This window comes from Rhodamnia argentea, chromosome 7 (assembly GCF_020921035.1).
Source record: "Rhodamnia argentea isolate NSW1041297 chromosome 7, ASM2092103v1, whole genome shotgun sequence".
Taxonomy (NCBI): Eukaryota; Viridiplantae; Streptophyta; class Magnoliopsida; order Myrtales; family Myrtaceae; genus Rhodamnia; species Rhodamnia argentea.
Window position 1 is genome coordinate 13,401,242 of NC_063156.1, and position 70,791 is coordinate 13,472,032.

The 70,791-nt window shown below is 38.5% G+C and overlaps 5 protein-coding genes and 1 long non-coding RNA gene across 7 annotated transcripts; 2 read left to right on the forward strand and 4 right to left on the reverse strand.

The window, feature by feature from the left end:
- Positions 1 to 7,878: 7,878 nt before the first annotated feature.
- LOC115741887 (nuclear pore complex protein NUP107) lies at positions 7,879 to 29,606 on the forward strand. The gene is made up of 24 exons (XM_030675903.2): positions 7,879 to 8,071; positions 8,435 to 8,814; positions 9,933 to 10,002; positions 10,243 to 10,358; positions 11,405 to 11,436; positions 11,546 to 11,671; positions 14,369 to 14,527; positions 15,731 to 15,823; positions 15,904 to 16,071; positions 16,410 to 16,505; positions 18,749 to 18,984; positions 19,068 to 19,125; positions 19,375 to 19,463; positions 21,603 to 21,734; positions 23,003 to 23,125; positions 23,882 to 23,980; positions 24,055 to 24,243; positions 24,563 to 24,737; positions 24,828 to 24,984; positions 25,075 to 25,277; positions 26,506 to 26,647; positions 28,500 to 28,654; positions 28,781 to 28,903; positions 29,293 to 29,606. Exons 1-24 carry the CDS (start codon positions 7,992 to 7,994, stop codon positions 29,356 to 29,358), a joined length of 3,267 nt encoding a protein of 1,088 aa, XP_030531763.2. The 5' UTR covers positions 7,879 to 7,991; the 3' UTR covers positions 29,359 to 29,606.
- LOC125316055 lies at positions 19,472 to 28,051 on the reverse strand. Its single transcript, XR_007199368.1, has 3 exons — positions 27,914 to 28,051; positions 20,314 to 20,411; positions 19,472 to 19,864 (listed from the first exon to the last, which is right to left on the reverse strand). It is a non-coding gene; the product is annotated as an uncharacterized LOC125316055 (long non-coding RNA).
- Positions 29,607 to 32,132: 2,526 nt separating the features above from the next.
- Positions 32,133 to 34,500, reverse strand: LOC115741852 (glucosamine 6-phosphate N-acetyltransferase-like). Of its 2 annotated transcripts, none has more exons than XM_030675869.2 (2): positions 34,429 to 34,500; positions 32,133 to 32,784 (listed from the first exon to the last, which is right to left on the reverse strand). In XM_030675869.2, the coding sequence occupies exon 2, from the start codon at positions 32,765 to 32,767 to the stop codon at positions 32,294 to 32,296; it is 474 nt and encodes a 157-aa protein (XP_030531729.2). In that variant the 5' UTR covers positions 32,768 to 32,784; positions 34,429 to 34,500; the 3' UTR covers positions 32,133 to 32,293. The 2 variants fall into 2 exon arrangements, with proteins under 2 accessions (XP_030531729.2, XP_030531727.2); XM_030675867.2 differs by having other exon boundaries at positions 32,133 to 32,797; positions 34,429 to 34,486.
- Positions 34,501 to 35,204: 704 nt separating this feature from the next.
- On the forward strand, positions 35,205 to 39,317 carry LOC115741853 (iron-sulfur assembly protein IscA-like 2, mitochondrial). Its single transcript, XM_030675870.2, has 5 exons — positions 35,205 to 35,475; positions 37,567 to 37,758; positions 38,406 to 38,536; positions 38,633 to 38,741; positions 38,988 to 39,317. Exons 2-5 carry the CDS (start codon positions 37,606 to 37,608, stop codon positions 39,051 to 39,053), a joined length of 459 nt encoding a protein of 152 aa, XP_030531730.2. The 5' UTR covers positions 35,205 to 35,475; positions 37,567 to 37,605; the 3' UTR covers positions 39,054 to 39,317.
- Positions 39,318 to 41,431: 2,114 nt separating this feature from the next.
- Positions 41,432 to 44,348, reverse strand: LOC115741854 (cytochrome b-c1 complex subunit 9). The gene is made up of 3 exons (XM_030675871.2): positions 44,106 to 44,348; positions 43,538 to 43,585; positions 41,432 to 41,671 (listed from the first exon to the last, which is right to left on the reverse strand). The coding sequence occupies exons 1-3, from the start codon at positions 44,223 to 44,225 to the stop codon at positions 41,621 to 41,623; spliced, it is 219 nt and encodes a 72-aa protein (XP_030531731.1). The 5' UTR covers positions 44,226 to 44,348; the 3' UTR covers positions 41,432 to 41,620.
- Positions 44,349 to 50,724: 6,376 nt separating this feature from the next.
- Positions 50,725 to 54,083, reverse strand: LOC115741884 (MDIS1-interacting receptor like kinase 2-like). The gene is made up of 5 exons (XM_048282611.1): positions 53,686 to 54,083; positions 52,980 to 53,076; positions 52,780 to 52,852; positions 52,119 to 52,562; positions 50,725 to 51,125 (listed from the first exon to the last, which is right to left on the reverse strand). The coding sequence occupies exons 1-5, from the start codon at positions 54,081 to 54,083 to the stop codon at positions 50,725 to 50,727; spliced, it is 1,413 nt and encodes a 470-aa protein (XP_048138568.1).
- Positions 54,084 to 70,791: the final 16,708 nt, after the last annotated feature.

Below are 70,791 nucleotides of genomic sequence, written 5' to 3' on the forward strand. Positions count from 1 at the left end.
TCCGGATCGATACAAATCGACCCTCGAAGTCTCAAAATTTTCGATCCAGACTTTATAAGTCCCGAATCGATCTAGGAATTTTTAGAAATTTTTTGTGAAAATCTGGGAATTTTTGTGAATTTTCTAAGTATTTTTGCAATTTTTTTGGATTTTTTGGAAATTTCTTTTTATTTTTTTATTATTTTTTATTATTTTTTATTAATGAACCGGACCGGGTCAACCCGGTCAAAGACCGGTCAACCTGGTCCGACCGCCCATGACTCGCCCGCAACACCAAAAACGGCACCGTAACCTATTTTCTAAATTTCTTTCTATATTTTTTGATTTTCTAAACAAATTTCCTATTATTCGAAAATATATAAAAGAAATGGACGGCTGAGATCGATCTGTGAATTAATCTCAGCCGTCCGAACACCAGCAAACAAAACGACGTCGCCTCGGTCACTCTCAAAACGACGCCGCATCAATTGAATTAAACGGACGGCCACGATTAGACCACGAGACTTCATCGCAGCCGTCGATCCGCTCAACTATAAAACGACATCGTATCATCAATGGACACGGACGGTCACGATTTCCCCTAAATCTAATCTGAACCGTCCATCTCATCTAAACCAAAACGACGCCGCACGAGTTAAATGCACGGACGGCCACGATCAATCCTAGACTTAATCCGGGCCGTCAAACCTATCTAAAGACAAAACGACGCCGCATATCCCCGAGTTAAACGACACCGTTTATGAATTTTCGATTTTGTATCTAATATTCTAAATTCTAGAAAATATAAATGGACGATCCAACGGCTGAGAATTAAATCCTCCTAATTATCTCAACCGTTGGATCCGAGCCCGCCCGGCTCGCTCGCGCCAACGGCCGAGCCGACTGGACTCCAGCTGGACCAATCTTCTTTCGCCACCTAAGCACGCCGACCCGTTGACCCGACACGTCACCTCGTCGTCTACCTTTAGACGACACCGAACGAACGGCTACGAAACCTCCGGCGAGATCCAACGGTGAGATCTCGTCGGAATGACACCAAACCACCGCGGATCGACTCGCCTAAACCTCCCGATCAACATATCTAAGAATCAAATAATTTCATCCACAAAATCACCAATAATCGAACTCGCATAGAACTTAACTATGAACAATCAATCAAGCAACAGAGAGCATATCAATCCAATTCCTCTACACAGAAGCATCCTGAAGTGTTGAGAAGACTTACCTCGAGCTCGGATCGAGCTCGCAGTGGCTGGTGAGGTCCGGCCGGTGTTCGGCCGCACCGAGTTGCGATGGAGGTTTGACTCGGGCGATTCAAGGAAGTTCAATGCAAAAACGAGTTGCGATCATGGGTAGAGATGTATAAGGATGAAAAGGCACAAATCAATTGAGAGAATTATGCTCGGGAGGCCGAGATGCCATGATCACACAGTGAGATTGTCGCGAAATGGACTCACCAGTTCTGGAGGTAATACGCCGATTGAGCTATGCCGATAGCTTCTTCTCAACTCGGGTGAACTTCCGGACTCGATCGCCGGCCTTGATTTGCTCTAGATTGGCCGGACAAAGAACCTGGAATTCGAGCTCCGGCGAACCGTGTCGCGATCACCGGAATCTCTCTCTCTAGCTTTCTTTTCTTTCTCTCTCTATTCTGTTGAATCTCGCGAGCACAATGAGCCCCCCCCCTTGTTCGCGAATCTTCTTGCCTATTTATACTCGGATTTGAATTTGCGCGCGTCCGGTGCTTGAGTCGGTGACGCCCACACGTGCTAACCACACATTTTTCGGTCGCCGGATGGTGATAGAATCATTACGATTCCGTCCAAGTCTGTTAGAAGTCCGTCGAGCCTAAAACGAGCACAAATTGCACTTAAGCTTGAAAATATTGACTTTCGGACGCCGGCGCCTTTGACCGGCGATTGCGACGACTTCCGGCGGCCATTGGTCGAGCCGCCGGTGGCAAACGACGCGTTTTGTCTTGAAGAACAAAACGCCTCCCGTAATTGATCCAATTATAGCCAATTGAATGTCCAATTTGATCGCCAAAATTAGCCTTCAAATCTGCAAAACGTCACGGGCTCGAGGAAGAAGATGATATCTTGTTGGACCGGTTCGACCGGTCCGACCGGCGGTCAGACCGGTTTGAACCTGGTTCGACAGGTTGAATTTTCACAATTTTCAAAATTAAACGAAATCGGTTGGGAATTTTTGAAATTAATCTTCAAAATTGCACTTAGGGGCCCGGATATTACTTAGAAAAGTGTTTTTGCCCAAAATTTTCTATCGATTTGCATAAAAACTCCAAATTTTTCAATTTGTCCAAATTAGGGAAATGTTCAATTGGATGTCAATTTGACCAAATTGGACCATGAGACCTATGCCAATTGATTCATAATGTATCAAAACCTTAGGAGTGGTCCAATTTTGCTATGAAGGTCCCTCAATTGAAAGTAATTTCAAAAATTGAAGAATTGAGGGACTAAATTGCAAGATTCTTTGGAAATTTTGTGCAATTCGTGCAATTCGCGCAATTGTAGGTGCAATTGATCAAATTGAAGTTCAAAGGGACTGCAATTGAATGTCAAGACTTAAAATGTGCAAAAATTGCAAATAAAAAGACTCAATTGGTATTTTTTGTGCAAATTCAACCTTAGGTATTGTGAAGGAACACCTAAAATTGAACTCAACTTTTAATTTTTCTTGAGGTCAATATGAAAAGGGAATTAAAAGAAAAATAATGAACATTTTTGTGTATTTTTGTGACCTCCAAAGGTATTTTTCATGAATTTTGAAGTATTTTCCTATTTTCCGAAAATATTAAAAAATGTGAAAAATATGAAAAATTATTTTTTGTTCCAAATTGGTTCCTTATGCTTGGCCAAGGCTTCCAATGTCGATTTTTTTAATTTTTTGATTTTTTGTGAATTTTTAATGAATTTTGGAAAATAAAACTAAAGGAAAACAGACTAAAAATTCGGGTGTCAACGGGGTTCTAGAACATTCTCAATTATTAAGCAAAAATTAAATAAGAAATGTTCTAAATAATTGGCTTGGAGAGCAAGCTAGCACATGAAGACAAAATAGGTTTAGAAATAATTGGCTTGGAGAGTAAGCTAGCACCTGAAGATAAAATAAGCTTAGAAATAATTGGCTTGAAGGGTAAGTTATCATATAAGGACGAAATTGGCTTAGAAAACAAGTCGGAATAAGAGAGCGATGTGTGAAAAGTGCATAAAACGAATTCGACTTGGAGAACAAGTCAAAAATATAAGATAAGTAAAATAAAGATATAAAATAATTTTTGGCTTGAGGAACAAGTCAAGCATATAAGATAAATTTGGATTAGAAAAAGTAATCTAGAATAAATAAAAATGTCTAATTTTTTACTTGAAGAGCAGGGAAAATAGTCTAGGATCTTAGGATATCCTAGACTAGCTATGTGGCAATTCCTAAATGACAACTCTAGAATATTCTATGCCAAATATTAATATATAAAAGACAAAAGAATTAATTAGTATACCTAAATAAAAAAAATAAAAATGAAAATAATGTAAAATGCCCTAGAGTAGGTGTGTAAGAGGGAAAAAGGCATTAAAGGAATTTAATCTTGTTTTAAATAGCATAAGAAAAATGTGAGAATGAGTAAAACTTGAAGAGCAAGTCAAGACTTCTAGAATTAGTAAAGCTTGGGGAGCAAGACAATGTTTAGAAACATGTGACAATTTAATAAAACTTGGGGAGCAAGACAACGTTTAGAAACATGTAACAATTTAATGAAACTTGTGGAGCAAGTCAAGAAAGCCTATAAATAGACTCAAGATCACTTCATTCTCACCATTTTTTCCCTCTCATCGACTCTCTCTCATTCCCTCATTTTTCGGCCACCAAGCACCACCACAAGCCCCCGTCATCGAACCGCCTCCGGAGACGCCACACCACACACGATATAGTCAGCCAATCTTTTTATTTTATGGTTATCTACTAGAGATGAGTGATATCTAACCATTATCTAGGTCATAAAGCTTTAGCTAGTCTAATGCTTACTTGAAAAGCATATGATATGTTGGTCAAGGACTAAGTGCCACACGATGATGTGTGTCATGTGGGGGCCACCTCTTAAACCTTGGACTATTGTGATGCATGCTCTCCTTGGTCTTGCTACCTTTGGTGGTGAGATTATATGATATAATATGTTATATGCCTCATTCGTAAGGATGAGAGGGCCTCGCGCATATATGAAAAGGGTAGATCCACATGACATGATATGATAAGATATGTGTATACACTTCATCCACAAGGGTGAGAGGGCCTTAAAAAGTGCGCAATATGATATGAAAAGTGGAAATGTTATGCGTATATGAAAAGGAATCGAAAACGATTCGTATATGATATGATTGCTTGCATTATGAATTGTACCTCTAGCTTGCTTCCTATATTTGGTTTAGATATTCGCTTACTAAGATAGTTGTATCTCACTCCTTATCTTTTCATATTTGTAGGTAACGGTAAGCCCCCCTCCTCGTTTCGGTATTATTATGTCTATATAAGTTTATTGTATTGAGGTTGTGGTTGTGAAATAAGAAGTAACTCTTAGACGCTACGTGACTACCGTATGGGTGGATAAGGGTTACCACATGTAGATTAAAAAGCAAAGCGAAAATGAGGCTCTTTTGATTGAGAAAAAGTATAGCATGAAAATGGATGGCGTGTACCCTAGGAGACCGATCTACATGGAGGAGTTTTTGGAAGCCGAAGGCAACTTTTTGGGACATTTTACCATCCCAAAGTAGAGAACCTAAATGTAACCATGTTATGATGCATATATGTTGTAGATCAATATAGTTTGACGTAAATGATATATAGATGAAGCATATTATTACTCGTAAGTGTTTCCCCTAGAGTTTTAACTAATCAAAAGCATAAAATGAAATCGCTTCCGCATGCAAATCATTTGATAAGAGTGAAAACAATTAAAGGTCGATTTTGAGGACGGTGTACCTAGGACACCACATGTCCTCCCCCGCAGCGTCGCAACTTTATGATCCTCATATAGTCTCGGTTTATAAACGTCGTAAAGCCATAGTGCTCTTGGAGGGATTCAAGAGACCCAAAGCCCTCAAGGAGCTTAAGTTTCCTATTGCGGGCATGAGGGTCGGGTCGGGGATGTCACACTTTCTTCGATGATTGGGGCTTCGATTGATGAGTTTTGGTTTTTTTTTTTTTTTGTGTGTGTTTGAATTGCCATTGATTATTCAATAGAGCTTGTCATTTTGCTGATGATAAAAAGGGGGAGAAATCTTTATATACAGATGAGTTACGAATATATATGTGCTAACCATGTGTTACTTGTAGAATCAAAAGTGGTATAGTTATTTGCAAGCACAGGTTTAGGTTCATAAACTGAAATACTGAAATGCAATTTTGAGGAACTTAGCAATTTTGAGTTTGTTACAAGATCCATAATCTCTTTCTTACTTATACTTAAGTGTTAAATTGTTAAGCAAGTAACATTTGTTACTTATTACAATTTTATCTAAGAATGGTTTATCTATGTGGATAGTTTTGTCTATTGAGAAAAACTCATAATTGATTTTGAAGTTGACAAAACAATCCATACTCTCTTAATCTGAGTTAATGCAATGAAATACTTGTTTCGCAGATTATCCATAGGTGTGGGATGCACAGGATTGAATCTAGCAGAAAAGACTCGGACGTTGTATCAAGCTCAAACGATGGAATGATGCTCAAGCTCTTAGAGAAGTATTTCACGCGCAACGACAAGATTATAAAGAGATGTATTCAAGATAATTTAATTGATATATTACATCATCATAACGGCTAATAATCAAGCTGGATTCGTACTTGTAGATTCTCAATCATGAAGATCAATCAAGTATGTAGATTAAAGGAGACGAGGATGACTCACCTAATGGAGTAATCTATCTATAGAAACTCAGGATCATAATTGTATGGGCGATTTGATCCAAAGGGGATTCTTTCCTTTATTGACCTCAACAGCTATGAAATCCTTTGTATACAGTTTCGTCCAAATAGGGAAGTTATGGGGAGTGATCCTCTGGAGATTTTCAACGGATAGTTGGAGATAGATGAGTATAAAAGGACACTTCAAGGCTAAAGAACATAGGAGCGAGGGAAAAGAATTCAAAATACCAAAATCATGAGAGCTTTACATCTTTCACGTACCTTTGATTATACACTGTAATACTTAGAGGAGAACATACAAGTGTAAGAGTGTTAGACGAGAAGTCTACTTATCGAATTATAACCTCTAAGCTATTCACTAGTAGAATCTAGTCGATTGGCTACTAGCGTGAACAAGTAGACGTAAGCTTGAATAAAGCCAAATCACTATTGTTGTCATGTTGATAGAAAAACACCTCAAGAATATGCCAATTAATGGGTGGTAGGTATCCTAGTTCTCCAAACAGAAAAACACAATGAACAGATCAGCATCTAAAGCAAAGTATGCGGCTCCTGGAAGTTGCTGGGCATAAATAATGTGGATGAAGTAGGAGCTAAGTGGTTTTGGAGTTGAAAAATCCAACGTTGCTATCAAATATGAAACGCCAGTGATATCAATTTGACTAAAAATTTCATTCTTCACTTAAGAGCTAAGCATATAAAATTTAAGCATTATTTTATTCATGATCATGTGCTTAATAATGGTGTTAATATCTAATTTGTTGATTTGAAATATCAGTTAACTGATATATTCACAAAATAATAATGTTAATAATCGTCGAATCCACTACCCAATTATTGCTTCCACTTAACGGTTATCTTTCCTACCGTGGAATGAGAATTTTCATTGATTCCACTACCTAGCATTGTCGCTTCCATTCTCTTGGCTGTTACCTTCCAACAGTTATATATGAGAGTGTCGGTTCTATTATTTTGATGGTTATTGCTTACTTCCGCTTGCAATACCTCGACGATGTAATCGTGTCTCTAATTGATAGAATAGATTTTATTTATCTATGCTTCACCTCATTACTTAGTCATTTCAACGATTTCATGTTGGCTAAATTTGTACTCTCAACAACCGGCGCTTGAGCGATTTTCACTCGCATCGCTCTTTTGATCGGCTTCTACTAGTACTAGCCGAGTTGTGGACGAAACACTTGTACTCTTCTCATATCAACAGTAAGAAAGCTCCCAGCAACAAAGAAGTCTTGTTATTAACATCATTTGCATATAAATTTAGAGAATATTTTGTTCGCATACTCATATATATATTTACATACTCGTTCATACCAAATGTTTTTTCATTTTCAAATTACATAAAGCTTTTTTCTACAATCTCTCCCTTTTTTTTTATGCAGGTGTGTTAACATGCACAAAGATTTTGAAAATATTTTTGCGCATGCACAGTAAAAGGTGCTATCTTTGTGTCAAAATGTAACTCAAGCGTTTGTCAATCTAGTTCGAAATGGCCAAATCCTGTTTGGTCTGACCAAATTATGGCTACCATTTAGGGCCTCAATGAGAGAGGCTCAAGATTTTGGGGTCGGATGAGTGACAAAATGGTCAAGTCACTCAACTCAAGGTCAACCTAATTCTAGCATTCAACTATATTTATTTTGCGAATAGTAAAATGGTTTAAAAGACATTATTAAAAATGGTCATTTATATTCATTATGAATAAAAAAAATTAATAATTTACGATTATAAATAATAATAAAATTTATTATTGATTAATTATGTCAAACGAAATAAATAAATATTTGTAAAAAATATTTTATAAATTATTTATTTTTCGCGAGAAAGGTAAGAAAAAGGCACGGTAGGCGTAGTAGAATTGGTTGGTGAGAATATATCCGGAGTCGGGTGGACACCCGGACCGGTCCGGTTATCATGTCATCCTTCTTTCTTTCAATTCCCGCGCAAGCAGAGTTTAGGGTTTAAGGGCCAGCTCTGAGCTACTTCTTCAGCGTGACCGATACTGCGGGAGCTTCAAGCCCGGAGCTACTATGGAGGACGAAATGGATGCATCTCCAAGCTATTTTGACCCAGAGGATCTTTCAGTTAGAGAGCAATTTCGACGATATGGGTAAATCAATCCATCCCTTTCATTTTACATTTTCGCGATTATCTTGGGTTCCATGGCTTTCGAGATCAGTTGGAATTGAAGGGATGGTTCGTTCATCCTAAGGTAGAATATGGAATTTGGCAAATCAGCAGCCCTTTTGCCTCCTGTTCCGTTCAAACTATACTCGTCAATTTCGCTCTTTTGATCTTGTCTGACTTCTTTTTCGAATTAAGGGCAACCATTGTGGTAGTGGTATAGTTCTACAGCCGTCCATCTCTACTATGCGTTGCCTGATTTGAGTCGAGTGCTATTATGTGTCAGTAAATGTAGTTCTGTCTAGGCGAAGCATGCCATTAGGATTGAATCGTGTTATTGCATGCTCAGGAGAGGGCAGTCGTCGACTTCTAACGTTTCACCCCAGAAACGTTCGGGATTGATGGTAAGGCAGGGTAGCTTGTTGTACGATGGAACAAGCATCCACAGCCCAACAAATGCCGCACTTCTTCTTGAAGACATTAAGCAAGAAGCCTTGGGCTTTGATGCTGATTACCCAGAGGGATCACCTGCAAGGACCCAATCTTCTTCCAAGAGAAGATACTCCATTGAGGGCCATGGGAAGTCAGAGGCAGAGACGGGTTTTGATTCAGTCCGAAGAGCTGGAAGTCATTCGCTGAAAGCTTGTAAGCAGGAGGATGAGTCATCATCGGACAGTGGAGAGACGACATTCTCTTTATTTGCTTCTCTGCTGGATTCTGCTATTCAAGGTGTTCTAAGTAGATTAACTGTTAGCATGTAGAGATTAACTGAATAGATGCTCGTCTCTTTAATCTCATAGCTGATTTATTTGGTCACTTTCACATGTACATTATTTGCATTCGTATCATGGAGAGTATGGAGAACAATTTCATCAAAATTTGAATCTGAAATGAACTGTGAGCATGTGCTTCGATCTTAACTTCAGTAATTTTGATGCATTCTGTTACTTAGGTCAGTCATGTGCGATGGTTTAATTGCCGTGATAGAGGATTGTAAGCTGCTGCAGCTGTTATATCTGGTTTCTATGGTTGTTAAAGGTTCTCCCTTGGTACCCTTTTAAGGAATTTTTATCAAAAACTATGCAATTGTTGTTTTTTTTATTCATATAAGCTTCTCCAAAATTTATTCTAACTTAAATTATGTGCATCAGATTAGTGGACCTGATGTTTGAGTTGGCTGTTATTAGCGTACAAGAACTCCTTTTTAAAAATGGATGGACTGTGTTGTCAACAAAGAGAATTGTAGTTTTTCTTTTTGGCACAGATTGCCTGCAACTTTTATGGGAGAGAGTCTATTCATGAGTGATAGAAATGAGTCAACGTAGAGTGAAGATAAGTATTTTAGTGAGGAGAGGACGTTGAAGACATGCTCACCACAACTAGTGGTTCTTGCGAGGTTAGATGAAAGTTGAGGGAAGCTTTTATGAGGATCATAGGGTCTCTTTGGAGAGTGTAGATCAACAAAAGAAGCTTAAGCTTCAATTTGGATATACTCAAAATCTGTGAATGGGCTTCTTCTAATTTCTCTTGTGAGCTTAGTGAAGGTATCATGCAATTGATCTCTCTGTGTTGTGTACGACCGTGTGTGGGTGAGTTTGTGTTTGTGTGTGTGTGTGAGCAAGTGCAATTTGTATATGTATTTGTCCTTTCCCCTTTAACCTAGTTCACAAGTGCATAAATAGTATTGTATTGTGGGCATGCACCTGTTCGTGACATATATGCATGTATATATATGTAAGCTTGTGAAATCTGCAGTGTGATGCAATTTGGTAGAATTAAATGTGAAAAAAAAGTGTGAAACTTTCAGTGATATGCTCTGTGGAATCTTACTTTATATCCTTTTGCAGGGCTGATGTCTATACCTGATCTGATACTACGATTTGAGTCATCTTGTAGGAATGTTTCAGAGTCAATCAGGTATATCTTATATAAGATGAGTAATACAGTACTTAATGACTGGTTCTGACTGGTTCTGACTGGTTCTGTGTGAATTTGGCAATGTGTGCATGGACTAGCAAATTCTCTGCACAATTGCTATTGCTTTTGTTGAAGTGTAAAAATTCTGGGTCATTCGGTTACTCTTATTACTCTCCTTACCCTCCTTACCCTTGTATGGTGTAACTCTCTCATGTTACTCTTTTTTTTTTTTTTCAAAAGGTATGGTCCCAATATAAAGCATCGCATTGTGGAGGATAAGCTAATGAGACAAAAGGCTCAATTCTTGCTTGATGAGGCTGCTTCATGGTCTCTCCTGTGGTATCTATATGGAAAAGGAAATAGATCTCTAACCTATTGAAGTTGATTATATGCTAGAACATTTATTTGACAGTTCAATCTATTATTACAATATGGTATTGTGATTTGAGCATGCTATTCATTGTGTGGGGAGTGTTGTGAAGCTCCGTGCAATAATGAGATCATGTGAGATATTGCGGTTTTTCTTTTTTTTTCCTGGTGATATGTTGCATGACTACCTGGACATAAAAATGTGCTGTGATTTTTGCATTTATCCATGTCATGAATTAGATATTGTTTTTGAATCCTTTAGGAGTATAACTGATGAGTAATCTTTTTATGCTCGGTTGATGTATCCGAAATTAATTTTATGGATTGAGATCAGGATCAAGTTTGATAAATATGAATTTTGATAGTAGGTGTGCTTGATTAAGGTCAAGGATGGAGATGATAATTTCTTAAGGATCTATTTGGTTCTTTTTTTCTTTAACATTCTTTGTGGAAACAGAAAACTGCTAGGGGGTGTCTTTTTATCAATTTATAAAATGGTTTCTGAATTTTCCAATTGTATAGGAGGAGAGAATTTGGAATTCATGTTTAAAAATTTCATGCCAATGTTGGAACAGAAAGTATGAGAAAGATGACTTACTGAGAGTATAAACAATGTGCCAAACTTGTGCTCCAAGTTTTTGATGTTCGAATAGAATCAAAGTGAACACTATTATAAGTACATTAGATGATTTAAAGCTCCAAAAACTAAAAGATCAAGCATTTGATCCAAATGGCCATGTCTTGCAAGAGAGGTAAATCAGCTCGTAGGGTTGTGAAAGAAACAGAAGAACAGGAAAACAATCTAGAAACCATTAAACATTTTCCTGAAAATTCCTCACTGTAAATGAAAGTCCAACATTTCTCTAGAATTAGAGGCGCCCTGATCTTTTGAATTTAGTATTTCCCTAGGAACTTGTAAGTATATGCTTAGCCTGCCGTTATGTGCATATTCCATGTATGCTTCTCCCTACCCTCTCTTCCTAAAGCTCTATCTGTGTGCACGTGCTTCTGACAATTTCTTTCTCTTATACAGGGAATGAAGACATCCCAAAAGATATATATGTGGTAATGCGTCTTGTTGTCCAACAGTTATCTTTTGATGTTTGCAAAATGACTTCAGAGTCGAGTATAATACTTTCCTTTTTCTAGTAACACTTCTCTTTGTCTAGTACAGTATCCAACTACATCACATTTGGAGGCTTGTCGGTTTGTTTCAAATGACCATACAGCACAGTTGTGCCTCCGGGTTGTTCGGTGGTTAGAGGGATTAGCTTCCAAAGCACTTGATTTGGAAAGCAAGGCATGACTCTCTTCACTTATTTCTTTTATGAGGGACATTGAATCATGTTGTAAAGTGTGATCTGTTGTTCATGATAATTGACAAATATCACCTACGCTTCAATGGAATCTCTTTTCCACCTGGCATCGTTATTTCTTACAATTTGGTCCCTGTCAGGTCCAATGGGACCGCAGTTTTTGCACTTTTGTCGATAGGATTGTGTTAGAATAATTAAATATTAAGCAACGCTTTCATCTAATGACTTAAGCTTTTAGAATAGTTGGCGGTGGTCCCACAAAATTTCACATGGTATCTGAAAGATTTTGTGGGACTACAACCAACTGCTCTAAAAGCTCAAGCCGATAGAAGAAGGCGTGATTTAATATTTTTTTATTCCAACACTCCCCCTTACGCTTAGTCCGGTCTTTTTGCCTAGTACTAAGTGTGGAAGCGTGGAAATATTCATTGGGGAGGCAAATACGGGCCTAGAAAGGTTCGAACTTAGGACCTCCTGCTCCGATACCATAAAAGATTTTATGGGACCCGAAAGATTTTGTGGGACCATGATTGATTGTTCTAAAAGCTTAAGCTATTAGAAAAAGGCGTGGATTAATATTTATTTATTCCAACCCCCTCATGTTTAGTCTAGTCTTTTGCCTAGTACTAAGCGTGAACATATTCATTGGGGAGGCAAATAGGGCCTTGAAAAGTTTGAATTCGGGTCCTCCTACTCTGATACCATGAAAGATTTTGTGGGATCATGACTAACTGTTTTAAAAGCTTAAGCTGTTAGAAGAATGCGTGGTTTAATATTTATTTATTCCAACATGTTACGTTACTTGTGTTTTTTAGGTTTTATTCCTTTCTACTTACATGGGGGCATTATGGTCATTGTATAAGTTATATATTAAACAACATTAGGTATAGGGAAAAGAACACAGAAAGTGAGTCGTTCTTTTGGCTTTACGTTTCTTTCTTCCTTTTCTCTTCTCGTTTTCTCCTCTTTTCTTTCTTCTCTCTTTCCTATTTACCGTGGGTTCTCTAATTAGCTTTGTAACATGGTATCAGAGTAGATCTAACTACTTGATTCCTTGATCGTGTTGCTGGTTTGAGAGTCCCCTAATATCCCTTTTCCTTCTCTGGTGCACAACCACTGTTCTAAAAGCTTAAGCTTAAGCCGATAGAAGAAGGCATGATTTAATATTTATATATTCCAATACTCCCCTTTATGCTTAGTCCGGTCTTTTGCCTAATACTAAGCGTGAACATATTCATTGGGGAGGCAAATATGGGCCGGGAAAAGTTTGAACTCAAAACCTCCCGCTCCGATACCATGAAAGATCTTGTGGGACAACCACTAATTGTTCTAAAAGCTTAAGTTGATAGAAGAAGGCGTGGTTTTTTTTTTTTTTGGTAAAGGAAGAAGGCGTGGTTTAATATTTATATATTCCAATAATTTAATATTTATATATTCCAACAGTATCAAAAGCGAAGGTCCTATTTTCAAATCTTTCTGGACCCCTATTTGCCTTCCAATGAAATATTTCCATGCTTAGTACTAGGGAAAAAAAACAAGCGTGAGGGGGAGTGTTAGAGTAATTAAATATTAAACCACGCCTTCTTCTAATAGCTTAAACTTTAGAATAGTTGGCAGTGGCCTTACAAAATTTCACAGATTGTAATAGCTACCTAAGACATCATAAATGATCAACTTTTTTTGGTTATGTACTAAATCATGTCTCCCATAAAAGATTACGCCGAAGGTTGCTGGACCCATTAGGTCAACTATAGCTGACTTTTTATATCTTCTAGTTTTGCTGTAGTTTGGTGGATGGTTGATGCTATTTACTCTGTTCTATTGGTAGCTTGCTTTTTATTTTCATTGGGATGAAACAGCCTTGAGAAGAAAGTCAGGTAGGAATAGGATCATAGTCATGACAAGGTGTAATTACCTCACAGCAAAAGAAAATTTCCTGAAAATGGACATCTTGCTGTTCTTTTGCATATTTAGATTGAAAGAAACAAGGACAGATTTAGAAGAAGAAGAATCCTCTCGGTAAAATCCATAGATTTTCAGTGTTATGTTCTTAATCTTTAGTATAGCGAAGTGGAAGGGTGAAGAGGTTGATGGTTAGATACTTATGTACACATGTCTTTCTAGAATGATCATGGCACAATCTGGTGTTTAGTTTTTGTACTTGAAAGGCTTTGCATTATAAGCCTTTTTTTGTGTGGCTGATGCATTCTTGTTACCTCTTTTTAGTGAATCTAATGTAAATATTGGAAAATACACATTTTTTTGTCTTTCTGTAAATATTCTGGTTCTAGATGCTAAAAACTGCTATTGGTTTTGAGAGCTGTCTTCTGTATGGCTTTTGCTTTTCGGGTCTCTTTTTTGTATGCGGATTTGCACCCCCTTGGTGGCCTATAGTTGAACTTTTTATCTATCCTCATATAAAGGCAAAGAAAATACTGAAAATGAGGAAGCAAAATGATTCCATCTCTAATTGGTAGTCCAACTGAACGTGGGAGTCTGCTTTTGGTATGCAATTCAAGAAAATATCGATGACTTGACCCATAATGCTGAATATCATGCTTATATGACTCTAGGTTCTGATATTGTTATACTTTCGTGCTGGCCAAATTTTATAGGTTTCCTTACAGATTGATGGCATGAGTTTTGTACAGGGACTCCTGTTGACTTATCTATCATTTCAGGTGCGAGGATCTCATGTTGGAACCTATCTTCCCAGCTCTGGAATCTGGCATCACACACAGAGGTTTCTGAAGAAGGGTCGTTCTGATACAGACACTGTTCGTCACTTGGATTTTGATGCTCCAACACGTGAACATGCGCATCAGCTGCCTGATGACAAAGTATTTCTCTTGCCTGTACATACTCATAGTTCTAGCAAACAAAGTCCCACTGTTACATTCGAATTATACCATTGGTTATAAACACAATATTGACCAACTCACTGTTTGAAGTCCGTGTTCCCCCTTCAGAATTGGTTATATTTCAAAACATTGGCACTTCTTGGCCCCAGCATTCTTAGAAGCCTTGAGATGGTTCATTCTTAATGAAGCTTGCGCATCTATCTTCACCATACTTGTCTTTGTCTGTAATTTTCATGCCTTACTATAATAATGATAAAATGCATTTGCCAGTACCCCTTAATTGTATTTTTTTGGGGGTCATGTGAAGGAAACTTCAGAAACGGAGATAAGATGATGGAGAAAAGGAAAATATCTTGTGATAAATTTATCCTCTTTGTGTTGGCCATTTGTGGTAGAGAGAGGTTCTTTATCTACATGTATTAAGGTTGAGAAATGTGGCTCAATCCTAATGGATACGATGTGATATAATCCCTCTTTTCCAGGATTCTACACTGTTCACTGCTTTCAACAGCCAAAGGCTGGAATTCAGAGTTTTTTCATCTTCACTATCTGAGTTAAAATACTGATTCTGATTGAGAGCTTATTGCCATTCCTCAAAAACATAAAGGTTGTATTTGATTTGCATAAAGAACGTCATTTGAATTGGTAGTTATCCCTGTTTTACCTTATTTCTACACAGAAAGATAGGGAAGGCCCTGCAAAGCAGATATAATGTTGATTTTCTAATCTTCATCAAGGGGGGAAATTGTCTGTCTTCAAGCAAAGACATGCTATTTACTTTCTCCACAATATATTCTATCGCTTACATGCTGCAGGACATATGATGCCGCTGGATAGCTATAGTTTTTTGGAGAAATATTTGTGTCCATGAAGTAGATGTTAATTAATGCATTATAGAATTCTTTTGTAAACCTTCAAAAACCAATTACTACTAAGAAGAATGATAACTGTTTTGGTACAGCTGGAACTGTCATCATCACTTCATATAGTTTCTGGTACTGCCTTTCACCTGGCACAAAACATATTGTTTGGGAAGCTTTTCTTGCAATTATTTTGTCAATAGTTGCATGCCTTTCGTACTTTTCATATTGTCGGGTGGATGCTGTTATCTTGAACATATGCCTGTATAGGATCCTTAAGCTTGTGGGAATCAAACCTGGACTTTTCAATATTTCCGTGCAGAAACAAGATAATTTGCTATTGGAAGACGTCTGGACTTTATTAAGGGCTGGGAGACTCGATGAGGCTTGTGACATTTGTCGGTCTGCTGGACAGGTGTGTTGAGTTTCAAGAAGACGCAATTGCAAATCAAATTTTAATGTTCTTATGAAGTATACTTTGTTATGGCATGGCAGCCATGGAGAGCGGCAACTCTTCGTCCATTTGGAGGGTTGGATCTATTTCCTTCCTGTGAAGCCCTGGTAAAGAACGGAAAAAATCGTACTCTTCAAGCAATCGAATTGGAAAATGGCATTGGACACCAGTGGCGCCTCTGGAAATGGGCATCCTACTGCGCATCAGAGGTAGGGTTCTAATGTTGAATCAGGTTTTTTGGCTTGCAAAGTCGATTCTTCACATACTCGACTCATTATGTTAACTCTTGTTTGCTTATCATTTTAATATTCATGTGCAGCATCTATGTGCCGAAATGCATCTTTATTAAAGACTTATCATTTTAATATATATGTTAATCCCATCTTTTTGTGGTATTCATTATGAATAACTGCAGACTTCTTCATTCAATAGCATTACAATTATTACTGAGATTCAAGGTTCTTCAAGTTTTTGGATGTTTGATGATTCTCTCTGGTGTTTGGTTTGTCTTACATATGCGTCTGTCTTTGTGCATGGTTTTTTAAAGACAATTTCTGAGGACGGTCGCAATTTCGAAGCTGCTGTATATGCAGCCCAGTGTAGCAATTTGAGGCGCTTGCTTCCAATATGTACAGACTGGGAGGTTTGTCTTTCCATCTAATCAACATAATTAACGTTGACTTCTTTAACTTCTGCAAGTTCTTTTTTTGGCCTTTTAATGGTTGGCATTTCTTCTGACATTGTGGAAATTCTAGATATGGCAAAGGAATTATCTTTAGCTTGCTGTCACAAGATTTGGCCTTTGAGGCATAGTGATAGATGATGGAGAAGTTAAAGTTAGGATTATGATATCTGTTTTCTGAGGCGTACAATAGGGTAATAGAAAATTTTGGCAGATGATGTATGGACTAGCCATTACAAGGTGGCTGGCAGAATGATGTACCAGCTGATGCTTATGGGAATAATTTTTGCAGACTCAATTCATAATTGCCAGGATAACAGTTTTATGCTATAAATATAAATGATTGAAAAGGAATTGAACCTTTGAGACATTATTGCCATGTACTAGCTTGCTTCTTGTATCCTCCTATTTCATGGATATTTACAAACTTCAGTGACAATAAAATTCTTCATAAAATCTAAATGAGAGAGGATTCTAAAGTTATACTTTGTATGAAGTTCTCCCAAAGACTTTAGCAAAAGTAGCAACCCCTTAGACACCATGCCTGGTAAGAACTTTAACAAATAGAAACGTGATTTTCTTTCTGTTTATTGTGAACTGCTACTATGGTGTAGAAAAGTTTCAAGTCGTTGAACAATTGCGGTGAAGATGCTTTAGAAATTTGTTCAATTTCTAAAGTCCGATTGGTGACATTTTACGAAGAACATTGAAATGCTTGGTCATTGGCATCTGTGCGAAGGCCATGAGTTTTTAAAAGAAAGCTTTTTAAGGCATATAAGGATTTAACTTTTGCTTTTTACTTGATCTAAACTTTGCAGCGGACACCTTTTGACTTTTTGGTTAACCCTAAACATGTGAATGTACGTCCCAACATTTATGTGTTGTAGAAGTTTCACATATAATTTTTTCATAGTTCTTTCAAATTAGGATATTTTAAATTTTGATGGGAAAGCAAAAACTGTACTCTTTGCTTTTAAAAAGGCTTAAACAAACAGGCCCTTAATAACTTCAAAGCTAGTGAAAGTTCTTTTTCATAAGTTCTTGGTATTCATTAATCTTGCTGTAATGATCATCTCCCCCAATTTTTTTCATAAATTTAGACTCATTCATGGATGTAGAATAGTTATCTGTCAATAAAAGATTGCAATATTGAATCTATATAAGCGAATTAGATCTGATTAAATCAAGAACTGTGAAGCACTTTCTTTTTTGTTTATCCTTCCAACTGCTCTCGGTTGGTCCCTCCATACTATTTCTGCAACATATGAAGCTTCCCCGAAAGCACTACCAAATAATATAAGGAGATGAAAAGCAAATGGCTCGATTTAGGTAAACAATTGGCTTCATGCTTAAAATTAAACATAGAAAATATTGAAAAAACAAGGCATGACATTTTCTCTAAATAATGCAAGTCTGTCTAGCAGTTTATGGTACAAAAGGGCATTGTCCTGGAAAATATAAATCAATCTCGAGAGGGAATCCCTTTATTAACTAATAGAAAGGAAAAGGGAATGGAACAAACAAACAAAAACAAATAATAAAAATTCAACCTTTTTCATAACTGACCATTTCATGAGGTGGACTAGTCTGATCACCTTTTATCTTGAAAACCCTATTTTATATATTGGTAAGATGTGCATGATGCATAAGCTCTGTTTTGGGGAAACAGGAGATCAGAAGCACTTGACAATTATAGAAAGAGACAGTATTTGACACTTTGCCAGACTGGGATTTGAATTTTGTTTTGAGTAATTTTCCGGTAATTCTGTTCTTCAGGCTTTGCTTAGCATTGTCTATTACGTGCATCTTATATAAATTTGTTGGAATATATTAATATTAAACCACGTCTCTTCTATAAACTTAAGTTTTTAGAGCAGTTGGTTGTGGTCCCATAAAATCTTTTATGGTATCGGAGCAGGAGGTCTTGAGTTCAAACCTTTCCAGACCCCTATTTGCCTCCCCAAATAAATATGTCCATGCTTAGTGCTCGGCAAAAGACTAGACTAGGCGTGAGGGGAAGTGTTGGAATAAATAAATATTAAACCACGTCTCTTCTATCAGTTTAAGCTTTTAAAGCAGTTGGCTATGGTCCCATCAAATCTTTCAATATTAATAGTTTACCTTCTTTCGTTTATTATAGTGTATTTATCATAAACAGAATTAGAATCACATGAAAGGCTGATCTATGCCCCCCACAATTGCAGTCTGCTTGCTGGGCAATGGCCAAGTCCTGGCTTGATCTTCTGGTGGACATGGAACTTGCTCGCTTGCAGCCTGGTGGAATGACTCATTCAAAGAGTTATGGAGATGATATTGATGGCAGTCCTGAACAAATCGAGGGCACATCTCAGTCTTCATCGGGGCCTGAAAATTGGCCACTGCAAGTTCTTAACCAGCAGCCACGACATCTTTCTGCTCTTCTTCAGAAACTTCATTCAGGGTACTAAACAAGACTCAATTTCTTTGGAAGTTCGTATCTTTTTTTCACAATATATGATAAACCTCATTTTCATTCTAATTTAGCGATGCTGTACATGAGGCCGTTATGCGAGGATGCAAAGAGCAGCAAAGACAAATTGAGGTGAGTATCTTGGCAGGAGGATCGCTTTGGCTTAATTCTGGTCATGGACGTATGGATGAAGCATTTGCTTCTTTACTGCATTAATGACGAAAACTATATTATTATGATATTTCCAGTCATTTTTCTCTCTTTTATGAATGTTTGTAACTACATTAAACATACATAATGCGACTGAGTTTTATTTTATCTTCCAGCGATAATATGAATGTTTATAACTTCATTTGAGCTTGGCATGACTTGCTTTCGCAGATGAAACTTATGGAAGGGAATATACCCCAGTTGCTTGATCTTATCTGGTCATGGATAGCACCTGCAGAAGATGATCAAAATGTGTTCAGGTATTAGAATATGAAAATGCTTAGCAGCTTTTTTCATTTGCATCTTCTCAACTATTGACTAAAGAGGTGAAGTAGTTCTTAGTTGGAGGCTCCCTATGACCATGGCATCCCAGTCTTTCTTTCAATTTTTCAAGCAGGATAGGCAAACATGTTCATTACCTGGCCCCGTGAAATTGGATTATAAGTTCGAACTCTATAATGGTAAAGTTTTACAAGCTTTGCTAAATAATCTAGAAAATATTATGAGTCTTGTATAGATTGATCGTAAAACTCCAGATTACTAAATTAAGCAATACAAACAAGCTTTTTTGTTACCTGTCTCACAGTATCAATGTCCCCAATGGTGCCACAACATATAAAAATAAAACATAACATCAGGATCATAAAACCTCTTTTTCCTCCTTAAAACTTTCTTCCAGCAGGTTTAAGGGCTCATGATTGCCTTGTGGCACCCTTTCTTGGGGTCTTTCACGATCTTAACATAGAGTTTGCTCTTCTACAGCGCGTCATTTGATTGTTCATTGCATCTCAACATTCTATTGGGCTTTGTTGAGCCTAGGACTCACATCCTGCTTGCAGCCATGAAGACAGATCGGAACCTAACAAGGCATTTAACACCAAGAACAGAATTGAAGAAGCAAATCAAACAATTCACAAGGATACTTACAATCTAAAAGGTTGTCTTCTGGACATCAAAGATAGGTAAAGGAAAAAAAAACTTTTTTAAAAACAAACTGTACTCCATAATGGAAAATACCCTCTGAAAACAACCCTGCAACGTTTATAAATAAAAGGAAACCCATTATTAAGAGGATTCCTACCTAAAGAAGTAAACCTAATATTACTAGACTCTGAAAACATAAGTAAAGACCCTGTTACTTAAAATTCTGTGAACAGTAAAAGCAAGAATTAATCTTCTCTTTTATGCTCCTTCATCTCTCTCTCTCTCTGCGTGTGCATCCTGAACCAGAAGAATAACCTCTGCTCTTCTTCTATTTGTTTTCTAATGATGCATTAATGCAAGGGAGTCCTATATATCTCTTTTCATTTAGTTTTGCACTTCAAGAAGCCCACAACAAGATGAAACCAATGGAAGAGATCTTGGAATTCAGAAAATGTAGGTAACCAAGTCAAGGGGAGTCAACAAGTGATTGTTGTAGTTCAACTTGTGAAATATATATGGTTTCAGGTAGGACAAGATGGGGTGTCACCCAGCTAATGACAATAAATTCAGTGTCAAATCATGTTATTCTATCTAGGGGAATTTCTCCCCTCATTCATTCCCCTCTAAAAGCAATTTGGCTACCCTATATACCTTATATAGTCTCTTATTTATGGTTGGATGGTAGCTTGGAATAAGAACTTTACGATTGAGAACCTCAGGAAACAGAATTTCGTTCCACGGATTGGTGTTGCATGTGTAAGCATTGGGGGGAAATCTGTTAATCATCTCTTTCTTCATTGGGACTTTGCTCTTCAGCTTTGGATTTATATGCTTAGCTCGTCTAAGGTGGCATGGGTTATACCAAGTCATTCCATCCAGCTTTTTAGTTGTTGGAATGCCTATGGAGGAGGCTGAGTTTCTAAGAAGTATTGTGGTCCTGCACCACTCTGTCTCATGTGGTGCATTTGGAAAATAAGGCAGTACAAGATTGTTTGAGGGTTTAGAATCTTCGGTTGCTTGTGTTGTACTCTTTATTTGGCTTTGGACATCTTGTTTTGACTTTACATTGTCTTGTGAACTTTTCCTTTGTTTTTTATTGTTCTTTCTTTCTGTTTTCTTATCCATTTCTGATTTTCTTGAATATTTTAAAGTTCTTTATTACCTATAAATAAAAACTTGGGAAAAACATGCTTTTGTTGCAGACAAATTATATGTTGTTCAATGGAACGTGAAACCCAGTTTGGCTTGTCAGATCTTTTGCTAGCCAAATTGTTAGTTTGAAGACATTGCTTTCTGGTGATTTTAGTGAAGGAAAACATTTTGAAACATTATTCTACATTCTTTTGGTTAGAGTGTGATTTGATGGAGGAGCAGTAATGAATTTGCCCCTCCCTTCCCTTTCTCACCATGTCTGGGTTCTGAGAAGCAAGTTACTGGGACTGGTTCCTTAAGGCTTGTCTATTGCCTTCTTTCAGGCCACATGGGGATCCTCAGATGATTAGGTTTGGAGCTCATTTAGTACTTGTGCTAAGATACCTGCTTGCTGATGAAATTGAGGATGCCTTCAAGGAGAAGATTATGACAGTTGGTGATTTCATTCTTCACATGTGAGTCTTTTCGTGCATTAAATTTTTTTTTTTTTTTTTTTTTGTCGAATGGATTGACATAGTATATGGACTTCAGATTCTGCAGGTTGTTAGTAAGCCCTGAACTAATATAATTTCTCGCTGTTGGTCTAATGCTTCATATGGCCAAATTTAGGTGCTAATGTATTTACGGGTGAGCGGTTCCGGGTTCCTTAGATGTTCCACTTGGAACCTGAAACTTATCCGTTAGAGCAGGTTCCTCATTTTTTGGAACCTGGAACCTACCCCGTCACAGGTTCTAGGATCGGTTCCAGGGTGCCAAAGAACCTATCAATTTCTTTTATTTTCTTTTGTTTTTTTTCATTTTTAGTTAAACAAAATGAGAGTGAACGCTACAACATCTAATGGAAAGTAGAGGTGAGTGATTTTAGGTTCTGTACGAGTTACACTTAGGACCCGAAACCAATACATTGGAACACATTTATCATTTTTTGGAACCTGAAACCTAAAAATTTGTTTGACTTCAGATTATACACTCATCATTGGATGCCATAGAATATTGTACGATCGTGCAAAAACATATACCAAGAAAAATATAAAAATTTATTTCAGGATCTAGAGTCTAGATTCTAGGTTCCAGGTTCTAGATAATGGAACCTGGAACCTACCCGTTGGAACAGGTTCCTCAATTTTTGGAACCCGGAACCTAACCTACATACCTTGGAACCTAGAACCGGACCGAATCCTAAAAGTTCCGGTTCCAGGTTCTAGGTTCTACCTTGGAATCATGCTCACCCCTAAATGTATTCCTTCAAAAATGAACCAGTTGGCATGTTTCATAATGGGCAGCTAGTAATCATACGTTGCTCATTCGATGGTTTGCAAACTTAGCTATTGATTATAAACTGTAGCTGTTTGCTGAGTCAATATCTGCTACTTGTTTTGGTAGGACTTCGTCCGACTAATCACTTGTTGAGTTGGAAAACGTGTTCTCCCTTCTCTAAGTTAAGTAATGCCAGCCAGACATTTTCATTTTATTCTTTATTCAGGGCATGAAGGCATCTACTGACTTATAATACCTAATGGCCATTCTGGATTTCTAGCTGCATAGGTCTCTACGCAAGTTCTGCAATGGTAGAAGCTCCTCTATTTCTTTAGCGTGGTTGTCCAGTTTTCTTATCATCCTTTTAATTCTGCAATGATTTTGAAGTTTGCTCCGGTCACTGTCTTGTGATGTTATGGGGAGGCAACAATTGTCGTTCATTTGCCTGTTTGGGGTTGAATTTCAGGTATGCAATGTTTCTATTCTCAAAACAGCATGAGGAATTGGTTGGGATTTATGCTTCTCAGCTTGCACGCCACCGATGCATTGACCTCTTTGCCCACATGATGGAACTCAGGGTGAACAGCAGGTCTGTAGATGTAATTGAATCTTTCTTCTTTTGTCTCTATTTTGTTCATGTGGTTTTGTGCGACAATCTTTAGAATGACCGTAATATTGTGAGTCAGCATAATTAATTTCTGTTTGTTCGATTGTTCAATTCACCACCTTCAAATGTGAGAATACTCCATATTTTGTATTTGCATTCTAATTTTTAAATAGAACTTTAATTAGGTCAAATGGATCATTTGAATAAAAGCAGTACTCAAGGAAACATAGAAACTTTGATGTCCTGACCATGCAACTTCACCTACTAGAGTTTGATCCAGTCCTCATATCATGCATGGATAGTAACCGTTGAACTAGAGAAATTATTAGTAGTTTAGGAGTATGCTCTCTTCACTTACATAAATGCGGTTCACATGATTTGGGAAGGGTATTAACACTTAATAACTTTATGTGGAAGTGGGTCCCCTATCACATGCTGGCATAAGACAGTTAGATTTACATTTCCCAGATAGTACCCAATGTGATAATGCTGGGGACAAATTTCATGAGCAATGCGTTTGAGGGATCACCATATGTACTGTAGAGAAGCCCATAGTTTATTCTCTTAACTGGCATAAATAATTGTATAGAGTATGCTTGAATGATCTCTTCCTTCATGCCATTGCAGTGTCCTTCCATCAGTTGTACAGTGCTGACTGCAAAGATGACCATATTCATATGTTTGTCAGCTGCTTTGGGTTTCCTGTTTATGAGTACGAATTCCTTTATTTTCCTGCAGCGTACATGTCAAGCATAAGATCTTCCTTTCTGCTATAGTGTACTTGCCATTTTCTCCTAGCGATGATTCAAAGGGAAGTTTCGAAGAAATAATTGAGAGGTACTAATTTCATTCTACTGCCTTTTGGTTCTTATGCTGATTATGGGAATTTTGATGAACTTTGATTTGTATAGGGTTCTGTCAAGTTCACGAGAAACCAAAGTTAGAAAGTATGATAATACATTGGATGTTGCTGAGCAGCATCGCATTCAAAGCCTTCAAAAGGCTATGGTCATTCAGTGGCTCTGCTTCACACCACCTTCCACCATTACAGACGTTGCAGTTGTTAGTGTCAAGCTGCTGCTTCGTGCTCTAATGCATAGGTAATGTCCTTTTGCGCCGTCTGGTTTTACTTAGTTTCTTATATACTCAATGTTGAAAAGTTAGTATAGCTCGTATTTCATCTCATACATTTCGTTGTATTGGTAGCTTAAAATCAAATGTTCTTTTCTTTCTCTTTCTCTTTCTTTTGATATATTTCTTCACATTGTTTCATCTTTTGCATTTCGTCTTTTTTATATATTTTTCTGATGAACCCTGCTGTCTTACTTGAATTGTCACCACGATTGCTTGGCTTCATCATTGAATTTAATTTGTCCTCTTTCTTGGTACTCTTGTTTAAGTTTTCTTCTACTTTTGTAGCAATATACTATTTAGGGAATTTGCTTTGATTTCCCTGTGGAGAGTGCCTGCGATGCCCATAGGTGCTCACAAGTTACTTAGCTTCCTTGCTGAACCTCTGAAGCAGCTGTCGGAGAATCTTGATGCTCTTGAGAGTTATGATATCTCAGAGGATTTAAGTGAATTCCAAGACTGGGTATGTTCCGTAGGCAAGATTCATAGATTTATTTGATCTATGTTCCATCATTCTTTCCTTACGATGGTTTATGTATTATTTATTTGTCAGAGTGAGTACTACTCCTGTGATGCAACTTATCGGAAATGGCTCAAAATTGAACAAGATAATGCAGAAGTTTCTGCAGTAGAACTCTCACAGGAGGAGAAGGAAAGAGCTTCTGTTGCAGCTAGAGAAACCCTACAGTCAGCACGTTCACTACTACTCAGTAAGTGGGTTCTGCTACTGTAATCATGCTTTATGCAAAAAGCAGAGACAGTTGATTTGTGTTTGATTCGACTTCCCAATTTGTCTGCAGGGAAAGAACATCCCTGGTTGACTTCTCGTGAAGAAAACATGTACAAGGCAATGGAACCTATTTTCCTTGAGTTGCATGCATCTGCATCGCTCTGCCTTCCATCTGGTGAATGTATGTGTCCAGATGCCACAATTTGTGCTACGCTGATGAGTGCACTTTACTCTTCAGTGAGTGAGGAAGTGGTGTTAGAACGGCAATTGATGGTATGATGGTTTGTTTTTGTCAAATTTCTCTCCGGTTCCTTACATGCCTTATTCATGTCAGTTACGTGGTTACCGGAATTTGATGTGAAGCTAGGAATAATAATCTAAACTCATGGGTGGACAAAAAACTTTTCTATCGTTTTCTTCTCCTTTCAAATGAGAGATTTGTATATTCTTACATGAATTCTCCCCTTGAGAATTTTCATATTAGAAAGAAATATTGAACTAGTTAGTTCCTGAGGTATATTCAAGATAAACACCTAGATGTGTGGAAAAAGCATGGTCAAGATATTTTGGATGATAGAGGAATTCAAGAGCAACTCTCCGTCTACATCGAATCTATTGCTGTTAACTGCATTAGTTAATCAGAACTAATGGCAAGTGTTCTGATGCTTTTTTCCTTTTGGCCAGTATTATTTGATGCTATTTACCATGAAACAACAATCACAGATGCCATTTTCTTTTATGTTATGTCTGTAGGTCTATCCAAAGGATGTTACCAGGCTGTCCTCAAATGTCTGCTTTAAGTACTCCTGTCCTTTGTCTAGCTTAGTTTCCTCTCCATTTGCCTACTAATGCCGTAACTCTTCCTGGATCTCTGGCAGCATGTAGCTTGGTTTTTATATGTGGAAATAACTTCTACCTATGATATGATTCAATCTAAAAGTTCCTTATGTCATTGGTTCCACATGTATCGACAATTAATAGGAAAATATGGAGCGTTGTCAGCTGTAGTTTAGTTTGATAAATGGCAGTCACTGAAGATACTTAGGTGTTGATTTCAAACAAGAAAAGTAGTCTCTTCTATTTCTTATTATTACTATGTTACAGAGAACATTACACATAAATAGAGTCTAGGACAACTATGCTATAGAAAGGAAATAAAAGCGGAAAAGGAAAAGATTTCCTACTTCCTAATCTTGAGGATTCATATGACCAAAAAAAAAAAAAATCTTGAGGATTCAGAAATAAAGGAAATAAAATCAATGGAAACAAAAAAAATCATATCCCAAGATTTTCTCCTGATTTTCCGAGATCTTCTCCCCATTCTTCAACATTAGGTCTTGTTTCTGTTAAAGTATATAAGTGCTGCAAAGTCTAGTAGAAGAAAGCTAAGAAATAGCCTGGCCGATTACGAAATCCGCAGGTAGATTATAGTGATCATGACATTGTGAGCTGAATTGGAAGATGTCTTTTCCCTTTGCTTAGGTTTAAATGTAATGGGCAGGTAAATGTTGCTATCTCATCCAAGGATAAGTACTGCATTGAGGTCGTCTTAAGGTGCTTGGCCATCGAAGGTGACGGGCTGGGATTCCATTTGCTCAATGACGGTGGCATCCTTGCTAGGATGGTGGCAGCTGGCTTCAAGGGTGAGAAAAACAGTTCATAACTGCCTTCTTTTGTGCTGTGTTTTTTTTTTTTTTTTTGGGGGGAGAGGGAGGGAGGGAGGGAGGGGGTTGATTTGCTCTTTAATTGGTATCAGTTGGCCCCTAATAATACCATTGGAGATGATATAGTGCAGGGAAAGATGAAGCAGTGTGTTGATAATAATTGTGTCCCTTGCTTGCTCATAAGTTCTTGGACTGCCAAAGGAGCAGATTGGTTGTTCTCTTCGTTGAAAGTAAATTCATTTGCTAGCTTATAGTGAAGCAGAATAAGTGGAGTCATTAACATATAGCATCTTCTTTCATACGTTCTTTTTCAGGGGCCATGTCATTATCCAGTGTCTAGGAAATTTTACCTGGAGGGCTTGCCTTTTTTCATTAGGAGGTGGTGTGGATTAGACATGCTATATTATGATTCGAAAAAAGAAAATGATCTATCTCTGATCCAAATTGTGTGATTGCTCAGAAATTGGAGTCTATGCGTTTTTAGTCATATGAGAAAAAGCAATCAGATAATTGTTAATTTTCATGATGAACAACACAAACAATTTTATGGGGATAGAAGACTAGGAGAGAGCAGGGGGGATGTAAAAGGTAAAATCTTTCACATTCTTCTTTATAATAGTTTATTCTTAATTGGAGTTAACAGGCATGACAACTTGTCAATGCACTGTGTTGTTTGAATTGGGGTTCCGTTATAGGAAGCCCTTCTATTTCCATCTCGTGATATTCATTTGTATCTTTTATTGAAACTCAATGGTGGGATTATGCATTTTAAATACAACACAGAGATCAATGGTAAGTGTTAGCCTCTTTGATTGAACTCTTTGGGTATGCAATAGGCAGATAAATTGATTTCATCAATAAAATGAACGTTAGTTGTCACATAATGCATGACCAGATCACTTGTCAAAAGAAAATGCGAACTTAGCAGTAAAACCTACTCTAACACTGCTAAATAGAGGTATCAACTGGTTTGGTCTAGTTTTCCACCAAAAACCCTACTGATTCAATCGTTCCGGTTTGCAGACTTTCCTATGACTCCCCCTCCCAATCAATCAATTCAATTTGTGACAACGGGAACTTTGATCCACCCCGAGCTTCTTCCTCGCTCCCGCCTGCATTGGATGATTTCTACTCTTTACATATGAAAATGTACACTGCAGAATACCACAAAACTGAGAACCAAACAGAGGATAGACGTATGAATTGACTAAATAAATCAGTTTCATTTTGGTTAAGGGGTTAAACCTCTCTCTCTCTCTCTCTCATGGGATTTGCATGAAGGGAGTTGGTGAAGTTTATTAGCTGTTTTTCTTTTTAAGATTTTCAGACATTGGAAAGTGAAGCAAGGCAAAAGTTAACTTTAAAAGTCAATCTTAAAAAGCGGAGCCACTTGATTATGTTTTATAGCAGGTGGAGCGATTTGATGAACTTGCCATTTCAGAAAGAGAAAAATTTAGGAAAGCTTCATAGAATGAAAGACTTCAGGAAAACTCTATACAGAATTGCGGCAGATGGCTTATATGGTTTAATTTGGTTTCCTGATTCAATGACTGAAGACTGGCCTACACTTTTTAGAACCTAATTGTAGATTTCATGCTAGTAATACTTGCTATCTTTGTTCTCTTAGCTTTTGTTAGGTAAGCTGCTGTAAGTTATCGAGAAAAGATCTTTAATACTTTCTTAGGCATAATTTATGTGAAAAAAGGTTGAAATTTACCCTAAAAGCAGTACAATCTTGGAAGAACTGAAAATCATTTTTGTCTACACAGTTTGGTCCAGATTTTCAGATGCGCTGACTTATTTTTGTAGTGCTGATGACCGTTTACTGCAGGTGAGCTTGCTCGATTTCAGGTTGGAGTCACCATGGAAATCTCCCGATTAGATGCTTGGTATTCGAATAAAGATGGTTCTTTGGAAGGCCCAGCATCATACATTGTCCGGGGCCTGTGTCATAGGTGTTGTCTACCAGAAGTCATTCTGCGATGCACGGAGGTGGTGTTCTCCCAAAGAAGAAATCCCCCCTCTTTTCCTTGTGACATTTTCAGCATGCACACCAAAACGGATGTACGCAGCATCTCATGTCTTTCAATTTGTTGAACCATTCTCCATGTGATGCAGGTCTTGGTGTCTGTAGTGGAGTCTGGTGGCCCTCCTGAAAGCCATGATGATCTGATTGAACTGATCACTTCATCTGAAACAGGGCTACTTCATCTGTTTAGTCAGCAACAGTTGCAGGTAATTTTGATACTAGTACTTGATACAAGATATTGGGTCTTCCTGTATCATGGGATACCAGGGATAGTGGGCCTAACCTGTCATTGCTAGAGTACTTCTCTCCTGCAAGCCCTGACTGTATTGCGCTTAAATTTTATTGGCATAACAATGATTCACTCTAGTCCTCTAGGTCCTCTTTTGTTTGTATTGTCTTTGATACTTTTAATTCTGCACGCTGTGAACAAAGGACATATCGATCGTACACCTTTATCGTGTCTAAAATGCATCGTGTTTTACTCTTCCATGCTCTTCTTACAAAGAGTAGTGTCCGACTTTTATGCATTTCGCCAACTCTTGTGGGATTATTCTAGTTACTTAAAGTAGCTGATGGTGTCTTTGGTTTTTTCCAGGAATTTTTGTTCTTAGAGAGGGAATACTCCATATGCTGCATGGAGCAACAAGAAGTTGATGAGTAGGCCTATTGCAAATTAGGAATTTGCTTCATAACAAGACACCTGATTTGTTTTTTTTTCCCCCTTTTAACTTCGTAAAGCATGAGGTGAGAAGCCACAAAAAGAGAAAATCAAGGTCGTTTTGGAAGTCTAATAACTAGTCCTCTCTCTCTCTCTCTCTCTCTCTCTCTCTCTACGACCAAGAAGTGTGAACTCGAGCATTTCATTGCACTTTATGTGAATTATCCTCTGGGACCGAGGCTTTGTTTATAGAAGAGGGCTTCAAAAATATTTGAAGTTGGGCAACAATTAGTCGCTGTTCACTTGGTGGAGCCCGTTTATTGGTGCTTCCCACTGTACGCTTGTGCATCCCGACCATAATCATTTTGCGAAAAACGCCCGAGACCTTAATTTTCCCCAATCTCTCCCACCACAGTATTGTTCTTCACGATGTGACAGGCTTCCTTGAAGCTCCATTACGCACCGCCATTTACAATGGCTTACGTTGACGCGCTGTCGACCATTGCCGTTGTACCTTGCTGTCATGTCCTCAAGCAATCGCCTGTTGTCCATTGTCGTCCATTGGGTCCTCGTTGAGCCTCGTGTTGTCCCTCAGTCCTCTGGAGCTATGCTGATGTGGCCACTACTGCCACGAAGGCATCACGGGCTGATCGCTCCAGATTTGGTCGCCCAAGGCAGGCAATGCTGGATCTGGGCTCGCCGACATTGGAATTGACGTCTAGAACTTGTCCAAAAAGATAGATATAGAGAGAGTTGGGGGTTGGGGCTGCGGTCAATGGCTCAGGGTGCCGTTTGGGTTTCTGAGATTGGTTGATGGCAAGCGGCAAAGGCAATGCCTCTTAAATCTAGTACATTTGTATCGATTCAATCCTAAACATTCACTATTCACTGTGACGTTTCTAGGTTCGGTTTGATCCTATCCAGGAACTAAGAATCCAAGCAATCGAATGAAACCGATCAAGTTCAAAGGAGAGAATAACTCGAAACTCCATAAGAGGTGAAGGAGACCCAAATAAGCCAATAGTGGAGATAGTCGCACATAATAATAGATCACAACCATATTATTAAAAGCCCACCCTTTCTTTGAACCTTGTCAATGATCGAACTTAAAGATATGAACTGATTGCCATTTGATGAGTAATTGAGAACAAGGGAGAAGAATGACCGAGAAGGCAATGCCTCCAAACCATCTTGGACGATAGCATTTTAGACTCCAACACAATCGAAACAACACTAGCAAGAGCTTTACTTTTAGCTCTTCCTCGGTCAAAAGAAACAGTAGGAGATTTAGGGCATTGCTCATCGTTCATTGATTTTTTTCACCTTTCAGTGAAGAAGCACGAGAGAGAGAGAGAGAGAGAGAGAGAGAGAGAGAGAGAGATGGACAAAATGTGCATGGCAGGGAGACAAAAATGGTTGGCAAATGAAGCGTGTAATGGAGCTTATATGGGTTTACGGGCTTATGCCGACAAGGTGCTCGGGAAAAATCCCAGGATAAATAGTAAGGCGATGAGGTGAGGACATGACGGCGAGGTACAATGGACCCAATAGACGACAATGGACGACGGATGATTGCTTGAGGACATTGAAGGCGTCACAGCCCTTGCTTGCCCTTGCTCTTCCTCGCAAGGGTCTAGACAAGGGCCACGGCCCTAAGCAAAGTAAGGGCCACGATCCTCGCCTAGACGCTGGCGGCCCGATTGGCATTTTGAAAAAAAATCAAATAAAAAAATCAATAAAAAGTTTGAAAAAATATGTAAAAAATTTAACAATGTTATTTATGTCAGTCTTGACTATGTCGGACAATCGGCATTTACTGGGTTACCATGTTAGGATTTTCGATACAACTAAAATGTTTAATACCGAATTGGTAAATTGTTAAAAGGTTTAAGACTAAATTTGCCAGATTGAAAGGATTATGGCTGAATTTGTAACAATGCAATAAGTTTTGGACTTTTTAAATAATTTAACCGAATCCTTTGGGGCCTCCCTTCTCACTTGAGAAGGGAGAGGTGTGGAGTTCTATTCCCCACATTCTCAAGGGGGATTAGGGATGAGGACGAGTGAGTGAGAGAGCAGGATTTCGTAACTTGTACACGACACATAGCGCACACAATATAGCTTATATTATAGGATAGAAACAGATAAAATAATAATAATAATTTTCTTGCACTTGGTGGAGCTCAAAGCGGTTCCTCCGAGTAAGTTCGTCGGAGAGCAAAATGGGAAAAATAAGGAAGAGGAAAAGTGGATAGCCAAATTAAGGATGTTAATGATAAGGGGACTCCATTGTGCAAATTAAAATCCGATGTAATAGAATACACAAGTTAAAATGATCAAAACCATAATTGTTCTTGCAAAAACAAAGATTAGGTGTACCAACAAAATAGTGATTGGATGAAACACTTGACCATATGAATGAAACGTACTTCGGGCAACATCGGGTTCAATGCCCGAATGTTGGGAAAGGTGATCACATTATGCTATATTATCTCCTCTTTTATTCTGCCACCGCTATTCTAATTCTTTATCCCGAATTTGAATCTCTAAGCATTTACACTAGGGAGAATAAAATAGTTCTTTTTACGTAAATCCAGAAGTAATTGGAAGCTAATAGCTACCCTAATTCACAACATTTAGTCTCTACACAATGCTAAATTCTACCAACACGACATGTCACTAATAGTTAGATTTATATTTATGATCAACACAAAAGGCAAGGTGGTGTCAAGGAACAGATCAAACTAAAAGGGGCAACGAAGTATCCAAACTCACAGTAGAAAATGCAAGTTTTGCTATTGAATTATCGGAATACAAAAATCTGTTGTAACTAACTCATATCAACGGGAACTCAGGGGAGAGATTATTGAGAAAAATGAACGTAAAATTGGGTTAGACATGAATTGCTTCCTTATAGCTGAACAAACTAGGTAACTTCTTAGATGAAATACTTAACCATCTGAATTTCCTTTCGCTTGAAGCCACATTTCTCATAGAATGCTTTATTCTCATTGCTGCAGTCAAGAATGACCTTATAGCAACCCACAGATCGGGCATGATCGGTGAGAAAAGAAAGAACCCTCTTCCCTAACCGCATCCCCCTAGAATCACGATCAACAACCACGTCTTCAATATGCCCAACCTTGCTGCAGTTCCTTAAAAACTTCTTCTCGATGAACACACTTCCAGTAGCGACGATCTTTCCACAACTGGTATCCTCTATCACACAAATCACATGGTCATCACCTAGAGAGCTGAGCTCTTGGAACCGCATTTGGAAATCCTCATCGGAGATAGTATTGCAAACTGTCAGTTGCTGCAGTAGCTCTACAAAACCTTTGCTTTTGTCGGAGATCTCTAGTTTCCGAACTTGAAGATTACATGCTTCATTTAGTGGGAGCCCAGTCTGCATTTCTTGAGATGAGGCTTCTGTTTACACCAACTTCATTCACATCGACAAGGAAAGAATTAGAGTTCATAGAGTTAAAGAAAAGAACATGGAACGCATTTAGAAGCTCCACTGTGTTATAAAGGTAAATGACAGATAAGACGCAGCATTTCTCTATCTATACAAGCCACCTCGCAGAGACTTGTAGTGGCCAAATCTGCTGAGCTCTAAATCATAAAGCAAAAGATAAATGTAATTCACTTAATGGTTTCACTTTTCTGCCTTCTTCTATCAAGCTAATATTAATGCAAATGCGATATCAGTTACTTCCTAGTGAGTCTGTTCGCAAAAGATAAAAACAAGAGAAGGAGGAGGAGGAGAAGAACTTGCTAATGAGGCTAAATTAGTATGTATGTACTCAATACAAGGAGCAATAAGAAGCTGTTCTATAGAGTCCTTTCTTTACAGAGTGATATGCTCACTTTAAATTCTAAAGTTAGAAAGCATACTTGAAGAACCAATGTACAGCCTGGTAACAATTATGGCCAAAAAAGAGAGAACGGTGAACAAGTTTCCTTGGCTTTTTCATTTTCAAAACCGCTCATTAAAGCTTCAAATAAAATCCCACCTAGGAAAAAGCCATTAGTTGCTTTCTTTGGTGCACAGTAGATATCTGCAATGACATTTGGTGTTAAAACACAACACCATTCTTCATTGATACATTCGAAAACAACATATGCAGTGCTTATTAGTCAAAAACTCACAAAATGGAGTTGTTCTTTCTCAAAGCATAAAATGACTCGAGTTTTTTCCTACTCTGACTTAGTTCCTGTTTAGGATATGGTAGAACAGATAATCCTATAAAATATATATTCCAGATAAGCCAAAAGATGTTAACTTGACACTGGCTGCATATTTTGGACACAATGCCCATGATGACCACACGACAACAGGAACAACTTTTGCCAACACCTAAATAAGTGATTTGCTGGCATTCGTAAATGCCGGTAGAATTCTTACAGACTAAAGGGAAAAATGATGCTGAAAGTGATGTTGCGAAAAGTTTCTCCGCCAATTGTTGCAAATGCTGCTAAACACATCCAAAAAGATGCCAGCAAAAAGTTCTCGCTTTAGCAGCATTTTTTGAGTGGCATTTGCAAATGCTGCAATCTGCACTTCTTGTAGCAACAATTGTAAGTGCCAGAAAAAAGTCAATGCAAACGTCACCGAAAACATTGCTTCGCCGCGAATCACTTCCACTTAAAACAGTGAGGTTGAGACGGAGAGCGACAATCAGATCACAAAGTCTGCAACAACTCATTAAAGACGCACTAAACTCCTAAACAGCCATAACGGTATCGAAAGATTCAACCCAAAAAGCAGAAGAAATCGATCGATTACACAAGCTTCAGATCAACTCATGCATCAATGCCTGACACAATAGCAGATCTCGAAGAAAGTACACGAGACTGTCCCTGCGCTTTTCTAGAGTGTGATTGAGCCTGGCCACCGCGTATTTCTAATCACGCTAACGGAAATTCCCAGAATCGCACGATCGCCAGCATCCACGCTTGACACCCAACACTGTCTCGCGTTTCAAATTCAGGAGGAGCTTTGGGATTACCTCGGAGAGAAGAAAGATTTACGCTCATAATCACAATGAAAAACCAGAACGAAAAGCGTACCTTCGCCTCGATTCAATGGCCGTTCCCTGCTCCCGATTTGAAACGCATGCTCGCCAAGCGATAGATGAAATGCGAGCAAGAGAGAGAGAGAGAGAGAGAGAGAGGAAGCAGAGAGTCCGACATTGGCAGCTGGTGACCTATTTCCCCAAAGTTATCGGGAGGGGCAAAAACAGAATTTCGGTTTGGGGAGAGAGGTAAATTCAAAAGGTCAGGCTATCTCGGAAAAAATGAAAAAAATTTAAAATGAGGAGTAAAGTGCTATCATTTTCTTAATTAAGACTTTGGAGTTAGACCTTATTTCAAATAAAAGCTTAAAATGTCATTTGTGTTTGAAAAGAGAGTCTGATCAAAAATACTTTTGTCATTTTTTTTTTTTCACTTTTTTTCATTTACATTTCTTTTTTGTTTCAATCAATTAGAGCCGTTCCGTCATCGACGGTGACCACGGCCTAAGCCTTGCAGGCAGCCCTTTATAGGTCTTGAATATTTGTAGGTGAGGGCTGTTCTCGACGGCTACAGACGAAGTCGGCCCTCGTCGGATCTATAGACGAGGGTCGTTTGGCCACGACCAACAAGGGCGGTGACCTTTGCCGACTAGAGCAAATAGAAAAAGAAAAAAGAAAAAAAAATCATAAAAAGAAATCATAAAAATGTCTTGATCAAATATATTTTTTTAAAAACAAAAAGAGTACCGCACGCTTTTATTTAAAATAAAATTTCCTTCGTGTCCTTATATAAGAGAAGAAAATGAGAGCACCCATTACAAAATAAAAATAAAAGAGCAACAAAAATCGAAAAGCCGTTCTTCTTTCCTTTTCTGTCTCTGGTAAAGCGGGGAAGAAGAAGGATGATTTGCGTCTTCATCTGAGCCTCTCAAAACTTCTTCGATGATGATTGCGTCCATCTTCGCCGCTTGAGCGATGACATCATCGATGCGAAGTCGGTGCAATCCCCTCCCGTGAAGTTAGTCCTCCCTTATCTCCGGAGCGACACGGTTCCCGCACTTCCTTTTGATTCGTGCGAAGATCGGGGCTGAAATCGGATCAGGTAACCCTCGATATGTCGTTAATTGCGCAGTTGTCTTCTTTGTCTGTGGCCTGCGTGGTGTTCTCATGTCGATATGCGAAATTCTTGGCCGTTGTGATGATATCGCTGCAGTTGCCCGCACAACTGCGGGCGGAATTTGCGGGGCGTTCATGGCAACGCGCCGCGAGGCACGACCCCTGTAAATAAGGTCAGATTGGTGGGATGGATGATGTCGAGTCACTTGTTGTTTGGTTGTGGTGAATGATCGAAATGAAAGTTCGGAACAATGGGAACATAGGGATACGCGTCCTGTTGCTAGGGGATTGTGAAGGCTTTAGATGGTTTCAGAGCTGATACATGCTCTTAGGAGATTGATTTCTCTGTAGAGAAATTGAATTTCATTTATCGAGGCGCCGTCAGAGCTGATACATGCTCTTAGGAGATTGATTTCTCTATAGAGAAATTGAACTTCATTTATCGAGGCGCCGAACACGCGCGCGCGCATACCAACTCCCAATTCATGGGTTGGAGACAAGTTGGGCATAACTTGCCTTTAGAAATGTCATGAGCAACTGTTGGCAGCCAGTGTAGCTAAGGGTCCGCATGGCAACAATTCTGTTCCCAAAAACAGATTATGGTTATAATGATTTTTTCTGATTATGGTTATAATGAGTTTTTAGAGAATCGGAATGTGTTTGATAACTGTATTGTGATTCTGTTCATGAATAGAAACACGTTTGATAACTATACAAAATTTATGTTCCCAAAAATACTTTCTCTTCCCAATTTTTTATTTAAATCAATTAATTTTGTAATTACTTTAAAATTTTCTTCGTAAATTGAAGATCAATTTTCAATACACAAAAAATAATAATTTGAAATACACTTTTTTTTTTCAGCATGTTATAAATAAGATCCAAATTTTAATTTGAAAAATATAAATATAAAATAGTAACGAAAGAAAGAAGGAAAGAAAAGGTTTTTGTGTTTTGCAAAAGTGATTATTTTTGTCAAAACCAACTTTTTTGTGGTTTTGCAAAAATGGTCATTTTTTCTTCAAAAATGATTCTGCTTCTAGAATCATAATCAAAATTATATGTGTTATCAAACATGATTCTCATTTTTTTTGCTTTTGGGAACAGAATCACAAAAACAAAATTGTTACCATGCAGACCCTAAGTTATCGCATGTTCATGAGCTCTCTTGCATCGTCTTGTTATCTCTGGAAATTAATTAGATTGTCACCTTTTGTTTCTAACATCACTTGCTGTTTATTTTATCTTATAGGCTGTGAAACTCTTTCGTGAGATATCTTTCAATGATAGCGCATTACGTGAGATGATGAGTTCGGAGTTTGATTTAGATTGTAGTCATGTACACACCGAGATTACTAGATTCTAAGAGCCCAGTGTTGTCGTTATGCGTTTGGTCCGATGTCAATTTGCTATTGGTTTAAATCTTAAATCGTAGACGTTGGGCGTTATATGGTCAGCATTTCATTGAGTAGTTAATTTCATCGTTGGAAGACTTTTTGGCTGTGAAGTTCCTTTGGGGACAAAAGGTTTGGCAGTTGTATCCTTATTTGTTCAGAATTAATCCTACTGGTTGAACTTTAAAATGATTAAATGTTAGCGTGTCCTCATGAACTTGTAGAGAAGCAATATCTTGCTGAAATAAGTGGAAATAATCTACTAAAAGCTTACGTATTTGTCTAGTTAAAATATTAAGCTTAGTGAATTGATTGATGTCACGAATTTCAGTCAGAACTGGTTGTGGTTCATGTATGCTTGTTTGCAAAAGCAGGAAATATTGATTGCTGTGACTAGATCAAATTCACATTCAAGCAACCCTAACTCATCATAATAACATGCATCTCTCACGATAATGACATGTATCTCCTTGAGATGAAGTCTTGCCTTGTGTTGTCTCCTTGAGGTGAAGTCTCGTCTTGTGTTGTCTTCACAAGCCCCCATTTGATACTGTATGAGTTGTGACTTCTCTGGTCGATAGACAAAGCTGTTATTTTTGGTTTCTTAATAACATCGGGAAAGTATAAAGTTACTGGAGGCAGGAGTTAATGAATGATTCTGATGATGATCTTTCTGTTTCCAGATCCACAAAGCGGAGCAAGAGATATCCATAAAACATAAAATGTCATTGATCAAGCGCATAGCTCCATTTTTTGCTGCTCGGATTCGAGAGAACCATAGGCTTTTGAGCTCTTCTGCTTCAGCACTTCGTGAAGCTTCTTCCTCTCCATTGACATCTCCTGATGACATACACCCGACTGACAGTTGCATTCAGGTATTTTTATCTTAATAATATATTGATGGGCTTCAAAAGAGGGAGTGTGTAAAGCTTAGATGTAGTTGACACTGATTGAGGAACTGTTTTGATTGGCTTCAAATTAGATCCCTATGCTTTCTGAATGCTATAGTTCCAACTGGGTGCAGAGGTAAATGGATTCCTAGGTGACACTTTAAAATATTTATCAACTCTGTGTTGTAGCTATAGGATAGTCCCGATATCAAATCAACGCCAGAAGTTCCTCATAGTATTCGTATCAGGTAAAGTGAAGGTATCCTAAAATTATAGTTTTCCTTTCCTTTTCCAAGCAGGGCACCTAGATGGGATGGCTAGTAAGTTTGTCAAAATAGTTATAGTCACAGTAGTCATTGTCATGCTCCGTCCATGTTAGATCTCATATCATCTCTATCTTGGGGTTGGCAAGCACCCCATGGTAATTTCTCCATGAAATATGGTCAGTTTGTGTGTGTCGCACCTTCTTTAATGACTTAGATCATGTAGAAGAACTCTTTATAAGTAGAATAAGGAGGATTTACACCATTTTCGAATACATTGAATGTTGATTATCTAAGGAGCAAGGATTGTGATTTTCCCCCTCGTTGAGTCATTTTCAAGTTCTGATTGACTGTAGGACTACCTTTCAGAGAATGAAAGAACTGTGGGAGAGTGAAGGATCCTGTAGCGAGAAACTGCTCCGCTTGAGTGTAGAAACTGGTGGTTGTTCGGGTTTCCAGTACGTTTTCGATTTGGATGACAAAGCCAATTCAGATGATAGGTACTTACTGAAATTACAGGAGAAAAGTTTTGCTTCCTATATGGTTTCTCCTATGCTGACAAAGATGTGAATTCATTTGAGCTGGCTTATTTTCAGGATTTTTCAGAGAGATGGAGTTAAACTTGTCGTAGACAATATTTCATATGATTTTGTGAAAGGGGCAACTGTTGACTATGTCGAAGAGCTTATCCGCTCGGCTTTCCAGGTAGCTTGACGTTCTTATGAACTCCATTATGAGAATGGACCTTGCATATAATATTATCTGTTACTATGGTCCTGTTTTGCATTTCACTGATAGTGGAATGATTGGAGTTTGGTCAATATTTGCTTATCTATGAATTTTTCACAATAGAGTGAGCTGTTGGAATTGTTCTTATTCTTTTCCTCATTTTCATGTTTGTAGTTAGCCTACCTTGACTGGCAAGTCAGTAATTTCTGGTGTTATGCGCAGGTAACTACAAACCCTAGTGCTGTGGGAGGGTGTAGCTGCAAGAGTTCTTTCATGGTAAAACAGTAATCCCCACATTTGCTGGATGGATCATTACCTCGCTCTCCACTGACATATAGTTAGTTCTCCAGAAACTTTAGCGTTCCTTGATTACTATGCTTTGGAATGTAATCATGTGCCATTGAGTTATTCATTGTAAAGTTGGACACACCAGTCATAGACTAATAACACTTCCGGAGTCATGTTACTCGTTTGTAAGTTCTACACCTGAGCCTGCTTTTTGGACTTTCGACGAGTATTTTTTATGATGCTTCCATCCATTTCTTGTTGATCCATCTAGTGGACCGTTGATTGGTTCCGTTTGGGGCAACTATTGGTGGCGTCGAAAACTCCAAATATTCATATAAAAGATTTGGCTGGCACTGGCTGAAGAAAAGAAGGATGGGAAAAGTTACATATGCAATATGCATATAAGTAGGCAGCGTATCAAAATGCTAAAATCGGATGCTGCGGGTTCTGTATTGTGCCCTCGTGATGCAGCAATCAAAAGACTGAATAGAATGCTGAAAAACAAAACGCACAAAAAAATAGAAGTAGTTGCATGACCGGGTGGACCGTCTGTCCTTTACTAGTCTTGCCTTCTTGTTATTTTCGGTTAACTGGTCATGGATTGCAATGGACATCTTTTAAGGGCGTATCTGATCCGCAGAAGATAAATAATTTAAAAAAAAATTCCTAAAAATAACAATTTGTATTACTTATTAAAATGAATGAACGAATAAAATTTTCACCGTTCGCGAAAATAGTTAATCATAAATGACTGTCGATAATTAAATATTATTTATTAATTAATTATTTCAAACAATATAAATAATTATTTTTAGGAAATTTTTTCAAATCATATATTTTTCAAACGGAGTTTGAGGCAAAAAAAAAAAAAAAAACGGAGATTCAGACGTGCATAATTGCAAGCTCCAAGAAAAGAGCATTAATGGGAATACCGATCTTTTAAGAATTTTTTAAAAAAATAAAAGAACTAACATTCAAAAAAGAAGAATCTCGAAGCAAATCTAGTCAATATTTTAAAAAAAGTAATATCATGAATAATCCTAAATTAGTATATTTGTGACAAATTTTATACACGGGTGCCAAATTTATCCCATTAATTTTCATTAAATTTTAACATCAAATTGCTGATTTGAACAACACGTGACGGTTTACGAATATATCAATTTTGAATTTTTTTTTGGTTAAGACCAATTTTGAAATTTTTACTCTCTATTTATCACAAGTGTATTAATTTGAAGTTATTCGTGATATTAACTTATTTTAACGAAAACTAATGATAAGTAAATTTGTCAAAAGTGTACCATTTTGAAATTTTTGATTGTCAAAAAAATAATTTGAAGTAAATTTATCAAAATTAATTGGAATAAATTTGTCATCAATGCACTAGTTCACAATTTGTCGTGGCAATAATCCTTCGAGAATTGATTATGAAACAGCCTCTATGTGATTGTAATATTAACAGTCTGTTCTAAGTAACAAAAAATAATTAATAATCAATTAAAAATTATTATGAGATCCATTCAAAGCCCTAACCTTTTTAATAAGACATGGTGTTACACCATATAAGCCAAAACTTAAGTACAAGGAAACACTGTGTAGAGGGGAAAATGACAACAAAATCCTGACCTGTCATAGTTATAATTTCCAATTTGCATATCTCCAAATGAACTCCATAGTCAAAAGACCAAATACCCGAACAAATCAATATATCCTTATAGCTATTTCACCATTAACCGTAACCTTAAGACCCTCTAATCCTAATCTCTCCGCCACCACCACACCACACCACTAGCATTAACTGTGCTAGTGGGGAAGAGTGTGAAAGGGTGGTGGCGGAGAGAGAGAGAGAGAGAGAGAGGTTTTGATCAGAACATTGTATCTTAGGCGGAAGGGTGGTGGCTCAGGTTTGGGGAAGAGTGTGAAAGGAGGATTTTATGAACAAAGCTTTCTGGTTCATGGAGTCTGAAAATCGATAGGAGCATTAACTGTGCTGATATTATCAGCAAATCCAAGGAGCAAACTGGATAACTGAAAAATTAAAAGATGCAAAATTGTACAGGGGAAAAAGTAAGAGAGGATGTTTTGATTCTCCCTTGATAAATTGATCAAAGTTAGCCATTACAAAAGGATAAGCTTGACATATTCTGACATCTCATTCATCCAAGCCAATCATGCACATAGTGCACCTAAAAGACATTTATTCAAAAACTGGCACTACACAGGTCCACAAAGCCAATTCAAACCGTGATTCTTCTCCTCTCAATATTCAAATAAAAGCTCAAGCAAAAAGAATCCAGAGCACAAGCACCAACATGTAAACAGTTTCAGGATTGCATCAAAGAGCAGACAGAGGTAACAGAGACTCCTGGGCAAGAAAGAGCTGAAAAAGAGTAGACACTGCCAGTGATGATTCCAAAAAGAGAAACATTTTAGTAACACAAGGTTACAAAATTAAGTTTTGAGGCACCCATGCGCATGAAACTTATTCAAGAATGAAAAGTGCAACATAAATGCATCCTCCAAGAACTCAGAAGCATAAATACATGCTGCAGTTGACTGGACAAATATCACTCTTCTGATTGCCTTTGACCCAAAACTGGAATGTCCTCGTACCGTTTCTGCAGTTCAGAAACACAAACATGATTTAAACCTAGACATATGAACAGATCCCACGGGGCAAAGTTCTTAAAAGTAAATGAATGTCGCACAACAAGAATTTCAAGAAGCAAAGATATCAATAGCTGTCAATACTGTCTTTTCTGATTATAGATTCATTTGATTAAAACAAAAGATATTGGTGGGCTAGGATTGGTGTAGCAATCAAATGAAGTCATATGCATGGCAGAAAGGCTTTCACTTTTCATTTCCTATCCTCTATCAATAAGGAAGAAAAGCAAGGCAAAAGAAAAGATACATGACATTAATTGCAAACCCAGCATCGGCGCACCTACCATGAAGACCAAGTAAGGTCATGGCAACAGTACCCACTGATAATGTTGATCACACAAGTTGACCACACAACTAATGTGAAACTCTTAAGTGTATGATCTCCCTCCCTCCCTCCCTCCCTCCGATGAAGACCAAGTAAGGCCATGGCAAAGATACCCACTGATAACGTCGATCACCCATCTAACGTGAAACTCCAAGTGTATGATCCCCCTCCCTCCCTCCCTCCCTCCCTCCAATGAAGACCAAGTAAGGCCATGGCAACGATACCCACCGATAACGTCGATCACCCATCTAATGTGAAACTTAAGTGTATGATCTCCCTCCCTCTGTATGCATGTGTGCACGGATGGTCCAATATGCTTGCTTGGCCTGATGCATGTTCATCACACACATACTTATGACAATTCGTATATAGCTACATATCTTCCTATCTATTAACAAATAGTCGATGCTTTTCATCGATGAATTCTACTTTTGATGCATATAATCCACCTTGGAGCACAGTACAGAGATGAGCACAACTGGTTACAACAAGGTAGTTTCTCCGTAATCCTCTCTCCTCTACTCCACATTCATGTCTTCTTGTCCACATCTATTAACCTTCCTTGATCTTACTCATAGTAATTGTGTGCCCCTCTACTTGAACATATCATATGACCAATGCACTTCCCAATAGATATGGTCCTGCTAAAGTAGTCCGCATTACTTGGCTATTGGATTTCGATCAGCACTATATAGATGTGGTCTTCTTCTATCTAACTCAGTTTGGTTGGACTTTCCAAGCTCATATTAGAGCCAGCTTCCGCCCCAGATCAATCACAAGTGTGAGGCTCCCCATTCATCAAATTCCACGTGCCGTTCACAATCCAATTGGCACGTGAGAGAGGATGTTAGAATATCCTACGTCACCGCTTTATGGGATTTCGATTGGCCTTACATGTATATAGTCTCCTTTCACCTACGGCTACAATTTTTTGTTGGACATTATAACAGATCCCAAAACCACGAGAACCAGCACTTCGATCAAAATATGGTGAAAGGAGAAGGCACTTATTTGTATTCTGAAGAAAGAATTCTTCTAATCACAAAATCAATTTTCAAGACTTTTTTGAGCAACAATAAGATGTGACGATGATGACCGTTAAATAACGGGGAAACCCACAGATAATATTCTTTATCTTATTGGTAAGTAAAAATTGTCCCTTTGCCCCCAAGCCCCGGTTCCTAAAGGAAAATGGATGGCACACTACAAGAAATAGAAAACTGTTAGGTACATTTGAAGATATGCCAAGAATTCATGACCATTCAAAGATTTACCACGAAACTTTGAATAGAATAAAGTGACATGAACCATTTCTAATAGCAAAAACCTCAACATCATTGATCTTCCACAACTTGCTGTAATTTAGGTCGGATTAGCATGAGTGAGACACAGAATTTCTACCATGGCTAGAATGCATTTACAGATCACTAATTTATCTGGATGCAAGCAAAGAGATATGAAGAGTAATAAATATATGACGACAGATGTGTACCCCAACGTTGTTGTACTCCCAGAGCTTATGAACTCCGTAGTCAACAGCCTGCATAAATTGTTTCCACAACATAATTAGCGCGAAAGGTCTCCATACATGACCACTAACCTGGAATAGAAAATGCAATAGCCCCAAGACACATTTCTTTCTCTAAGGCACAGTGCCCAAATTGCCCATTTTTTATTTGCATTAAACCCAAAATGCCCATTACCCAACAAAGGTAATTTGAGAATAATGACTAATCTGATACAACCTTCTTAGGAAAATCAATGCAGATCACTGAAAATCCATAAAACATCTCGGTTGAAGAAAAAGATTATACACTCTGAAGCCTTACCAAGATATAATTAAAAAATTTCCCGTTGACTAAGCACTCAAAAATCGGAAAAAAAATTAAAACAGCAAATCCAAAACCTAAGCAGCGCAAGATACAATGATCTCATTCCCCAGCTTAAATCTTCCAAATTCTCAATGAACCGCAGAGAAAAAGAAATTGAAAAGCGGACCGAAATCCATCTAAGCAAAGGAACATTTCGATGTGAATCTCAGTATTGCGATCGGAGGTTACCCGTTCTCCGAGAAAAGCTCCGGCGACGATGAAGGTGACGTAGACAGAGTTCCGGCGCATAATGACTCGGTAGAGACCTTCGAGAAGGCCTCCTCCGCTTCTGCGGGCAGCTGATTCCATGGCTGGGCGCTTTGATTCTTGGTCAGTAGATCGCAATCGCTCCCGCTGGTAGGGTCAGTTAGGGTTCGTACCAGGACAAAGCAAAAATGACCGATATTAGGTGAGAAGGTTCGGCTCGGGAATCGCTAAGAACGACCGTCAGAGTTTGAACCGGGTTCATTCAGTTGAACCGAGGCCTTTATATGGGCCGGATACTTGCAGGCCCATGAGACAGTACCCCAAAATAAGCTGGTAGATCCGATTTCTAGTATGTAGTGTTTTATCAATTTTAAGTTGGACAAAAGGACATATGGAGTGTTTATATTTATGTACGGTACTTAATTTGATGTCAATATTTTTTTTATGATCATTTAAGTGTTAATTTTTTTTTTTAAAATGATTATTTGAGTGCCAACTTCAATGAGAGTTGTCGGAAATCTTACATGGCTCCTACGTGGCTCGCTAGAGGATCCCTATCAACAATAAAAATGAAAAAATTAATAAAAAATTACACATATTATTAAAAAATTAAAAATAAGCTAAAAATTGAAAAATAATTTTAAAAATGGCTAAAAACATAAGGACTTCAGATTTTGTATATGCAAAATGGTAATGCAATCTCCATCATTTTTATATGCAAAAACATCAAAATTAACTCACTTATTTGTATTGAAAAAATAAAAAAATAAAAATTAAGCTAAGTAAATAATGAAAAAAGTAAAAAAAATAAATAAACAAAAAGCTAGCAGGCGAGGGCTTGTACAGCCCTCCCCCTAGTCGCCCCACTGTCGCCGGCCATGGGTGGAGACCGGTTGGTAGGGGTAGCTTGGCCGGTGGCCGGCGACCCTCGCCAACAGCTGGCAAGGGCCGGCAGGCCCTCGCCTAGATCCGGGCGAGGATTGCCTCGATTTCTCTTCCCTATCTCCAAGAACTCCAATGTCTGTTTATCTATTCTATTGGGCGAGTGTTCCCACAAGAGCGCAAGTCGCTCTGCAGCTCGGCCTATGCAAAGCAAAATTGCCCTAAAGATTGAAGGAAGCAATTCTTGTTTTGCTTCACGCACATTTTCCAACATACATTCTTCAACTCGGAATCTATATATTGAAGCACTTTTGATGGCACTTTCACGCTTCGCATAAAAGCTATCAATTCATGGCCGTCCAATGTGATCTAGGCAAGGACTTGTTGGCCCTAGCCGGCGTTCGGCGAGGGTCGTCGGCCATTGGCCGGGCCTCGACGAACCCCACCAATTGGCCCCCACCCATCGCCAACCATTGCCGGGGACGGTGAGTCGACGGCAGCAAGGACTTGCATAGCCCTCACCACCGCCAACTCTTTGTTTATTTATTTTTTCGCTTTTTTTTGTTTCTTTTTAACTTATTTTTATTTTTAAGACTGATTTTTTAAATAAAAATTGCCACATGAACTTTTTTTTAAATAAAATTTTCATGTGGAGTCGATGTGGACTATTTTTTTTTTAAATTACCACATGGACTTATAAATGATGTGGTACTAAAACGTTTTAAATAAAAATGTCATGTATATATTTTGGCTAGAACTTCAAGTTGTTGGCACTAAAGTGATCGTTTTTTTTTTTTTTCCAGATTTGGCACTTAAGTGATCCAAAAAAATATTGACACCAAAGTACGAGCTGTACATAAATATTGACACCGTAGATGTTCTTTTGCCATTTTAGTTGCATATGCAGGGTGCAAAGGAGCAAGAGGCACCAAGGTAAGGGCATGCATGGTAACACTTCCTATGAATTTTTGCTCCAAAATGCTTTGTTTTTTTAGAGAAATTCATTTGATAATGCAACTTCTAAAGCTCTGAAGCAAATTTCTAATTCTGAAGTTGTTTTTGAGCAAATTCTAGAAGTTTAGAAAAGTTAATTCTCTTTCAGAAGTAGAAATCTCTAAACATCAAATTTTTTCTCACTTCGGTCTCTTTTCATTTCCAGCGCCTCTTTCTCTCAACCACGCTTCCGTCCCCTCCACCCATCGTTGCCCATAGGCAACCCTCACCGCTGACCTCCGTTGCCACTCGCAACCGACCACCGTCGTCACACCCACCGATTGCCTCAGCCCATAGTTGTATCGCGCCCATCGCCACCGCTACGGTCGCCCCCTGCCGCAACAACCATAGCCGACCACTGCCATCGGAGTAAAAAATAAATAATAATTTTTTATTTTCAAAAAGTAAATAATTTTTTTTGTACTAATAAAAACTATTTTTAAAGAAACTTAAAAAAATTAAAAACGAAGTAGAAATTTTTCATTTGCCGATAATAATTTTTTGTTAAAGATTTTGTGTTAATAATGTTCTAGAAGTAGAAATTTTCATCAATTACCAAATGAATTTCTACTCTATAAGCAAAAATTTTGTTCTCCTATCAAACGTTTTTCTTTGATCAAACATCAATTTCAAGAGCAGAAGTAGAAAAATCAGCTTCTTGCCGGAAATTTATTTCTAAAGTAGAAGTGTTGCCATGAGCGCTCTAGGCTTGCCTTATTTGGAAGGTAAAAGGTGCACATGGCAACATTTACGATCTAAAAATCAATTTTTTTTATCAGAAATTGATTTTTCTACTTTTAGAGAAAAGTAATATTTTTTTACTTCTTCAACTAGCTCCAAAACTACTTTTAGAGCACAAAAAACTCTAGAAATAGAACAATAAAGTTTCGTAACCAAACGAATTTCTACTTTAAAATTTACGTTATCAAATATATTTCTGCTTCAAAAGTGTTGTTATACGTGCCCTACCACACTATGCACATGAGTAAGTCTCTTTTTGGAGATCTACGATGATGCCCTAACTTTAGCAAAATATTATAATGTATCGTAGGACTTTTATCCATATGAAGCACTTTTTGGCTTTTGAAAAATGAAAAAATTGGCCGCCCTACCTTAGGTAAAATAACCACGTCATGGGATGAACAACCGTGTGTCAACGATGTCTTTTCGAAAACATGATGGACAACAAGCTCAAACAGCCACAAATCCAACTTCGTTTGATTAATACGCCTTGTGTATACATGCAAGAAATACAAAACGTTCGAGACGAGTCCAATCCCAATAAAATGGCATTCAATCAGATTGGCAGCATTTCAATGCCAAATCAATTTATACACCTCGTGTGTGCAAATAGCTTGCTTATACGAAACAAATAATGGGAAAAATCTAATCCCATCAAAACAACATTCGAAAAAAAAGATTGCATGAACAAATTGTAATATTTTTTTTATGTAAACTAAATTAATTGAAATTGATATTTACCTTTTAACAGAGTTTGTCTATTAAGATAAGATAAACATATTTTTAATTAATTTAATATGGAGTTGGTTAGTATTGTCCATGTTGGGCCCAGCCCTTGATGAGAGGGCATATGACTAAAAACTCTATAAATAGGGCTCAAGCCCCTTATCTAACCCTCAGAATGCAACAATCATCTAACATAAAAGAAAAACACAACCGTTTGTGAGTGACACTCTCGTTTGGCCGTTGTTCCGGCAAGGCGAATAGAGGGAAAACATTTGAATTCCTTATTGTAGCCCTTTCACATCAAGATCGATGAATTATGAACCAGGTGTGTGAATCTCCTTTCTTTTTTAATTAATATCAAAGCGCCCATAACCTAGAACCGAACATTTAGATTGGGCCTGTTTTCGTAAGTTTTTACTCGACAAAAACTTCCTTTGACCACATAGATGGACTTGTCTTGTCGAAACGAGCACTTTGAGTGGTCGCACGCCTCTAGCGTACACCGAACGAGCCTTTACACGTGCCATGGCGGTAACGGCACGTGACGACCATGGTGAATGATACGGTTTTTGGCCTATTTTGCAAAATTTTGTTCATTGAAAATTATTTTTGATCACATAGCTGGATTGGTCTCGAAGGGCAAAACGTCCCCTCCATTGACTGTTGGCGATGATTATGCCGACGTCACCCATGATTTGGGTCGCCTCGACCCGACCCGACTCGACCCGACCCAGGTTTTGACCTGTTAACCTAACCCGACCGTTGACCATTGACCGTTGATCGATCTACCGATCGGACCGATAACCGTTTGGATCGGGATAGCCGGTCGAACCATCCTTCAAGCCGGATGGGACGCTGGAGCGTGAGTGCATGTGCAAGCTTTGCCTGGAGCATGGTCAACACTTAAAGGTGGCGAATTGACGAAAATTTGAATATATTCTGATGATCACTGTCATATAGAGAGTTTACAACTACATTTCATGTATTTTGTTCAAATGTGATTATATAATGATGTACGTAACTCTCAAGATGTATACTTATATGGATTCAAGTTACACAGTACTCACATGACCGTTGTCATATTGAGAGTTTACAAAAATTGGAATATATTTTGATGACCATTGTCATATGAAGAGTTTATATGATGATGTGTGTAACTCTCAAGATGTGTACTTATATATAACTCCGTTTGGATAGTGGTTCATACATCCGAAGGTGGTGAGTTCATGAAAATTGGAATGTATTATGATGACCGCTGTCACATGGAGAGTTCACAACTACATTTCTTGTATTTCGGCCAAAGGTGATTATATGATGATTTATGTAACTCTTAAGAAGTGTACTTATATGGATTCAAGTTACATGGTACTCACATAATGCTAATCATATACATTGCTTGTTAAATCGTTAACCTTTTTCGATAAATGGCAACTCCATTAAGATTGAAGTTCTTGCCGGTTCAAACTTTAAGAAATAGAGACAAGATTTTTTGTTTGGGATGGAGTTGGCGGATGCTCATATTGCTCTTACTAAGGACAAGCCGGCTAATTACATTGAGACCATTATGGAGCCCTAGAAAGCATATTTTGTTGCTTGGGAAAAGAGCAATCAGATTTGCTTGTTATCTATGACGAGATCATTCAAGAACACTTGAAAAGTGGTTTGCTAGCTGACTATAATGCTAGACAAATGATGGAAGCCTTGGAGGCTAGAAACCATGTCTCATCTAATGCTAAGATTAGGATAGATCTATAAGGACTCTTCAATATGAGGTTTGATGGTTCTCGTGAGGTTATGAATTACATCATAAGGATGGTATACCTGCAGAAAAAACTTGTGACCCTTAATGCCTCAAGTTTCAACAATAAGAAGAATAAGAAGTTCAAAAATCACACTCATAAATGAACTGATGAAATCACTGGTCATTTCGACGGTTTGTGTTTAGGCTAGCTGTTGGAGTAGTGGAGCTAGTTAACCTGGTCCTTTTCCCAAGACTATGTATTTTCTTTTTTCATCTCTTCTTTGTCGCCCACACCAATGAACGGACCTTGCCAGCCACTAGCAACGGCGAGGTCGGTCCAGTGAGGGGCGGCGAGGTCTAACCTCGTTGTCGACCGGGCGAGGCTCACCCTCTCGCTCTCACTCCTTCTCCTCTTCCTCTCCTACCTCACAACTGCCAAGAACGATTCTCAATTCACCTTCCAAGAAGCCACGATCGAATCCATAAACCTCGCTTTCGCCCAAAACATGGTCACCTCACACGAGCTCATCAACTTCTACCTAGACTGAATTTAAATCCTGGACCCCTCCCTCCGCTGTATCCCGGAGCTAAACACCGACGTTCTCGATTAGGCCAGCTAGTCTAATAGGCTTTGATGGTGGCCGACCCCATCAAGGGCTAGACCTCGCTGCCCCCGGTGAGTCCGACCATGTGGCCAAACCTTGCCGGGCGAGGTGGCCCGGTAGTGGTTGGGGGAGCCTCGCCCGGGTGACGACGAGGCTAGACCTTGCCACCCCTCGCGAGGCCAACCTCGCCATCGATAGTAACCGGCGAGGTCCAATCACTTGTGTGGCTGAGGAAGAAGAGAAGATATCGATCACCGGTGTGGCTGAGGAAGAAGAGATGAAAAAGAAAAGAAAAAGAAAAAGAAAAAGAAAAGAAAAAAATAATTTAAAAAATATATAAATTATTAAGAATTGCCACGTCACCGCTGACCGTGTCGCATTATTAATTTTCGGTCAGAAGGACTGAATTGGTACATATGCAAAAATGTTTATGATTGAATTGACAAAAAAAAGTTTAGGATTGAATTGGCACAATTGCAATAGGTTTAGGATTTTTTGGCAATTATCCCCATTTTGGAGCGTGGCACTTTTAGTGTCATTATCCTTGTCGCAATGGAAAACTACATCCAACCTAGTCGATCCAATGCGTTTTGCAAATTCTTGCCTGATCTCATTTTGACAAGCTGAAAATAATAGTGAAATGAGACCTCCTCAGAAGCCTTCCCACAGATATTTCTGACGCCACGACTCCAAAGAAAAATGGCCGACGCGCAGTTTTCGAATTACATTCTTAGGTAAAAAGGCTCTGCAATGAAAATAATTCACACGGTACAGTCAAAGTTGTCCGATAAGATTGGCTATTATAATCCTGATTAGCCCGCAACAGAGGAGCAACTTTTCCTGGCAAGAGTACTCATTTCATGCTAGCAACTTACAGACCAAATAGACAAACAGTGCACATGAAAAGCTAACTTCAAAACTTACAGTCTCCTTCCGATGCTCGAAATCTCCTGCCATTGAGATCACGAAGTTGCTCTAAGCTGACTGCAGAGAATGGCATATCCAAGGGTACCTGAGCGTGGAGCTCCTGCGAAACTTGTTTCATGGTAGGTCGAAGCTGCGGGTTGGCTTGCAAACACGCGAATGCTAGCCATGCAATAGAGACCACGTCTTCTGCTTCTCGAAGTCGAATTCTAGAAGGCGTGAGACGTTGATCTAGCATGTCCTTCAACAGAGGTGGCAACTCAGTTTCGGAAGAGGATGAACATTCCCGACAGACGGAATCTCCAGGATGCTTTCGCATGATCGTCTCTAACACGACGACACCAAAGCTATATACATCACATTTTTCAGTTGGAATAGAATAAGCCAACTCTGCAAGCGAAGAACTCAAAACTTGTCATCACTTCATCAGCCAGACTTAAGTTAACTACATCGATTCCTCTTCATGTGATGGGTGTAGATAGGAAAGTACTGGCAGATATCAGTTTGATTACACAAACTTATTGTCCTTGGAGTCGCCAGATGAATTATAATAACTTTCTTGATCCTAAATGCTGTTGAAAAGAAAAATAAATCCTGAAGGACATAAATACCTGGAGTGATGTATCCGATAGTGCCGGCTACTGCTGTCCAATTGGATGAATCTGGCCTCAATAGTCTTGTGGTGCCAAAATCGGAAACCCGAGCCTCATAATTGGCATCCAACAGAACATTGTTACTGGTCAAGTCTCAATGAATCCACGGAGGAAAACAATCATGATGCATATAGGACAATGCATCCGCCACCCCTCAAACCATGGTCACCCTTTTGTCCCAAGTAAATTCTGATGCTTTCTCATTATCATTCAAACTTTTTCTCAAGCTTCCTCTTTCGATATACTCATACACCAAAACAAAATATTTCGCATGAGAGCAAAACCCATAAAGCTTGACATGCAGTTATGGCAGATATCTGACAAGGCTTGAATCTCCCTCTCGAAAGATATGGAGTCTCCGAGCTCCTCATGGGACGAAGAAATTTTCTTGACAGCAACAATTTGACCTGCTGATAATTCATCTTTTTAAACAATGCCATATGCTCCTTCCCCTACATAGAACTTGGAGTCAAATCCTTCTGTGGCCTCCAGGATTTGCTTGTAGAAAGCTTTGCCATCATAACTCAAAACGCGAAAAAAATCTGAATCATTCGGTTGTCCAATGTTCACGCTCTTGATATTCTTTCTTTGACGGCATACAAAGATCAAGAGAATGATCAAGATGGAAGCAAGGAGCAGAAATCCTAAGAGTGAAAGAATGAGGATAACAGTAATTCTTTGTCCACTGTATCCATTACCTTTCTTGCTGGAGAATTGCATTTCTGCAAACCAACGACATTCCCACAGAGTCTCTTGTTATGTCGAATTGCCTCAAATGGAGCCTCAGTAAAAGCTTTGACATTTGGGAGAGGACCTTCAAGGTTGTTGTAGGATATGTCAACAATAGTTAAAGCTAACATATCACCTAAAGTATGTGGGATGGAACCAAACAAGCCATTGTGGGAGACATCCATGGTTTCGAGGACTCTCAGCTTTCCTAGCTCTTGTGGTATTCTTCCAGTCAATAGATTCCGACTCAAATCAAGAACGTCTAGGAATTGCGCATTGCCTATCTTGGGAGGAATGCTTCCCTTGAGGTCATTTTTGCTCAAGTTCAAGCTCAGCAAGTTTGTGCACTGAAAGAGTCGTGCAGGGATTGATCCGCTCAAAATGTTTGATGCCAGGTTGAGACGTTCCAGTTTGGATAAAACCCCTATTTCACTAGGAATATCACCTGTGATCCGATTATCGTTCAGGATGAGATACAGCAAAAACCTCAAGTTTTTCAATTCCCCTGGGAATTACCCCGCTCAGATTATTCGAAGACAAGTCCAGTGCCTCTAACTGAGTCATCCTTCCAAAGATGGAGGTAATGTTACCAGAAATGTGGTTGTTTGATATTTTTAAGCTTGTCAAATTGCGACAAAGTTCCCACTTCGATGAAAGCTCACCATACAAATAACTGTGGCTCAAGTCTATGAAATTCAGCTCTGGATATATTCCAAAAGCTTTTCGGAACGGGCCCTGTGGAACGATTGTTTAGTACAGTGAAGTTCTACAGTAATTTCCCCAGGCATATTTCATCTGGCAATTGCCCTTGGAGTTCGTTGTTAGCTAGATCAAAAACACTCAAACGTGTGATTTTATTAACTTCAGGAGGCAAGGAACCAAACAAGTTGTTGTCGCCGAGGCATAATATAGTTAAATTGGTCAGGCTTCCGATCGATGAAGGGATTGAACCATTCAAACTGTTAATAGACAGATCCAATAGTCTGAGAGACACCAATTTCCCTATTCGCTCAGCAATTGAGCCAGAAAGACGATTCGAGTAAATGTGCAAGAGATTTAGGTTGCTCAAATTCTGGACAGACGATGGAATTGGACCGGCCAAATCATTTAGAGCTAAATCAAACTCAGTAAGCATAGCGAGCTTCCCCATTTCTGATGGTACGGATCCCGAAAGTCTGTTTTGCCATAGATAAAGAACCTCCAAATTCCTCAATTCGCCTATCTCTCGTGGAATGGGGACCAGAAAGGTTATTGTTTGAAATGTCCAAAAACGTTAAGTTGCGTAAGTTTCCAAGAGAAGTAGGAATTGGACCAACCAAATTATTTTCTCCCAGATACAATTCACTAAGAGATATCATATTTCCTATTTCTCGAGGGATCAAGCCAGATACGTCATTTTCGAAAATACAGAGAACTGATAGATGCATCAAGTTTCCGATAGAACGCGGGATTGAGCCACTGAGATGATTTTCGCATAGGAAGATTTTTCAGTTTGCCCATACTTGGGGGAATTTTCCCGTATTGTTCATTACTGGATAAATTAAGATGCTCGAGTTTGGAAAGAATACCGATACTCGAGGATGGAGCTGTAGATCTTGTTGTTGCTGATGTCAAGACTGATTAAATTGGCTAAGCGCGAGAAGTCGAGGCCACCTAACGTTCCTCTCATACCGAGATTGGAAAGATTGAGACGGGTAATGGTTCCGTAGTCGTCGCAAGCGACTCCAACAAAGTTGCAAGAATCATTGCCGCGCCATGAAGGCAGGAGGGATTGACTACGGCCTTCGAGGCTAGATTTCCATGTCTGGAGAGCCTCTGTTTGTTTCTCACTGTTGGCAGCAGCAGTGAAAGTTGAAGGAGTGGAAGAAGCAGAGCTGACAAAGAGCAAGAAGAAGGAGGAGGAGGCTCCTAAGGCAGGCTGGAGATTATTGAGCAGAGACCTGTCAGAGATTAAGCAAGAACCCATGATTTGGCTGTAATTAGTCTTGTTGAGATATTCGAGATACTTATAGACGGTGTCTGGTCATTGGATGTTTCAACTTCAGTAAATTCTTCTCATCTTTTTGCACGGAATGAGGAAGCTAAGTAGACCAATACTTTTACAATTTAGTGCATGCAAAAGTGGGAATGACGCGTTTCCACAAATGTGGTAAAACCTAATCAATTTCCGAGGAACATTTCTTCCGTTCACATTTACTTTCTCGGTCGGCCTGAATTCACTTTTGTAATTGCTTGGCATCTCGTTCCACGTGGATCAATCCGTAAAAGGTAAAAACCCTAAAAAAAAATGGTAACTATTAAAAAAAATAACCGGCCTGAATTCACTTTTGGCGGTAGGCCGCGGTAATGACTTGCCCTCGAAATCCTTGTCATCCATCCTCATATGACGGTTCCCCATTGAAAATCCTCAAGTAGCCATTGGTTCTATCATTACCAACAGCAAACATTGCTTAGAATCATCAGAACGACTCTCTGACATGGGCAACGTCTCTCTGACAGTGGCAGTTTTCCACAACAATGTCAATCCGCTTTTGTCAAGTCCGGTACTCTTTTCTGAATTCGAAACCTTGAAGATAACCATTAGACATCAAATTGAGGTTGGAAAGAGGACGTCACACGTCTTCCACCTCTTTGATATAGGAAACTGCTCCTAACAATCTGATGCTCCTGATAACAATCTGTTGCCCTTGATAACAATAAGATCTTATGATCCTTCCAAGTATACTGTCGGTTGCGACTCTACAAAGCCGTTCATTGTCATGGTCTTTCCAATCTTTACTGAGCATTACGTCCTAGACTTGTTCACCATCACCAAGGTCCATCTAATTGTTCAGCTTATTTTGATCTTTCCAAGCTATCACGAACATCCACTTTATTCACGGCTTTTTCCCTTTTGATCAAGATCCTTCCAACTTGTTCACCTTTGTGGAGATCCTTCCGACTTAAAGACATCTAGATGCCCAATACTTTGTTCACTTCAAATAACGGTAATGACCTTTGATTTCAGCAGAGCATTTCTTATTTCAAAATAACACGATGCTGATTATGACATCATCTGCATATTTTGGCTAGTGCATGTATCACCGATATTACTCGACCAATACACACATCAGTAGCATTAAGTTATTTTGTCATACTCAAAACAACATGGGTGGTTTTTCTAACGCTCCCTAGTGGTTCGCTCAACTTGGATTTGGAGTTGAGTCGACTTCATGGGGACGCGGAGATGTTTACTTTAAGCTCGGGCCCGATGTGATGACATATGTACTTCATCGATGAATGGTGCTCTTTCATATCTTCCTCTAGGTTTATTGCCCATGCAATACCCGTTGTATGACATTGGTACCACATGTCCATGATGCTTTCGATCCTTTTCTTAGAATCCGACATTGGTCCCCACCCGATAGCCAAAATTATGTAATCCCAACCTTAGAAGTGGGGGAATTTCTTGAAATATGCGATATTGACGGGCCACCCCTAAAGCGTAATATGACAAAAGACCCCCGTGAATCACAAAAGTGGGGGCTTTCTAACCCATAGTAAGGTGGAGTCGTGAAATTTCACCCAACGAAGTTGCTCTAGCATTTGGTTGGAATAAATATTCTTTAAAAAGCAAATCCATTTGGAAAATGACCAAGTAAGAATAAATCTGACCTTAACTTGAAATTTTTGGATTGGATGGCAATCTATATAAATTTTGGAAATGTTAATGTCTAGGCCAAATTCCCTAAGGTGAGAAAAAACCAAATTTGAAGGAGTCCTATGGTGCTCTAAGAGTTCCTATCCCATCTCCCTTAAAACGAGTGAATGAAGTAAATATTTCGGCTAGGATCATGTTCGAAAACCTTTTAAACCGACACCAGTTAATTATCCGCATCAGTAACTAGGGGGTCCACGGTTTTCTTAGTGCTAGAGAACATTGAAAACCCAAAGAAATCTAGGAGGAATACCTTCGAAGCTTGCGCTCATGACAACACTTAAGGAGTAGAATTTCTACTTCTAGAGTAGAAAATTCATTTGGTAACGCAATTTCTGGAGCAAAAATCCATTTGGTTAATGCAACTTCAATTTTCTTCTGGAGCATTTTTTTTCCTCCTAAGTAGTTTTGGAGCTACTTGAAGAAATAAAAGAAATTTACTTCTCTCCAGAAGTAGAAAACTCAACTTCTACTCAAAAGCGGAAGTTGATTTTTAGAAACAGAGTGTTGCCACACGAATCCTTGTGTCTCGACCTCAACCACCTTGATCTCCAAGAGTGGGTATCGAGTGGTGAGCTAATAGATTACCAAGCCAAGAAAGGGGTTAGCTCAGGCCCTCCTAGGCCCATACCAAATCGCAACGGAATAATCAAATTCAATCTTTATATGATTGGTGATATGTGTAACATGCATTGGAGTGACCACCAGTTTTTAAGAAAGGTAGAACGAAAATCTTATCGAGCGGTTGAGAGAAATAGTTCGATTCCATGCAACCAGAGATTAAGGGTTCGGGGACTTGGTTATGTCGGTATTGTTGGATATTTCAACAGTTTTGAAACAATTGAAGTAACGGCTTTAATAGTAATTATGATTGTCATGCAACCATCATTTTGTAACGGTTTTGCAACAGTTGTATAACAACTTTTCAATGGTCATATATAGATTTTCTACCGGCTTTATAACGGCCATGTAATGGTTGCTTTATTTCTTCATAAACCCTTCATTATTTTACAACCGATTTATAACAGTTTCACAACGGCTTTGTTTTTTTTTATAATATAAATTGAATTTCAAGAAACAATCTCGACAAGACTTTGCATTACAAAAGAGAGTTTTTGCCTTCTTTCATTTTTTTTCTTTGTTGGATTATACACATTTATGTTGTTCCCGTTCCTTCTAATATTTAGTGTAGAATCTAGAAGAATGTCTGTTTTATCTTGGGAGGATAGTCGCTAGAAGCCTTTCGCAGCAAGTTTCGTACTTCGAGGGGTGTAATTATCCCTAAGGACAATGCTTGCATGTCTCAGACAATTATTCTTACTTTTCTCATCTTTTCCAATATACTTCCTACAGTTGTTATTTTTCATTATCTAATATGTTTTACAATCGTAAGGATAATTGCCTTATGAATTCCCAAACTACACTGCCACAATTGATGTGTACAGTTACGGTGTTGTTCTCTTGAAGTCGCTCAGTGGAAGAGTTCCTGTTGATATGGAGAGACCTCCTGGAGAAGGGGTTCTTGTGTCATGGCCGGCTTTTGCCTCAGCTAACGGATAGGGAAAAGTTCGTGCAGATGACGGATCTTGCATTGGATGTCGCTGGTGTTATCGGCGAAGAATCACCGCTCAACTGCTAAGCAAAACCAAGGTGAACTTTGGTTGTCGTTTGCGCCATAACACCACACGAGAACGCGATGGACAGTAATTACACAGGAAGTGTGACGAGGTTATCGATGGGGAGGAGGAGTAGAATGATTCGACGGATAGTGATGTTATTAATTCAGGTAAGTGAATTCTCTCCCGATGATGGTAATTGACAAAGTCTGCCGTTAACGAATGAGGTCAAGTTTTCAAGTCATTGTTATGGCACCTGAAGTTGATGAACACACACGTAGCTCGTGATCATTTCGTTCCAATTTTTTGAAATTCGACATTATGTAAGCGAGTTTCTGTTGAATTCTTGTCGTGTGTGTTCTCCTCGAATTTGATTTTACCGAGTCAAGCATATTCCGGGAATTTGTGATTTTATACTCTTTATGGAGGATGCTTATGAACTTTTGAATTTTAGAAAAATATCTATAACGAGGTTATGATTCTGTGAGGCTACTTAAAAAGAAAAGGAAAATGAAACGTGTTGTCATCTCACCTTGGATCTTGACTTTGATTTTCCTTTCTTGCTCTCTATTCATCATTTGTATTCGTTGTTGAGTTGGTATTTTGATTAACCGTGTTGACACCTACATTTTGATTTTTTTAAATCATTTATTTTGCGAAAAAAGGAGAATTAGTTGTTGCAAAAAATAATTAGTTTTTCATGCATAGCATATTTATTTCCTGTCAATGATGAATTGCCTTGCATTCATACTGACGGTCAAGGAATCAAGCTTAAATTGACAAACTCGGACTCGAGTAAAATTTTCTGCAATTATGAGGGAGCATGTGTCGAAAATTACAAGGCCATTGGGGCTTATTTTTTAGCTCAAATCAGCCCATTCAAGTTTATTTAAATTATAAAGACTTTTAATTAATTGTCCATTATTTGGAAAAAGCTTGATTTGAAACCAAAAATGTGCAGTGAGCCCATAATTAATTTGAAAATTTTGGCTAAGGCTTGGATTGGGGGGGTGGTCGAATTCTTAAGGGCATCAAACCTATTTTCAAATTTAATTCAACCCATTTTGCTCATTTAAATATCTAAGACCTTTAACTAATTATCCATTTAATTAATTAAAGCTTGAATTAGGGCCGGAATTGCACATTCAGGCCCACGAGAGTTAAGATTTTCGGCCACTACATGCATAACCCCTATTTGGCCGAAATTCCTAGGTGTTCTAGAGGAATTGGACTCTTCAATTTTTGAATTAAATCAGAACTTATTTAAATTAAAAGTCCTACCTTAGCTAGGAATTAGAGTTTTAATAGATTCGGGCTCTTGAAATCTAGCGATCCATATCTAATCCTACTCTAGCTAGGTTTCCTAATCCTATGGTAAAAAAAAAACCCTACTCCTACTAGGATTAGGGAACCTCACTCTATATACGCAACTTTATGCCTAGGGTTAATGGACATTTATTCTCATACACTTTGCTCAGAAAATTCAGAGCATATTTGGAGAAGTTCAAGGAGTTTGAGAGACTCCCTTGAGGTCGAGAGGATCCTCCCCCGGGTCCGAGATACCCGAAGTTCCTTTGGTTCCGCCAAGCCCACCGTCCAGCTCTGTCGATCCTCCTCCGTGCATGGTACGGCTCTACCGTCCAGCTCTGATCATCCTCCGCCGTCCAGCTCAGCCATCGTGCAGCCCCGACACCTCAAAGTGCCTCCATCCAGCCCCGATGTTGCCAAACAACCTTGCCATCCAAGCAGCCAATAATCTCGGTTTTCCAGCCGCAAATCAGCCTATTTGGAGGTTGATTCAGCTTCGTTTTTTAATTGTTATCGAAGATCTAACATATTTGCTCGTCTTGTGTAAGAATCTTCGTGAATTCGCAGTTTGATTTGCCGCAGATTCCAGTTAAAAGGGGACTATTTTGGGTGATTATCATCGATTGCGCACGTGCAGTGCAGAATTTTGCTTGGAAAAGGTACAATGTTTTCAATTTTTGATTGCAAATTCATGCTTTTTTGATTGGTAACTTGCATCTATGGTCTTATATCTTGATGAACATATATGATTTGCAATTAAAATTGAAAAAGTTCAAGCATTTTTATCAATTCTTTGTTAAAACCGAAATTGACCTATTTTTGCACAAAAATTCCAATTTTTTTTCTAAGATCAAGTTTGATAAATTGAGAAAGATATGAATTTTTGGTAAACTGGTATCTAGATTTTCGGCGCTCTCCCTTGGATAGCCAAATTTTTGCTATGTGATGGATATCTTTCCTTCGAGTATTATCTTTAGTCGGTTGAATTGCATTATCCACCGAATTTTTGGCATTATCTGTGTGTTATGGATAAGATCGCATGGGATTGATAATATCTTCCTAAATTTGAGAATCATCTGAACATATTTTTTCCAAATCCTAAGGGATAATTTGTCAAATTTTAAAAGATTGGATCTTGGCAGAGGGAATGTGGCCTCCACATTGGATTTTTGGTCACCCACAATTTTCGAAATATTTGGATAATGGTGGTTGACTTTTACTTCTCGTCTGGTGATTGCATATCTATCATGTCATGTTTGTTTATTTTATGTGATTATTTTGTTTTGTTATAAAGTTTGCACATTAATAAACAAATATGCTCATAATAGATGCTCCCCTATGTGCCCAGTCCCTTCAGAATACGTAAATTACATACCTTAACCTTGATCTCGATGGAATGAGTTGATAATTTCGTAGTGAATTTCGTATTCTGCCCTTCCTAGAATGGGGCGATGAAATTCTATACTATATCCAGCTTACGACTCGAATCTAAGGGTACGTTGTGGATAAAATTCTCCTCCAAACCTAAACGTTGGGTATGAGGCGAATTTATCGAAATTTTAGGAATTTAATGAATATTATGGGCGTATTTGTTTATTTTATTTCAATTTAATCTGAAAAAAAAAATTGTCACTTGCATATCATATAGTTGAAAGCATACCTTGCCATGTCGTCATTTCATATTGCATGTCATTTAGGTTAGTTGCATTGCATTTAAAAGAAAACCCAAAAAGAAATCATTTTATTCACATCATCAATTTAAAGAGGTTTTCATGAAAATTGGTACCGGAAGGGCATTAATCTTTCTAATTAATATAACCAAGTCCGCAGGCTCATTTTCTCTTGTCCGTAGAAGTAATATAGTTCTCCCGCTAATTACTTAAGTGTCTAATCGGCCTACCAAGAAAGCGATTGGTGGCGGCTCCGAATTGAATAAATTTTGCATGAAATGAACCTAAGCTGTGATTTGGTAGGGTTTGAGAGAATCCGAATTAGGTTAGTTAATTTAGTTAACCTAATAATCCATTAATCTGGAATTAGCCTAATTTTAGGTCACAACAAACCGATATATCAAGTGTTGGTTTTGACACCGAGTCATCTCAGCTAGAATCGTGACTTGCGTTCATAAGATGTTGGTTGTTCATATTCGAAAAATTCCGTTCAAGTTTGTTTTCATGATGGACGATGAGAATCACGGTCACAGATTATATATAGTTGATCCTTGAAGCTAGGAGGGATGGGCCATGTGTCCGCGTGAATGAACGGATTGATAATTGTTTGTGGACTCTTATTGATTTATGCAACTTGGGAGGCAAGATTTCCCTGAGACAGAGTGTGGCATTGTGAGTGTGCTGCTCAAGTTGCTCTTTGGACATTTCTTTTTATTTCAATGTCCGTGGTTTGAGTTTGTTTGGCTGGTGTTCAGGCTTGCTGTCCGTATCCTTCGTTGTTCAAATAATGAGGGTTTGGTCTCAATTGAATATTATTTTGGTAGTATCACAAATATATTCAAGTAAGATGAAGTCGGTTGGATTTTATCTTGCTACTTTGCTGAATATTTGTATTTCCATAGCTTGAACACGTCATTGATTTAGAAATACATCGGGATAAGTACACTATCGGTGCCATAACTTTTGTATGGCGTTCACTTGAATGCCATGACTTTCAAAATGTTCACATAAGTGCCATAACTTTCAAAAAATCATTTACTTGAATGTCATCGCTGACGTGGACGCGTGGACGCTGGAAAAGCTAACATGGCACACCGGAAAGCTGACGTGGATGCCGAAAAAGTTGACGTAGCATTCAAGTAAACGATTTTTGAAAGTTATGGCACTCAAGTGAATACCGTACATAAGTTATGACACTCACGGTGTGTACTTATCCCGAAATACATCGGATAAGAGGTTCATGGATTGAATTTTAATATTATTTGAGGAACCATAAACTATGGCATCGTACCTAGAGCGTTTTCCTTTATACTAAAAGGAGATAGTGATACTAACTGAATTTTTGGATTTAGACGAGATAAAGCCCACTATAGGACGTGTGTTCATCCTCTGTAAAGGTGTTGTAACTTAGAGAAAATTGTGGGGGAAATGACAATCCTGCTAAATCAATAGTCAACTTGGTTGAAGTAGATGATTTTGATGACTCAATTATTGTGGTCACCTACATAAGTATGGAGTGGGGCAGCTCCTATGAGATTGGGGATAATTTCTAGAGCACTTAAGAATAAACCAAGCACGCACATGGCCTATTAGCGCAAAATCGCGTTGAACAACAAACCTTATGGGAGTATTATGTGATTGGTAAAAATCATAATTCACAAATAGGAATTATTGATTTGTAGAAGTTTCAGACTTCACCAATGATTTCGTGGATTATATTTCATTCTTTCTAGGACTGTTTCATAGCCTAATAAGCATTAGTTCGGATGCATTGCGCTCCAATAACCCAGCATTCTTCTATTTTTAATTTTTAATTTTTTTAAAAATATGTAAGGGATTGTTGGATATTTCAGCAGTTTTAAAACATTTGAAGCAACGGCTTTAATAGTAATTATGATCATCATGAAAATCATCATTTTGTAATGGTTTTGTAACAATTGTATAACAACTTTTCAATGATCATTTATCGATTTTCTACCGGCTTTATAACGACCATATAACTGCTGATTTATTTCTTTATAAACCATCCATTATTTTACAACGGCTTTCTAACGGCTTCTCAATGGCTCTATTTTGTTTGAATATAAATTGAATTTCAAGAAACAATCTTGACAATACTTTGCATTACATAAGAGAGTTTTTCCCTTCTTTCATTTTCTTCTTTGCTGGATTGTACACATTTACGCTATTCCTATTCCTTCTAATACTCGGTGTGGAGTATAGAAGAAGGTCTGTTATATCATAGGAGGATAGCTACTAGAAGCCTTCCGCACCGAGTTTCGTACTCCGAGGGGTGGAATTATCCTTAAGAATAATGTTTGTACGCTTCAAACAATTGCTCTTACTTTTCTTTTCTTTTTTAATATATTTTCTACAATTGCTATTTTTAGTGTTAGCTAATATTTTTCCAACAGGAATTTATGCCAACGCTCTTTTGGTACTGAAGCTGAGTGTTTTTCTAAAGTGCTCCTACTAGTGTGGGTTTATCCTACCAATCACAATCAAGACATGTAATGTCTGCAATTAAGGAATCCAAGGTAGGGATAACTTGTATCATAAAAACCCTACTGAAGCCCTAAGGGCTTAGAGAAAAGTCAAAGTTAGGGTTTTGATTCAAGTTTGGGGCGAATCTAAGTCCAAAACTAGGAAAAAAGAGTCAAATTCAAAAGTAGCCATTTCTTATTTTTGGGGATTTTCTGAAAATCTTTAGAAGTTTTTTAGTTTTTTCGAATTTTTAATATATTTTTATTTTTTCTGGAAAAGTATTTTATTAACTAGCCTAATTAACTAACTAACCATGATTGACTAAATAACCAAACCTAAGTTAACCAACCTAATTGGGATTAACTAACCTTACTACGGTTCTAACAAACTAACAGATTTTATCCTCTCTTTTGAAATTTTCTTTTTCCTATCTCATTTTCAATTCTCTCTTTTTTTAAGAACTTGGTCTCGGGCATCTACCATTATACCTTTTCTTTTTTTATTCTTAAAGAAGAACAGGGGCTCCTTTGATGGTTTTCACTAAGGACAGCAACCACATCATGCGCTCGCAATAAAAACAGAGGAAAGTGAATTAACGGCGACGGACTTTAACCATAGGCCCGGCCGGTGGGAATTGTAGATTTGATTCACGCGCTCGTACAAAAATCAGCACCAGTTCAAAGGCCGGAAGCGATTGCCGATGATCGATAGCGGCAAGTACAGGGAAGGAAGCGTTTGCCAACCTCCACAAAGCCGATCGACTCTCTTCTTTTCCTCTCAGCCTTCTCTCACCGCCACGTTCTATTCTTCCCCCCTCTCTCTCTCTCTCTCTCTCTCTCTCTCTCTCTCTCTCTCTCTCTCTCTCTCCAACGGTTAAATTTCATAAGCCCCTCTCCCCCAAAAAAAAGAAAACCAGAAAATCGAAGAGCTTCCCTTATACAAGTCACTGGACCTATTAGGGTTTCAATCGTGATCCTCCGATTGATCTAATGGCTTGGAATCCCAAATTAGGTCCAAAAATTCCTAAAATTAGGTCAAATTTTTGAATATGTCCAAAATGTGAAATTGGTTTCACTAAAGTGAAATTAAAGGTCCTTGAATCAAATGTCATAACCGACTTAAAATAGGAAAATGACTAACTGGGGTTCAATTTAAGTTTTTTTTTTTTGTTCGATTTAAGCTTGAAAAGACGTGAATTGGGGATAATCACAACATCGAATTTTTGAAAATAATGTGGGCAAAATGAAATTGAAATTAAAATAAAATTTTGGAATATTTTTCTAAATTTTTTTGACTACATTTGGTATTTTTCTTAATTTTTGACTATTTTTAAATGAAAATAATTTTAAAAAAAATCTGAAAAAATGCGAAAAAAATTTGGTCAAGATTGGCTCCTTAGGCGTGGCCAAGGATTTCAAAGTTGATTTTTAAATTTTTAAATTTTTAAATTTTTTCAAAAATTAAAATGACTAAAAATCGAGTGTCGACACCTTGGTGACCCAACTCCTCTAGGTAAATTTAAGAAATTTTGCTCTAAGAATGTCAACGGACATAGAGTTGCTATTCCCTCTAAAAGTATTCTCAATTATGGAAGCACTAACCCCTAATAATTAATTGGCTTGAAAGTTACATGAGGTTTTGACCACTAAATGAGGCATTTATTGCTGTGCAACATTGTATTGTATTCCTCTATCGTTGCGGTTAATTAATTTTGACCGAAGACGAATGCCGATGTCATTGGACTAATAAAAAAGGCGAAACCATTGATCATTCTCATTTGTGGCTCGACGTGTAGGAGCGAAATGAGATTTCCAATTCTTGTCTCAACATGTGCTCGCTTGACTTGATCGGGCTTCTCCCACAAATCCATGGGAGTTTTCCTTAGAGTGAGAATGATTCATAACTCCAATTGACCCATTGTATGTATTACGAAAGTAAAGAACGCTAGTGAAGAAATTGCATAATCAAAAGAAATGGAACAACACTTACAAAACAACCAAAGGGGCAAGGGGGTGTGTCAACCACAAAGACAAGCACATGCAACTTATGAGGTTCAACACCTAAAGGTGGGGATCTAAAGGCTTAAGGTCTCCACTTCAATTATATAACAAAGGATTTGCCCTCCGCACAATCCTCCGTCGATGCCCTTTCCTCTAATCAAAATGAGTGAAGTTGAGGATGGATTAGCGCGAGTAAAATTCCCAGCTAATTCCACCCTCAAAACCTTCTATGAATACCCAAATGCAATTGAGGGTTTTTTATAGCGGTTTTATGTGCTCTCATATGTAGTGCTAGAGTGATAAAAGCAAGCATAGTAATTCTAAATCAAACACCGCTTCTCTATAAACCCGTACATTCACATACATCCTTGTCGCAACCTTTCCTCAAGTAAATCACCCTAGAGATGTCTGATGGATTACTAAGCATACACTTAGTTCGAGGTCTCCTAACCCCTTAACAATTTACATCTTTCGGATTAATTAACATGCAAAATTGATTTATTTAGGAGCTGCTACTAATCAATTTTTGGTAGGTCAATTAAATACCTAAATAAAGTGGGGAAGCATGCTTTACTTCCATGAACCAGAGATTCATCAATAGACTCAAGCATTTGACTGTGCTAGATTACTCTAACACCTTTTTGATCTCTTTTCTCTTTTTATTTTCAAAGCATTCCAGGAAACAACTTGGATTAATTTTAGACCTAACCACTAACATGTGAGGGGACATCATGCGGGTACACAATCAATGAAGTAACAACCAATAATCAAAGCATGCAATGAATAAATTACTAGAAAACAAGAATGAAAACACTCCATGAATTAATTAAGTAATTTTTTAATTTTTTTCTCTAACTTAAAATAAAACTATGGTACATGCAATGCAGACTTAGAACTAAGTTATGATGTAACTCGAATGACATGTAATTGGAATCATTACTATCCTGTTATGACATGCAAAGCACTATCTATATGGCCCTAACATGCAATTTCTAAATGACATGAAATTGGTAACATGGCAAAATGCAATGAAATGGCAATGAAGTGACAAACATGATGACATGGCATATATGACATGGAAAAACATGATGATGTGGCAATATGACATGGCAAGTGATGGTGCAACAACGTATATATTGGTCAAGTAGTATCATGTGATATAAACACAAGCCATAGTGCACATGGTTTATTAATCAAAATTGGATGTGATGTTGAGTGCTTTGTCACATTTGGGAATACTCTACCAATATGGAAGGATCACTGCCGATGTTTGAGGTGAACAATGTATTTGGCGTGGAAGGATCTTTGCAAATGTGAATAAGCTGAAAGGACCTTGATCGGGGTGAGGAAGCCGAGAAGAACGTGATGTTCATGATGGCTTAGAAGGACCAAGATAAGGTGAACAGTTGGATGGAACTTAATGAGGGTGAACAAGACTACAATGGTAATGTTTGTGGAAGCTTGGAAGGACCACACTTGTGAAGATGAACAACTTGATAGAATCATGATTGCCAATATGCTTGGAAGGACCAGAAGATAGAGAAGATAGAAAAGCGGATTGCCATCAGAACAACAAATTGTTGACTGGAGCAGTTCTCTTCGGATGAGGTGGAAAGATAGTGACAATGCCGATGGTCCGGTGCGTTCCGTGAAGACGAGGAATCAACTATGATGTTGATGTCCTTAGAGGTCTTTGGAAGCCGACTCGACCATTCAATGAAGAATCAGCTGGTGTATTGATATCCTTGGAAGTCTTTGGAAGTTGATGAAGCCAAAGGGTGGTACATGGAAGATTGATTATAAGCTATTTTACATGAGTTAGTCGGTGAGTAGAATCAATCGACTATTGACAATATGCACTGCAAATTATATGGGTTTGGAGCAGTACAAATATTGTATATTGGAAGATGCTAACCATATGCTCATCTGATGTATTAGAACATTGATCACAATGAAACTAGCCGTTACAAAGGCTTGGAGTTTGCATCAGGAGCACTAGAGATGTATCAAAGTAGTTATGGCAATTATGATAGAGGACATATACTAACAGGAGTAGAGAAGCTAGAATAGAAAATTGCCACTATCAGAGGTATCCGCTTTGAAGTTAGTGCGCGATAGGGAGCCGTTCTCCGCTCGGCGATGATAAAATCAATAGCTATTTTATGGAGAGACATTGTAAACAGTTATCTAAGGATTAGATGACTATATATACTTAATCCAAGTGAAGTAGTGAGGTTGGGTGTTGAGTAGAAACGAACAAACCGAGTATTAGCTCTTAAGTCTTTTTTTTTTTTTTGGGTTCTATTTTGCTTTTGTTTGTAGCAGCTACATTGCTAATTGTGTCTCTAGGTGGTAATACTAAGCTGTAATCATAGCAGAGTCACCTATACAAGTGTAAGAGAAGTGCTTGTATCCCGATACTATGATCTATCATGTGAAAGGAAAAACACTTGACGTTTGTAACTTACAAAGCTGATTACTAGTGGATTCCAATCTCATTGCGGCTATTAGTCCGGAGAGTGGACATAGGCTTGGGGATAAAGATGAACCACTATAAATCTCAATGTGATATCTTCTATCTCTTTATTATTAGCACTCCTAATTTCATTATCCGTTTATCAGCACCACTCCCGATTACGCATTTATTAATTAGCAGCATTTCTGATTACATTAAATTGTTTTTGCTAGTAGTAAGTTTAATTTGTTACATTCGGTAAAAGTTCTTTATAATTTTGGTCTAGTAACTCACTCTATTTACACATTAACTTCACACACGCCGACTTGTATCTAACACCATCCGGTGTGCAGATGGTTTGGTATTCTGTGAAAGATTATCATTATATTCACTCAACCTAGTCATTCCCTTCTCTGTCATATTGTTAACCCTAACAATCTAAACATGTGATCTCATAAAAAAAATCTATACTAAAAAATTATGAGGTGCAATTTTTATAGTTTTTTCAAACAATGAAATCAAGCAACAAGATAAGCTCAAAATTGCAAAAGATAAGCTCAAAATCACTGAAGATATCCACTCAATTCAAACTTTAAACCAAATAAACCAACACCCCAATCATAATGCCTAGAGATCAAATGATCGGTTTTTCGTGCAATATAAAACCCAATCTCAATGCCTAGAGATTTAGTTACCAATTCCGTGCATGTTTCAAGTTCGAATTTTTTTTTTTTAATTTGGATATGCCTATAAGCTCAAGATAATTGTGTTAGATCGCAATAACATCAATATCAAAATAGACAATAAAATCTAACGTTCAAATTCAGATCGGTTTTTCGTGCAATACAAAACCCACTCTCTTCTCCTTTGCTTCGCCTTCCTAGCCAATCGCCATCACCACAAGTGTACCGCATCGCCGTCCGACGAGCCTAGAGTAGCCCGAAGCCCCGCCCCGCTCTATTTCTACCTAACACCCCCGACATCGACCGACTCCTCCTCCTCTAGTTGTTTTTAGGTTTCACCACCACTCTTGCATCACACCATCACTTCATCCGACCACCGGCCACCCTCCTTCACCTAGTCGACTCCGCGAACTAGCTCGAGGATGCCCCCAAACCTGCTCCGCTCGCTTGTTCCCAATTCTGGTCTCCATTCCCTGTTTCGGGGTCTCGACGCCGCTATGTCGCCTTCGCCCACCCTCCGCAGCACATCGACCACCCCCAACGATCGTCCTCTAGCTCTCGTTGCTAACCAAACTCGCTGCAGGCCATCCGTTGCTTGTCAAGCCCCGGAATAGCCCGAGTCGGCCCGCCAGCCCCGTTTTTCCCTTGCCCGATGCCCCCCTGTTATGCCTGTTCCGTGTCCGCTCCAGCTACCCGCGAGCCACTAGCCACCTTCCTCGACACCCTTTGAGCCACCACCAGCCACTTCCGTCCTTACCTCGGCCGTTCGCCGCCCCAAACAGCCGAGAATAGCCGCCTCAGCCCCTGCCCGACGCGCCCCCGCCCTGTTCCGTCCCAGCAGTACCCTGTTTTGGGCCGGTTTTAAGGGCCATAGTGTTGGGTCGTGGCCCATTTTGGTATGGACCGTGTACCTAGTAGATGGGCCGAGAGTCCGAGCTCATGGGCCAAATTCGTGTGTCGATGGGCATAGAAATTGGGCTAAATGTTTGAGAAATTTAGCCATGAGTCCGAGCAGCTCCCAAGTTCGTGCCGAGGAATTTTCAAGGATTGCCGTCGTTCTCGCCTTGTTTAATTGATAGTGAGTTAATCCCTAATCCTTGGTTAGGACGCTAATTGCGTTCGGGATTAGTTTAATTAAATTATAAGGGTATTTAGCCAAATCAATTAGGGCCAAGGCCGAATTAGATTAGGAACTTAGTTTAGGTTAAATGGCCCTAATTAATAAGTTACTACGATCGTAGCTATTTGGAAATTAAATTGATTGATCGAATGACTATCATTGCTTGATTGCGAGCGTATGATAGGCTAGGGATGAATGTACGATCAATTAGCGAGTTGGATTGGGTAATATTAAATTGATGTACGAATTGGATTTAATTACATGCAATCGAATTGAATATTCATCATTGGGTTAATTGTCTGTGTTGGATCGATTGTATATTTCGATTATTTTATTGAATACCTCGATTGATTGCGGATCGATTGATTGATCGATTGGGGGTCGAGCACCCTGTTCATAGATGCAAAGTCTGGTGGCTGAAAATGCCTTGTGGCTAAGTCTTTGAGCGTGCATGCCTAAGCATTTAACTAAATTCAAAGGTAAAACGAGTTGATTGTTTATTGTGTTTGAGTAGTCATATGAGGGGTACTTTCCCGACAATGTCGTGTTGTGCCAATCGGAATCCCACGACTTATTAGACACCTTTCCGAGACACCGGATTAAGCGGATGCCGATCGCAGCTTATAACGGATCGAAGCCCCTACAGGGATTCTTGGTAGTTCCGTGCCGTACCGTGCCGATATGAATCACACGAACTATTGAATGCCATCGCTGAAAGTAAGGGATGAAGCCCAATCCAACTAGTAAAGCACCAATCGCCTAGTATGCTAAGCACCAACTACCTAGTGTGCTGGGCCAAATGGCCGTTAATAATTGGACTGTGAGCGGTCTTCTATGTGTGGATTGATATAATATAACATAATGTGACATGTCTTCATCCATGGGCGAGTATATGCGTCTCGACTATGAAATTCGGTATGAAATGAATTGAGTAGAATGAAGAAAGCTCAAACTCGAGTCATCATTGCATTTGTACGGTATTATGGCGGGTAAGTTACATGTGGTTGAAGTATCAATACTATGGTATGCGATTAATTGATAGGACGCTACGAACGAATCAACGCCCTAGCCGGGCTTACGCGCTAGCTCACCGAGATTTATTTCTCACCCCGTCGTTAAACATTTTCATATTCGAGTTGATGGAGCTAGTATTCCTTGGAGTTATTGAGGACGAGAGTAACGTAACCCCTATTCTAGAGTAGTTATGAAGTTAACTCTCACTCGACACGGCTGCCTCTTTGTTGATTTTAGGGAGCCACCTCGAAGTATGGAGCTGAATAGTGTAATATCTCTGTTGGGTTAAGACGTATCCGTAAAGGAAATGTTGTTTTTGAGCTAATGTATTTTACGCTTTTCCATCCCTATGATATGTTATTGTCTAGGAGTAGTATACGTTTTCGCATACGTAGTTAATCTCAATTGTTGATAGCGTGCTTGAGACGCTCTCCTTTATGACCTGAGGCTATTTGGTAGGGATGCCGCAAGTCCTAGGATAAGAGCGTGACATCCCTACCCAAGGTGATATCAAAGCAAGGTTGGCTTGATCCATCTAATCATGGCCTAGGGTAATAAGGAAAGTTGGGTTTTGGGATAGTTAGTAGGATCGTAAGCTTTGTGCATGTGTTTGTTACTTAAGATTTA

Bases quoted from the DNA above. Each gene is read 5' to 3' on its own strand.
- LOC115741887 (XM_030675903.2), top strand. From the start codon at position 7,992: ATGGAGGACGAAATGGATGCATCTCCAAGCTATTTTGACCCAGAGGAT. The intron at 14,528-15,730 runs GTATTTCTCTTG...ATTTCCGTGCAG, and splicing joins ATCAGCTGCCTGATGACAAA to AAACAAGATAATTTGCTATT. The intron at 25,278-26,505 runs GTATGATGGTTT...TGTAATGGGCAG, and splicing joins TGTTAGAACGGCAATTGATG to GTAAATGTTGCTATCTCATC.
- LOC115741852 (XM_030675869.2), bottom strand. From the start codon at position 32,767: ATGCAGACTGGGCTCCCACTAAATGAAGCATGTAATCTTCAAGTTCGG.
- LOC115741853 (XM_030675870.2), top strand. From the start codon at position 37,606: ATGTCATTGATCAAGCGCATAGCTCCATTTTTTGCTGCTCGGATTCGA. The intron at 38,537-38,632 runs GTACTTACTGAA...GCTTATTTTCAG, and splicing joins AAAGCCAATTCAGATGATAG to GATTTTTCAGAGAGATGGAG. The intron at 38,742-38,987 runs GTAGCTTGACGT...TGTTATGCGCAG, and splicing joins TTATCCGCTCGGCTTTCCAG to GTAACTACAAACCCTAGTGC.
- LOC115741854 (XM_030675871.2), bottom strand. From the start codon at position 44,225: ATGGAATCAGCTGCCCGCAGAAGCGGAGGAGGCCTTCTCGAAGGTCTC. The intron at 43,586-44,105 runs GTAACCTCCGAT...CAATTTATGCAG, and splicing joins GAGCTTTTCTCGGAGAACGG to GCTGTTGACTACGGAGTTCA. The intron at 41,672-43,537 runs GTACACATCTGT...TCTGAACTGCAG, and splicing joins GGGAGTACAACAACGTTGGG to AAACGGTACGAGGACATTCC.
- LOC115741884 (XM_048282611.1), bottom strand. From the start codon at position 54,083: ATGGGTTCTTGCTTAATCTCTGACAGGTCTCTGCTCAATAATCTCCAG. The intron at 52,853-52,979 runs GTTAATAAAATC...ATCGTTCCACAG, and splicing joins TTGGTTCCTTGCCTCCTGAA to GGCCCGTTCCGAAAAGCTTT. The intron at 52,563-52,779 runs GTGAGCTTTCAT...ATCGGATCACAG, and splicing joins GAGCCACAGTTATTTGTATG to GTGATATTCCTAGTGAAATA.